This window comes from Brassica napus, chromosome C6, assembly GCF_020379485.1.
Source record: "Brassica napus cultivar Da-Ae chromosome C6, Da-Ae, whole genome shotgun sequence".
Classification (NCBI taxonomy): Eukaryota; Viridiplantae; Streptophyta; class Magnoliopsida; order Brassicales; family Brassicaceae; genus Brassica; species Brassica napus.
This window is the reverse complement of record NC_063449.1, coordinates 19,614,286-19,686,374: the sequence shown is the minus strand read 5'-3', so window position 1 is coordinate 19,686,374 and position 72,089 is coordinate 19,614,286. Positions and strand designations below refer to the sequence as shown.

The 72,089-nt window shown below is 34.0% G+C and overlaps 3 protein-coding genes and 3 long non-coding RNA genes across 15 annotated transcripts in view; 3 read left to right on the top strand and 3 right to left on the bottom strand.

The window, feature by feature from the left end:
• LOC106381252 overlaps window positions 1-1,088 on the top strand; it is a 5,488-nt gene extending 4,400 nt beyond the window's left edge. For all 4 annotated transcript variants that reach the window (XR_007325457.1, XR_001276505.3, XR_007325459.1 and 1 more), the window contains one exon: window positions 1-1,088. This exon is cut by the window's left edge. This is a non-coding gene — a long non-coding RNA (uncharacterized LOC106381252).
• A 1,749-nt stretch (window positions 1,089-2,837) lies between these two features.
• Window positions 2,838-3,859, bottom strand: LOC106378078. Its single transcript, XM_013818266.1, has 2 exons — window positions 3,629-3,859; window positions 2,838-3,554 (listed from the first exon to the last, which is right to left on the bottom strand). The coding sequence occupies exons 1-2, from the start codon at window positions 3,857-3,859 to the stop codon at window positions 2,838-2,840; spliced, it is 948 nt and encodes a 315-aa protein (XP_013673720.1).
• A 1,097-nt stretch (window positions 3,860-4,956) lies between these two features.
• Window positions 4,957-5,894, bottom strand: LOC106379422. The gene is made up of 2 exons (XR_001276031.3): window positions 5,294-5,894; window positions 4,957-5,158 (listed from the first exon to the last, which is right to left on the bottom strand). It is a non-coding gene; the product is annotated as an uncharacterized LOC106379422 (long non-coding RNA).
• Window positions 5,895-18,588: 12,694 nt separating this feature from the next.
• LOC106381253 (ammonium transporter 1 member 1) lies at window positions 18,589-20,381 on the top strand. Its single transcript, XM_013821144.3, has one exon. It carries the CDS (start codon window positions 18,704-18,706, stop codon window positions 20,213-20,215), a length of 1,512 nt encoding a protein of 503 aa, XP_013676598.1. The 5' UTR covers window positions 18,589-18,703; the 3' UTR covers window positions 20,216-20,381.
• A 19,648-nt stretch (window positions 20,382-40,029) lies between these two features.
• Window positions 40,030-44,479, bottom strand: LOC106381254. Of its 7 annotated transcripts, none has more exons than XR_007324970.1 (8): window positions 44,145-44,478; window positions 44,027-44,071; window positions 43,831-43,937; window positions 43,506-43,742; window positions 43,274-43,434; window positions 42,233-43,190; window positions 42,048-42,128; window positions 41,016-41,294 (listed from the first exon to the last, which is right to left on the bottom strand). It is a non-coding gene; the product is annotated as an uncharacterized LOC106381254 (long non-coding RNA). The 7 variants fall into 7 exon arrangements; XR_007324971.1 differs by having other exon boundaries at window positions 43,844-43,937; XR_002655844.2 differs by lacking the exon at window positions 41,016-41,294 and adding an exon at window positions 40,030-40,362 and having other exon boundaries at window positions 43,506-43,937; window positions 44,145-44,479.
• Window positions 44,480-48,751: 4,272 nt separating this feature from the next.
• On the top strand, window positions 48,752-50,721 carry LOC106381256. The gene is made up of 2 exons (XM_013821145.3): window positions 48,752-49,561; window positions 50,396-50,721. The coding sequence occupies exons 1-2, from the start codon at window positions 48,872-48,874 to the stop codon at window positions 50,525-50,527; spliced, it is 822 nt and encodes a 273-aa protein (XP_013676599.2). The 5' UTR covers window positions 48,752-48,871; the 3' UTR covers window positions 50,528-50,721.
• Window positions 50,722-72,089: the final 21,368 nt, after the last annotated feature.

Here is a 72,089-nt window from a genome sequence, read left to right as displayed (position 1 = left end):
GTTAAACCTTGAGCATTATAAGTTAAATCAAACGAAATCGATCAAAAGATGATGAGATTTTTTTTTTTTGAATGAATGTAAAATATTATTCAATCAAACTGTACTACATCAAGTGCTACTGCTTTATTTTTTGTACAAAAAATCAAAAAAATGGAGACTTGATTCAAACTACCAGTCTCATCTAGACCCAATCCAAACCATCAAACTCTCTTCAAAATGTTTGTGCCCTGTTCCTTTGACTGAAAGGAGCTTGAGCCTGACTGTCTTGTCGATAAACTGGACCAAATGAGCTGCATCATGTGGCTGTTTGCCATGCCTATGCAAGTTTCTCTCTCTCCATATCGCATGAAGAGTTGCTTGGAGAGTGTAGCGGATGAGGAATGTCATTGTTGGATTAAGCCAAGGTTTGGAAATAATTTCAACTAGCTCATTCCAATCTGCAGTGTATCCCTCCTGCATCATTCCTCCTACTAGCTTCTTCCACACCTGTTCTGAGTAGTGGCACTTGAAAAAGAGGTGAGAGCATGATTCCTGAGTGTCGTTACAGAGGACACATGTGGTGTTGAGTCCCGTTATCCAAAGTTGCATTTGATCCAGAGTTTGGAGTCTACCACGCAATGCAAGCCAAAGAAAGAAGGAGTATTTTGGAGTTGATTGGGGAAACCAAACTCCTTTTGCTCCAGGTACAGGTTTGGGAGTTGCCTCGGATCTGTTCCCAGGTTCTCTTTGAGGAGAATTTGGTTACAAATTTGTCATCGGCTTGTCTCCACAAAGATAATGAGATTAAGTTTTCAAATACCATTGTATTTGCTTTTTTACGAGGGTATTTAATATAGTGGAGAATGAGGTTTTAATTTAGAGGAATTATTTGTCAAAGATATTATATAGTTGCATTTGGAAAATGTTAGTAATTGCTATTATTAACAACTATTGTTTTTTTTTGGTATTTATGTTACATTTGAGGGTTTTTATTTTGCTTTATGTTACGGTGCCATTATAATGGGTTATTATCGTTACTGAATGTATTGTTACATAACTAATTACTACGTTGATTAGTTGACTAAAGATTCATAATTATTTTTTTCCTTTTTTGTTTCTTTTGTTTGATGTTTTTGGTTATATATGTTTTTATATTCTGTAATTAATAGTACTCATATGTTCATTAATAAGGCAAAAAGGTATCAAATGTATTATTTTAAATGGACAAACTGAGCATAACGTTTATTCAGATTTAAACACATAATAAATATTCATTTTAATTGATAAATATTAATTCCTTCGTTTGTAGTTTATTAAAAAATACATGAGTTTTTTCATTCTCGGTTCTAACTTAGAAGGCCTTCAAATTCCATTTGCTAAGTAATACCCTGTCTAATTTTAAAATGTTGTTACGTCTACTGCAAGCTTCTGCTCCGTTCAATATGTCATATATTTTTTTTTATGGAGTGTTACTAAGTAGGGGTTATTGGTTGTTGTATTTTAATGGATTTGAAAATCCGAACTAAATCTAGTGTTATTGGTTCTATGATTTTCAAATCTGTATTAAAATCATGTGTTATTGGTTTAATGATTCATAAATTCTGTATCAAATCAAGTGTTATTCAATCGTACAGATTTACTAATATATTTGATTTTATAATGGATTTGAATGAATTTGTTTGGATTTTTTAGTTAAAAATACAAAGATTCAAATCTGAGGGAAAACCTCCGGATTTGCATATTTTACTTGGATTTATAAATACTATATGGATTTCTAAATCAATCAAAATATATAAACCAATAACACCTCCTAAAGTTAGTAAATTGTTTTTCTTGTACTTAAACTATCAAATAATGAAGATGATTGATTAAAATATGAAGAAGGACACATCTAGAACAGGAAAACAGAGTCTTTATTTGTAATATTTGACACGGTCTTCGTACCAGTGTGTATTATTTGGGATTATTAACTTGAATGGTTGTTGCTGACAAAACAAAAAAGAAAACTTGAGTGGTCGCATATGATCAGGGCCGTCTCAAATTAATTTTAGACCTTGTTCAAAAAAAAATATTAATCGTACATTTTATCAAGTAATTTTAAAATTTAATAACTTTGTCTGATTTTTTTAATTATAAGTTCTAAATTTAGCATTATATCTAAAATTTTAAAGTTTCTTACAATAATTTATCTATATATTTTTAAAAAAAAATTAAACTTTTTTTTATATATTTTGGGTCCTATTCGACCGCTCCGCTTGCGCGTGCTGTTAGACGGCCCTGCATATGATGAGCTAGATATTGATTTTTTTTCCTGTTTAAAGTGGTTTATATTTATTTTTAGACTCAGTTAAGTTACCGTTATTAAACAGTAAATGTGGCTTCTATTTTTTGTTGGTTATTGTCGAAGAATATACATGACTGTAATTTATTAGGAAACTCGAAATATAAAACAGAGAGGATGAAGATACATATTCTACTCAAATTATATTCTACTCAAATGAAAAAACAAACTTGGTCATTTCCTCGTTACACTAATTAACATGCGTCACATCGATTGTCAGTGATATGTTAGTAACATGTTATAGTTGCTCTTGTGGTGTTATAGTTTGCCAAGTAACAATTAAGTCTGGTAACTCTAATTCTGTTAATTGATTTTTAATGCGTTTCAAGAAATTGTCCTCCCGACCTTTGTTGAAGCTCTATCCGATATAATCCAACATTAGTTTACTGATCTCTAGTTGTATGAAAATTTTGAAGATAAATTTAGTTTTTAAAATATATAACTATTTTTTGGCAAAATACAGTATATTTTTTTTTTTGAACACTGAATATTATAGATAATAACCCAACCAAACAAACTAGTTGGTGGGGGCAGAGTATAGAGATGATTTCGCAAGGGCATCAGCCGCCGAATTCAAGATTCTGGAAATGAAAACAAAGGAGATACATTCAAAGGAGAGAGATAGATGCTCGATGTCCCGAGTGATTCCGTGGAGATCCGTCGGGTGTTGTTTCGAGGAGATAATAGCAACAAGTGCTTGACAATCTGATTTAATACAGATTCTGGTATAGCCCGCATCGAGGGCGTTGAGGAGAGCTGTTCTGACTGCGAGAGCTTCAGCCATCAGAGGCGATGAAGTGTGGTTGAAGATACTCGTTCCCTGCTTCAGCCACGCATCACGGTGGTCCTTGAGGATCCATCCACAACCTGCTCTGTTTGATCCGGCCTGCCAAGCTGCATCAGTAAAACAAACTACAAATGTGGATGTCAGGGTTGGTGGAAGCACTCGGTTGTGATGTGACGAGGGAGTTGAGTGTGGAGGTGATTGCGCGATGCTCCATTCTCTTGCCATTCTGATAGCTTTTGAGATGATTTCCACAGGTGTGAAGTATCTATTCTCAAACACATAGGAGTTTCTTGCTGTCCAGATTCCCCAAGTGATCCAAGGAAAGAGGTTGGTTTCTACTCCTAATGGTGGGAGGTTGGTGGCCGCTGTTGAGCCGAGGAAAGCTTCAGTATAGGAGTCGTAAAGCCTTGGGTCAAAGGGAGAAGTCCAGATGTGTGAGGACCATATCTGTCGTGTGAAGGCACAGTGAAGAAACACATGATTTGTGGTCTCTGGTTCTCCACAATGACGCCTCGCCTTGCCAAGTTTTCTCCAAGTGCTAGCGCTCCTTGTGTTATCTTCCAGAGAAATAGGTGTAGCTTTGGCGGTATTTTGCTAGCCCAAATGGCTTTGTAAAGGTTCTGATCTTGTAGGGGTCTTGCCTCATCTCTGTTAGCGGTCAGTTCCTTTGATGCAGCAACATAATACCCGGATTTCGCAGTATAAACTCCTGACCTTGATGCTAGCCAAACAAACGAGTCCGGAGCTCCCATGATGCTCGGTTTTATATTAAGAATGTCAGTCAGGTATTGGGGCAGAACTTCCTTGATTCTTTGGATGTTCCAGACTGCACTTCCTCGACACAAGAAATCTGCCACAACTAGGTCTTGATGTTCTTCTTTTGCAGGTCCTATGGGTCTGATCGGATGAAGGGAACTCAGCCAAGGGTCCTTCCAAATTCTGGTACTTTCCCCATTTCCAATGGCTTTGCTCAGGTTAGTTACCAGGAGGTCTCTGCCGGCTAGGATCCTTCGCCACCCGTGAGATGCAGCCTTCGGAGGGTCCACCACTAGAAAGGACTCCTTGCTGCAGTATTTGCCTCTAAGAACTCTGGAAAGTAAACAGTCTGGTTTCGAGATGATCCGCCAAGCCTGTTTTGCAAGTAAGGCCGTGTTAAAGGCTTGAATATCTCTGATGCCAAGACCTCCCAACGCTTTAGGTGCAAAATACAGTTATATCTTCTTTTTTGGCGCTATGAGCATGTGGATCAATGGTGTAATTAATGTGGCGCTATGAGAACATTTGTTCCCGACTGTAAAAGGTCGTATAAATTATTTCACTGCGCATGTTTATTACCATTTATAAAATATTACATTTAATTTGATTGTGTAATGATGATTTTCCATACAGTGTGACCAAGTTCATTATTATGTGGTGCGATATATTATTTAAGTGGACATTTTTAACTAAAATTGGGTTGACTAACATTGTTTGGGCCTAAAAACGTTAGTGGTGCTATTAAGCCGTCTACTTTTTATTGTTGTGTCGTGTTCATATGCTTGCTGTAAGAGTGTCGTTGGAGTAACTTTCCAGTTGGACGACTTAATTACCTTCAAATTTTCTTACTAAAATAAAGAAATTCAATTATACATGTATGTTCCAATGTATATTTCTACAATGAAGTTTCTAGATTTTTAAAGAAAAATACTACTTTTTATCTATATATTTCGGGATGTAACATAATTTTGATAAGCTTGTTAGTATAAGTTAATTTGAACATATATTTGAGATATAATTATTTTAATAAATTTTATTATTTGTTTTTAGTTCTTTTATGATCATTTAGATGTTTTTAGTATATATGAGTTTCTTTCACCAATCTGCTTTGCTACCAATGTACCTTATAGAAGAGAAGTAAACATAAGAAAAAAGCATTGCTCTAACTTGAAACCTAATGAGTAAGAATAAAAACAATTTCTTTAAATGACCTCTCAGATCCAATCACTTCTCCTTTGTCTACCGCCACAGTAGCTTCTCCACAATCCAATCCCTGCAACTTCTTTCCTATACAACTACAACAAAGCACAATTAAAATTTTCAGTAACTCAATTGAGTAGATGCTCAAAGATATGGTTCCAAATCAACAATCTGAAACCTCACAAGCTAAAGTTTCAATCTATTAAAGCACATAAAAATCAAAACTTTACCATATATTCACAATTTTCTTAGCAGGGACAAAGAAAGTTTATATTTTTACTCTAAGCAGTAACTCTACGTTTGCCAAGCTTGGATCTTTCAAGCTCCATCTGCATATCCATGAACATGTTCATCCGTTGCAAGTCAAGCTCCTTTGCAGCTTACATCCTCTGCTTCTCTAACTCAATCATCATCAACTGCTTCGCACCTTCGATCCTCTCGTACACCTCTCCTAACTTCAAAATCGCTCTTGCCAGCTCCCTACATGAATATCCTTCACCTCCACTCGGATCCACATCCTCCACTCTTCGATGCGACAGGGATGACATGAGAAGTCGTGGGTTGCTATGGCTAGGAGTCGAGATCGCTTAGACGAATAAGGTAAGAGAAGAACTTGATATATTAATCAGATTGAGAAGATGATTTTGAGAGGAGGATATCTAGCCTTTTTATAGTCGCAGGTACACCGGCATAAATCGGATCGTTTCAGATAGCATGGAAAACTCAAGAGTCACCGCCGTCGATCGAAGGGGAGAGATGATCTCAATCTCCTCTTTCATTAGAATTAGGGTTATGCAATATCTCATCTTCTCGGGCCGCAAAACCCTATAATTTCGAGAGCCCAAAACGTAAACACATCAAATCAAAGCCCATCAACAACCCATCAAACAGGTTTTAGTGAAACGTTGAATTTTTGTCGTTCGTGACACGTGTGGCACTCACAAAAGCTGACTTTGTGACATGGATCCTATGCGGCATCACCAAAATAGAAAAAACATATTTTTATATATATAGATTGTCATTTATATTAAATATGATATATGTAATAATATAGTAATAGCAATCCCTTGTTATATATGTATATGGATGATGTTAATACATCATGTATGTACTTGTTAAAGTTTAGTTTATAAATTAACATTAGTTATACTTATTAAAAATATATAAATTTAATAATTCCGATTGAGTATGTGAAATTAAATACAATTTAGAATTTAATATAAGATGCAACAAAGATATTAAATATAGAATAGTACGTGAAAATATAAATATTACATATCAGATAGAATGAACATGAGTTCATTCGATATGACATGTTAGCCCACATACATACTGTTAAGCAATTGGAATAAATGTATGTATACTGCAAATAAAAGACCAATATCAAACTCATATAGAAAAGATCAGATCAAATATATTATGATAATATATATATATATATATGAGATAAGTTTTGATGTTTTAATTAAAACATGTAAATGAAATTGTATTCACTCTCTTACGCTTACTTTCATCCTTATCCTCAATTTCACCCATCCTCACTCTCACTCTCACTCTCACTCTCGCCTTCAATTTCACTCACACTCTCACCTTCACCCGACCCTCATCATCATCCTCACTCTCATCCTCACCATCACTCTCACTCTTACTTTCAAAGTTCTCTCTCACGTAGTATTGATCACATAATCTCAAAATTTCTTTTCACGTTGTCAATCTCAAATAAAATATATTACCATGATATATATATATATATATATATATGATAAATTCTGATGTCTTAACTAAAACATGTAAATAGAATTGTATTCACTCTCTTGCACTCCCTTTCATCCTTACACTATACTTCACCCTCACTATGACTCTCGCTTTTGCTATCTTATTCTCGCTCTCACTCTCACACTCACTTTCATTTTGGAGAAAAAGACAGAAGAAACTCGTAGCTGTTCATGGAACCAGCCAGAGTCAACATTCAGAGTCAAACGTCGATCGACAAACATCTCTTATCGTCGATTGACAGTGAAGCGCGAGAGCGGTCCGCTTGTTCATGATCGACTTGAAGTCCAAGATTCCACATATTTACATAATTACCCATGACCGACTTTGACCTAATATTTATGTGCTCTGCCATTATATTGAGCAAAACATGTTTTTTTTTTATTTTCATACCACAAAATTTAGGGTTTTTACTAGTTTGGAGAGAGGATCCAAGACTCCTTCAGAGCTTTGTATTAGAACTCCAGTTTTTCTAATTTATTCTATTTTATGTTCTGCTTTGCTATGTCTGAGTAATTCACCTGTTAGATTTAGGGTTTAATTAGGTGATGCTTGTGTTTTAGAGTAGCTAACTAGAACCCTGATATTAGGATTGTGGACAACTACGACGGTAGATTCTGCACCAGAATAGATTCCCTTGAGCTAGGATTGCTAGAGACAAGCGACATCTGATTTAGTTAATACTAGTGAACCTATCGATCAACTTGCTAACGCTTGCTTAAGGAAGCATCGCTCGACGCTAAGTCAATAGCATCGAACGACGCTCGATCCGTATTAACAAGCAATAACTGAGATATTGGACTTAGTCAATAGAATTGATTCACAGCGGAAGCTGGATACCTTTTGCATTAGACTTCGAGTTCTAGGATTTCCGCTGGATACCTTTTGCATTAGACTTCGAGTTCTAGGATTTTCAACCTAAGTATTATATATCACTATAATCCATATTACCTGAAACCCTAGATCTAGCTATTTCTCTTAATTGTTTACAACCTCAACAAAATCAACTGAACAATTGCTTGTTCACTCTACTTTCATTTATTTAATGTTTTTAAACCTATTTTCCTAGCTTAATTATTACTGCTCTAGATTTATTGTGTGCCCTCGCCCCTTGTGGATTTGATCCCTAAGTACTACAACTGAACCTCTTATTTGAGAGAATAAAAGTCACTACTTAGGATAATTTGAGTGATATCACTCTGTATCGATTATTCTGAGATAATGCATGCTTGAGAGTTTGGATCTCTTCCTTGACAGTGGGAAACGTTGGGTAAACAATCTTGGTGTGTTTTATGTTTATGCTCTTATTCAACTCGTAATACTCGAACCGTATTGTATAACACTAGATAGGGATCGTAATCGAATCATGGATCAAGCTTAATCAATAGTCAAACAGAAACAAAGCACAAACCCCCCTAATTTCATTATAGTTTTTGGTACAGTCTTTTTTCTGTGACTTCTAACATTTAACCATTATAATTCTCATTCTGATCACTTTAGTCTTTAATAGTTCTTAAAGGCATATCAATATAATCCTATGAACTCATCACAAACGGGCCACACTAAACAATAATGGTGGACTTTTTCTACCTCCATGTCATATTCTACGGTGATCAATTAGTATGATATTGTCCACTATAGATCTAATTGGTAAAGTACGCATGGATTTAGTTTTGAGCTTATTTCCAAAAGGCTTCGTACTATTCAGAGTTGGACACTATTTATATACTAAATATTATTTGTCTAAACTTTGAATGTAAAACTTGGATCAACATTACAATTTTCCTCTCAACCCGTGGATTTTTCAACCTTCTAACAAAACCAGACAGCTATCTTATACCACCGTGTTTTACCAACGGAACACGCTGCTTAGCTCCACCTTTTCTGTTGAGAAGAATTTCTACACAAGACTACCAAAGTTACCTTGAGACTACCTTCTACATCAAAACCTCCAAAATTCTTATAGAAGCGGAGTATTATTTTCTATAGACTTTGATATCACTTTTTATGCTTTTTCTAACCTCACGTTCAACTATATGGTAATCACTAAACATGATCTTATCTACTTTGGGTCCAATTGGCAAATCTCGCATAAATTTGGTTTTGAGGTTTTCCAAAAAAAATTCATACTAATTAGAATCATATGTTTCTATATAGTAGATATTATTTGTCAAAACTTTTAATGTGGGACGTAGATTGAAATTTCAAAAACAGACCCACCAATCGGTTAACTAGCACCACGCGGTAACTAAATCACTTGGTCAAAACGCTAGAATATGGTGAGCCGATATAGCTGAAAATTTCAAGGAACCGAATATGGCCTTCACAATGTAGGCCAACATAGTTTATAGTTCTAAAACGGTCTAGCTCGAGTTGAGAGTAAAGTCAAATAACCTGATTGTACGATTCCATATTCATTATGGTTTTATAAAAAAAAGGTATGAACTCATATTTATATTTTATACTTTATTAAAATATATATACACAATATATATATATATATATATATACAGTTGCCGTACGTCAACTAGTAGTGTCATTTTCAAGTTGACTTCTATTGCCGGTTTCTCGCTCGGCTACCATATTGGCTATAGTTGACCTTGGCAAAACCCTGTATAATTTGCTTCTGGTATTGGTTTCATTTGTACCAAATTGTGGCTTTTCCGTCTTTAATAAATGAACTATGGCTTGGTTTAAAAAAACAAATAAAATATGGCTTTATAATCAGTTAGTAAACTATACAATTTGATCGAATCATCATCAATTAAAAGAATACTCAATCTTTATTATGTGGTAATCCATGATGTCACGCAAATTATGAAATAATTTTCCGTGGTCTAGTGTCTCATCATGACAGTAAGGACAATAATTTTTACGTCAAAAATAAAGTACAATATTTTTAAAGTCAAATGATCAGTTTATTATTTTAAAGTTGAATAAATTGAAATAAATCCAGGCTATAAATTTTTGTTCGCCAGTTTCTTTAAACATAAACTTAGAGTTTTTTGTTCAAGAAAAGATGAAGAAAAAAATTAGAGCTTTAAATTAAGGTGGTAAATATTTTTCATAATAATATACTTTTAATAAACTCATAGTTTAAATATATGGATTAACTATCAAAGCATGCCCACAGTATAACAATTTGTTCACTTATACATTAAATATATCATCATGCGAAAGTAATATTTAAACTTTGAAAACTATGGAAGGAATCAACCCCCGACGAATCTCACCATTGCATTCAGAACTCGAGGCTTTATCTTGGACAATAGAGTGTATGCTCCAGGCAACGACATGTCAATTTTTTGGGACCGATTGCAAGGACTTAATCTCCATGATCAAAGACCTCGGAACATGGGTAAACTTTTCTACTGAGTTGGAAGAGTTTATAAAGTTAAAAATAAGATTCACGGAGTTCTCGATAGTTTTTCTACCTCGTCCAGAAAATGTATCGTCTGATTCATTAGCTAAGATATTGTATCTTTCTATAGAAAATTGTATTACATTGGTTGTTCTGTTCCAGTCTGGTTTCCAAGACCACCTTAAACTTGAGTAATAGAATAACCGTTTCAAAAAAAAACTTTGAAAAATATCAAATAAACATATTTGGTTTAAATTTTACAGAAACTAATTTTTATGATGTGGATGCCAAGAATTCAACAAACATTTTAAAAGCTAAAGCAAAACATTATTTTTTTATAAATTTTAATTATCTTTAAAAAAGTAACTAAAACTTAATTTAGAAAATAATATTTTATCAATAAATAAATTTTCCATAAAAAAATTAATAGTATGATTACACAACTGAACTAAATTATACACAACACATCAAAGATTAATCGAGAGTTACACGAGAGAAAAAGCTAGAATTAAAATACTATAACGAGGATATAACTCTTGTATATAGGATTGATAAGAAGAAATTTTATAACATAAAAAGTTAAAATCAAAAATATCATTTTATAAATTCTATTTATTCAGTCAACTAATTAATTAAATGCAACAAATTTAATAAATATGAGTAAGCACTAAGATCAAATCTTTACAGAGGATATTACTCTTACTTACATATCTATATAAAATAAAATTTGAATTCATTACATATTATTTTTAATTAAAAATAATTGGTTTATCATTTACAGTTAATTTATTTTTATTTTTTATTTTTTAACGCTGATTTATTATGATATTACAGTTATGAAAAATATTACATAGACGATCCGACAACCAACAATACTACCTACCTTATAAGGATCTACCCCTAACTGCATCACTTGAGCCGTCCTACGAAGATCACGTCTGACCGAGTTTACTTGCACCATGTTGAAGATCCCTTGTAAGCTTTTCCTCCGTAGCATGCATAATTGTTTAATAAATTGTTTTCTTCGGGAATTGAAACATGGACCTGCTGGTGTAAAAGTATTAATGAACCCTTAGTTAAACCGTTGGACTAAGGGGGCTTCCACATAATTTATCATTAACAGTTAATTTATTGAAATAATCAAAATTTATAACACGTCAATATTTTTCTTTTAAATTTCTATTTATTTTTGCTTGTTATAAAATTATATATTTATACATAAGATTATATAAGCTAATTACAGTTGTGTTTATTGTTTATGTTTATAAAATATGAAAACACTAAGAAATGTTATATAAAGTTGTATACTTATACAGAAATAAATTATTTTTAATATTTTAAAATATTTAAATGTTAATTTCATTCCATAATAATTTTATATAATTTATTGATAAGTGCTCAAATTACCCTAGATCTACTGTTACTCTCTCAAGTAAGAGGTTCAACTATAGTAGTTAGGGATCGAATCCACAGAGACTCTAAGATTACACAATAGATTTATCGTTTTGGAAGTAAAGCTAAACATAAATGATATTAAGCAATAAATAAATGAAGTTTGTTTGTAAATTATCAAGATGAGGACAATAGCTAGCTTCAGGTAAATTCTCATCTATGACATGCATGCAAACTCATAAGGTTATTTGGGATTATTAATATTAATGTTCTCAAACTCAAACTTAAATTATAATCTATCAAATTTCGTATGTGGAGATTATCTAATGCCTAGACCTATGATTTCAACTTCCGTTTGTTAATCTTAAAAAAGTGTCGATCGATATACTTTATAAGTATCGACCGATGCACCTTTCAAAATGCCGATCAATACTCATGTCAGAGTGTCAATCGATGTTTCTTATAGCAAGCATTAGTAAATGGGTTTGATGTGTTCTCTAATTGCCTAGACCAACTTCCGTGTGCGCCTAGTTAATTAGATCATACTAGTTTTAATTCATGCAACAGACCAAGCTTCTACTTTGGCCAATCAATCCTAAGATCTAAGTTCAGGGTGATCAATCCTAGACTTAGCAGTAAGAACAACTAGATGAACAACTAATTAAATCATTCTAACAACAGTTCATATTAGCAAACCATATATAAACCTTTGAGGAACCCTAAATTTAACAACGAGACTACTCAGACATATTCATAGGGAATAGTATGAAGGTTTGAATGATACTACAATAGAATAAAATGAAAAATAAATAGAGAAGAGTAAAGAAACAAAAGGGAGTTCGAGATCTTCTCTGAGATGCTGTTCAGATCTCTCTCTCTCTCTCTCTCTCTCTCTCTCTCTCTCTCTCCTCTAGGTATCAAAATGTGCCTCCCAGAAAACAAGGCATAAAAAGAAGTATCTCTCTAAAACAATAGAAAACCCTAATAAATAGCCTAATAGGTGGCCAGAGACTTATGACGCAAATCTTAGAACTTCTGGGCAAAACTTGTAATTTCCTTAAATCATAATTAAACTCGCAGGTGGATAAAATGTCGATAAACGAAGCGTCGATCGATGTTTGTTGCAATCATCGACTCCAACTGCATATTTTCATAAGAGCTTTCCTCAAAACTCCAAAATGATCCAAAAGCTCCAATTGTGTCCAATGATTACCTAAACCTGTAAAGACTCTAAAACAGACTCCAAATGCATATAAAAAACTCTAAAAATATATATAATAATCATGGGTAAAAATAGGTAAAATCCATGACATATCAACTCTCCCAGACTTATTCTTTTGCTTGTCCTCAAGTAAAACCTAGGACAATCATATGAAAGATGTTTGAAAACAGCAGAGACTCAAAAAATTTCAAATCACTACTCTCACTTTCTGAAAATATGAATAGGTGGAAGTGAGTCAATACCAACCTTCGAATTGTTTCAATGTACTACACTCTAGCTTAGTCACCATACCATACAACTCACACCTCCACTGATAGCGCCTGACATACCCCTCTATTGACCTCATTTCTGCATAAATAAAGATTTGTAGGCTACATCTTGAGCGTATCAATCAAAGGACGCATGAAATCAACTCCAGCAAGTATTCGGATCTATAGGTAACCCTTTCTTGTTCTTTCCCTCTCTCTTCTCTCTTCTCTGAATCCAATTTTTTACCTTTTTACTGGGAAAAGTGTAGGCAAATAGTGGGGTCATCGGAAATGTACCTACTACTCGCTTCCAACGATGTGTGATCATCCCTTTGAATTTGAATATTGGGGTCATAGGTAATTTACCTACCCCTCTGCATCTCAGGGAATCATTTCAATCTTTTGTAATATATATGCCAAAGAGAGGTGAAAGGGGAACCAGGGGCACTAAGTCTAATACCTTCCAGACTCGCAGGAGGATTTCAGATCCAATGTATACCAAGCTGCAAAACAAGCGAGTAAAGTAGATTAAGGTTGGAAGTCAACTTTGTTTTCTGCAGATATTCTCAGTCAGTGTGGATGTAAGTAACACGTGATACACTACGGTGTTTTCATCTGATACATCCTATAGTCAATAAATCTAAATGGTGCTAGAGAGTGGTTAAAGTAGCAATCAAATTGTAATAAATCATTATCCCTTTTTTGACTCAATAAAACTTTAATCAAAACTTTTTAAAGGAAACTCAAAACAAAACAAAATATTAGTAACCAGCTCCCCAGACTTAAGCAGTCTAAGATTGGTTAAGAAATAAATTATAAGTACTAAATAATTGCTAGACAATGAGATAAAATTTCGTACCTTTCTGTCTCGAGCGTCGATTGCCACCGTGAACCTGGTGTTAGTCGACAATGCTGAGACAGAATTTTTTTGCGCCTAAGGTAACGTGTCATGTGGCCTAACTCATCGGATTTGAGTCATCAGGGTTAACTCTATTAGACAATCCAAACACACGTCAAAACCAGGAAAATATATAGTCTCAAGTCTAGTGATATCACTCAAATTATCCCAAGGAGTGACTTTACTCTCTCAAATAAAAGGTTCAGTCGTAATACTTAGGGATCGAATCAACAAGGAGCTAAGGTACACAATAGATCCTAACAAGTTTATGATTAAGCTAGGCAAGCAATTAAACAGGAAAATTCAGAGGTGAACAAGGCAGTTGTTCAGTTGATTGATTGATTTGGGGTTGTAAACAATTATGAGAAATAGCTAGATTTAGGGTTTTACATAATTGGGATTATGAGAAATAACTAGATTCAGTTCATTTGTTTTTTTTTTGAAAAGGGATCCTTGAGCAAAGTTCATTGTCGTATTGTGTGGTTGGTTCCCTTGATTGTTGTGTGTTTGATGTTCTTCCTGGTTTTGGGTGTTATGGCTCAAAGTCTGAAGATTGGAATTTAGAGCTAATTCCGATTAACAAGGAGAGAATTGTAACACCCCAAAATCTAAACTTAAAAATTATATGGGTTTATGGCCCGTTAGGATTAAACCTAGGGTTTCCTTCCCTTCTCTTATAAATAGGAAGCCTCCCTCTCTCATTTCTCCCATTCAGAAACTAGAGCGAAGCCCTACAGAGATCTAGAGAGACCATGAAACCGTAGTCGTCAAGGTTCTCTCTTCCCTCTTCTCTTTGTGCTGATATCTCTCTCTCCTTCTCTCTCATAGTCGCCTCTATTTCTCTCTCCTCATCGTGTGCCACTCCAAGTCCAAGCCGACAGTCATAGTCTTTGAGATCCCCTCCATCCGAGCGTGTGCTTTCTTGTTCCTTGTTTGTGTTCTCTTGTTCATATTCTTCAAATATGTTCAGATCTACATCCATGTGAGGTGATTCAAATCCAGATTATTTTCATGATTTTGTATACTGGTTAATGCTGGAATTAGGATTTTGTTAGCCTTGTTTGTTGTTAGGTTGGTGATCATAATGGATGAGGAGTGAGAGAGGCATATTATGCCTAGCAAAAGTAAGCGGGTGGGATCTGAAAGAATTCAAGACCTAAAATCAAAATCCAAGGTAATTTCTTCAAGATATTTCATTCATTATCAGGCTATTTCAATATATCGTTCAATTCTATCTTATGTAAGCCTTGCGTTCACTTATAAAAAAAAGAGGTAATCTTACTAGTTTATAAGATTTAAGCCATGTTCTAAAAATTGGCAGCCTAGCCGCCTAGGCGGCCGCCTGGGCGCTACGCGTCACTCTTCCTCCCCGATTTATGCCAAATCGGTTTAAAAAATTGGATATCTGATTTTCTCCGCCTAATCTATTTTTTAAATAATATTTTTATTTATTTATTTGATATAAAATTTTATAAATATCATTTATATTCATAATTTTGATGAAAATTACACTATATTAAATTTATATATTCTATTTGTGTGTTTTATACAATCTTAAACATGAAAATATATTAATGTTATACACAATTAAAAATTAACATGTTTTATAACATAGTAAACAATCTAAAAATTATGCCCCGCATAATTTCTGATTAATCCCCAATTTTTTCTTTAGGCGCTAGGCCCAACCCGACCGCCCGACTAGCGCCTAGCGCGTTCCCGAGCATGGGATTTAAGCAATCTCAGATTAACTGCTATATCGAGTCTATGTTGTTAGATGCATGAATCATGTTGCATAAGAACGCTCATACTGTTAAATGGACTTAATGGACTGAGTTGTGTTGATGTGAATTGGGTGATTGATATGAATGACTGATTGATTGAATGATTGATCACTATGACTTTTTGTGATGACTGATGAATGTTATGTATGAGTTAGGTTGCTAGAAGAATTGAACGAGTAGGTTAATAGAAAATTTGGTATATGAACTGGATTAGATGAATATTAAGTATGTGTGTACTGATTGCAAGTTGAGTTGTGTGGCACCAAGAATGGGTGGCGTCTGAATAAGAATGGAATAAGTTGATTGCAAGTTCAGTTGTGTGTTTAACGAATGGAATGAAATGAACTTAAATAAATGATGTATGTGGCACCGAGAACGGATGGTGTTTATAAAGGAAATGCTGACCGCAGCGGAAACGAGACAGGTTAGCGGCGCATGATAAGATTGAGTTATGCCGAATCTAGGCATAAGTAACTACATGTACTGCAAGGTGGAGTGTGTCGTGAAAGACAATGGATCACAGGGTGGGTAGTCATATAGGAGCTGCAGGATTGCCCGGGAAGGGCTCCCTGCAGAAACGCCGCAATGAGCCTTGTGTGTGAGCGCTAGATCATATAGGTCTAGGTTGATTGGTGTGTTAATCTTATGTGTGGTGATGATTGAATCCATTACATTGCTTGATCTGTTCTTATCACTGATTGTTTGATAGTCAGTTGTTAGTCGATTCTCTTCTTACATTAAATATAGAGGTTCATGCGGGAAGACTGGTTTAGAACCGGTTCACTAAGTAACTCATTTACTCATGTGTTTTCTCTTTCCATTTTCCTGTGCGTAAGACTGTAAATAGAAATGACGGATATGGTTGGATGGTGTGTTTGTTTAGAATTAAACACGTCAGGACATTTTGAAACAATTGTTAGGATACAATGAAAATGTTGGGTTGTCTACACATGTGTCTCCAACTCTGCATTCGGAAACTCTGGATATGTGTTGAGAGAGACGGTTGTTACAGTAATATTTTTTGGCACGCTCAGCTAACTCTCCTCGACATAATGTATATTACACATGTTTTTATTGTTTCTTGAACATATTATTTTATAAGTGTATTTTGGATTCAAAAGATATAGTATTTAATTAAGAAAACTATATTAAGTGTAGATGCTTTTATGGCTTTCGTGAATGACCCATCATCAATTGTTGTTTTCCCCCATGTCTCTTGTGAACTAAAAAACTCAAAAGAATCAAAGGAATATACCAGCGAGTCCCAGTATGCACAATCATCTCCTTTTTCACGGTTAAAGGTAAAAAAGTCGAAACCAAAAAAGATGCAGATTCCTTTGGTCAACATTTGCTGACGAAATTATTAAATGTTTGAATCAATCAAATTTATTTCTTTTTCGACATTGTATCGTAGTCTCATTTCAATTTTATTTTTATAACTTTATGTTATAATATATTTATAACTTTATGTTATAATATATATATGAACTGTTAATATCAGCTTCTAAATATTTGCATAGTCAAAGGTGAAATGATATATAAACAACAAAAATTCCAAATCTAAGACAGATTCTAGATGTTATAATACAGAAAACCAATCAGTATTTAAAGAATTAGTAGAATAATCTTATTATATAATATATGCTATGCTATAGATTCGTGATCTCAACTAGGCCTGGACATTTCGGGTATTGGTTCGGTTCGCCTCGGATATTTCGGGTTTCGGATAGTTCGGATAGGGGCTAGAGGATCCATTTAGTACTTGACCTATTTTCGGTTCGGTTCAGTTCGGATAGTTTCGGGTTCGGTTCGGTCCGGATAGTAAACGTAGGAACCAGAAAATATCCGGAAAAAGTTCGGTTCTCATTTGGATCCGGTTCGGGTTCGGATAGTTCGGGTAGTTCGGATAATTTGAATAAAATATGGGTTATTTAGGGTAAAATATCAAATAATTATGATGATTTAGATTACTTTGGATATTTCGGATAAAACTATCCGGATAGTTTCGAATACTTTCGGGTAGTTTGGATACTTTATAATAATTTAGTTATCCTCAACTATTTTCAGATATTTTTAATAGAATTTTAAATTAAAAATATATATTTAGTGATGTTATATGTATATATAATTAATATTTTTATATATTCGGGTACCCGTTCGGTTCTCGGTTCGGTTCTGGTTCGGTTAGTTCGGATATAAAAATATAGGAACCGTCGGGTATTTGAGGGTATTAGTCAGGTTCCGGTTTTGGGTATTTCGGTTCGGTTCCGGTTCGGTTCCGGTTCGGTTCCGGTTCGGTTCTTCGATTCCAGTTATTTTGTCCAGGCCTAATCTCAACAATAATTGTACAATATTATATTTCTGTATTATATAATATATAAATAACTATTAGGTGAGTGAATAAATAGTTAACTGCTGACAAATAAAATAGGAAACTTCTTATATTGGTACTAGAAACAAGCTTTTCGCTTTGAAAATTCAAACACTCGATTAATTCTTCTTTTACTGGAAATGGAACTGTATTGATGAAAAAGAAATTTCTCAGAAGCCTTCAGAAAATAATCTGGTAAAATGAGACTTTTTATGTTCATAAGAAATGTGAATCTATTTTGACCCTAAAATTTTATTTCAAAACAAAAGTAAAATGATAAATCTCAACAATAACGATTTTCAGGTACGGAGAGATTATCGTGTGATATATTTGGATGTGATAAAATATTTTTTCTGAACACACAAATCTTATCTACACCGATTTAGTAGATGAAAATTATTGACACCTTTAAAAAATCACATGTACTAGCAAACAAAATTTAAAGACTTTGCAACTTGCATAAAATTTCTTGAGGCTGTAGTTATACAAGTCAACCCTAAAGCTTCCTCAGCTTTATTATAAACAGAGCACAAAACACTTTCGTCCTCTTCCTATCTTTGTTTCCCACTTCTCTCACCAATCTCTTCCAACATGTCGGGATCTTTATCTTGCTCTGCTGCCGACCTCGCAGTCTTGTTAGGCCCTAATGCCACGGCTGCAGCTGACTACATCTGCGGCCAACTTAGCACCGTTAACAACAAATTTACCGACGTTGCTTTCGCCGTAGACAACACATACCTTCTCTTCTCCGCGTACCTCGTCTTCTCTATGCAACTCGGCTTCGCTATGCTCTGCGCTGGCTCTGTAAGAGCCAAAAACACGATGAACATCATGCTTACCAACGTCCTTGACGCTGCAGCTGGAGGTCTCTTCTATTATCTATTCGGTTACGCCTTTGCCTTTGGATCTCCCTCAAACGGCTTCATCGGAAAACACAACTTTGGTCTCAAAGACTTTCCTTCAGCCTCCGCCGACTACTCTAACTTTCTATACCAATGGGCTTTTGCTATCGCTGCTGCCGGAATCACCAGCGGCTCCATCGCTGAACGGACTCAGTTTGTTGCATACCTGATCTATTCATCCTTCTTAACAGGATTTGTTTATCCAGTTGTTTCTCACTGGTTCTGGTCTGTTGATGGGTGGGCTAGTCCTTTTAGGACCGACGGAGATTTACTTTTCAGCACAGGAGCAATCGATTTCGCTGGCTCGGGTGTTGTTCACATGGTTGGAGGCATCGCTGGTCTATGGGGTGCGTTGATCGAAGGTCCACGACTTGGTCGGTTTGATAACGGTGGACGAGCTATAGCCCTACGTGGCCACTCGGCGTCACTAGTTGTCCTTGGAACATTCCTCCTTTGGTTTGGATGGTATGGATTCAACCCTGGTTCCTTCAACAAGATCCTCGTCACTTATGAATCAGGCACGATCAACGGGCAGTGGAGCGCTGTCGGACGGACGGCTGTCACAACCACTTTAGCTGGCTGCACTGCGGCGCTCACAACCCTCTTCGGGAAACGTCTTCTCTCGGGACACTGGAACGTTACTGACGTATGCAACGGCCTCCTTGGAGGGTTTGCAGCTATAACCGGTGGCTGCTCGGTCGTAGAGCCATGGGCGGCGATCATCTGCGGGTTCATAGCGGCCCTGGTACTCCTTGGGTGCAACAAGCTCGCGGAGAAACTCAAATACGATGACCCGCTCGAGGCAGCCCAGTTACACGGTGGGTGCGGAGCCTGGGGGCTAATATTTACTGCACTTTTTGCTAGAGAAAAATACTTGAACCAGATCTACGGCGAGAAGCCCGGAAGGCCCCACGGTTTGTTCATGGGCGGTGGAGGAAAACTGCTTGGAGCTCAGCTTATTCAAATACTTGTTATCACAGCTTGGGTAAGTGCGACCATGGGAACGCTTTTCTTCATCCTCAAGAAAATGAAACTGTTGCGTATATCTGCGGAGGATGAGATGGCCGGTATGGATATGACCAGGCATGGTGGCTTTGCTTACATGTACTATGATGATGATGAGTCTCACAAAGCCATTCAGCTAAGGAAAGTCGAGCATAGATCTCCTTCACCTTCGGGTGTTACTACCACTTCTGTTTGATTTCGATTTTTATTTTGTAAGAGTATTTATCATGCTCTGGGATACTCTAATATATGTTTGATATTTTTGCATTGCAATAATGTTTTACATTGTACAGTTTTTCTGGGTTGTGGTGTTATTGTCGATGTGTTTATTTATGTTCTGTTAATTATGTTTTCCTTCTTAAGTTGCATTCCATTTACTAGAAGCATTCCATGTGTAAGCTTCAGTTACTCTATTTCTCCTCTTTTCCATTTAAAATAACTAATGCAAATAAACTAATTAAATATATCAATAAAATTCAATGGCTTACATCACTTATTGGACTTTATGCTGGCAACTTGCCGCAGAACTTGAGGTGGTGTTTTCAAAGTATAACCGATCACGTCTCTCCCAAATCACCTGTGTTTTCTAACTCAACATTGTTTATTGTATTAAAGATTAGTATGATTAATTACGTCAATATAATTATTTAACGCAACAACTTTTGAGATTCGTACATTGTTTCCGCGGCCGCACATCAAGATTCAGAATATTCTATCCCACTAATAAATTAACAATCATGATTCGCACAAAGGGTATCACTAATAACTCGGCGCTTGTACTGGTTTTGTCTTTGTATAATCAAATGGTTACTACATACGTATATATAAAAACTAAGGTCGGTCCGCCCTACGAACGGGATATACATTAAGATTATTATTTTTTATATAATTTGTGATTTGTATTTTAGGTTTACATTTACAAGAGATGTATATGAGATATAATATTTTTTTAATTTAAAATTAACCAAAAAAACTAATTTTTACTATTAGCATAATCTCTCTCTCTCTCCACGCTACGGGCATGTTAGTAACCAAAAATACATAAATATATTAGTTAAAGAATATTTCAAAAGGTTTAGCTTACTTAAAATTTAAGGTGATGTTAACTTTTATTGTGTATGTTTTGTTATTCTTTTTATAGATCAAGATCATCTTAATATTAAAATGTTCATGATTACATAATAGTTTTACATATTTTCTTTGTTTATTCTACTGTAATTATGATAATTTTGATAATAAGTAAAATAATTTTTAATACAAAAATCAATATGCATGAACCAAGTAAATTTTCGTAACGGCGCTAGGTTAAAGAAGTCTATTCGGCTTGACATTGATCGGAATCGTTCGTCACTGGTGAAACCGTTGGATTTCTATTGACAGTTGACTGAACGCGAATTGTTGCTCGACGGCCACTTTCCCTAAGTTTCGTATACATTTTTTCTAGAGAAATTGTATTTGGACTGTAGTAAACACATAAAAATCATTAAACTCAAGAATTAATGAAACAATGACTTTTGATCGACCGTGACATGTGTCGTCACCACAGACTCCGAATTAGTGACATGGAATCTGATGTGGATGGCTTAGAAGTGAAAAAACCCCTTCTTTATATATATAGATATAGGGGTAACTTTGGTCTTTTCAAAAGGACGGAAGAATACGAGATCAATTTTTGTGTGTCCAACCTAGGCCTGCGCGTTCAGTCACCCCGTCGGACACAAGCATAATTTGTTTTTATATTCACTTTTTCCTGCTAATATATATATTGTGTTGTACTTTTGTAAATATTACAACTAGATTTTCATCCGCATAACCGTGCGAATATATATTTTCATGTTTATATATAGATATTTGTTGCACCATTAATATATATTTTTAATGTTACTCACATATTTAAATGTTTGTATAATTATTTCAAATACAATAATTTTTTAGTTTTTATGTTGTAAATTCAACTCATCACATATATATGTTGCTCTTATTATATATTTGTCCTATTGAATTTGCATTTGATTATTAAACCAATTTTTTATGCATTAAACAATATATTTGAAAATTATTTTGTATATAATTTATTATGATTGTAACCTTTAATTTAAAGCCAAGATTTTCTTTAGCAGTTTTTTTTATGTTTATTCATTTTATATAACAAATTACTATATATATATATATATAAAAGTGTAGATAAGTTAAAGTTTTATACATACATTATATAATTTACTAATGTTAACCCGTTCTACCAACATATTATATTTTTAGTATAAATATTTTATATTTATTAAAATAAAATATATTAACTTATCAATTTTAATTTCTAACTATATTTATGATAATTTAAATTAAAAGTAACTAATCTTCAAAAGTAAATTTAAAAATATTCTAAGAAGATTTTTTAAAGATTTTGTTAGAACATTTAAAATATATTCATTTGTATTTCAAATAAAAAAATGAGCCCCTAAAATATAAAGATATTAAAAGATATAATAATGAACTTATGAAAATTTTGATATTTTGAATGGTCCAAACTAAAAAATTACACATAAAAGAAGTGACTTATGTTTTAATAGTATAGATATACGATTCAATTTTGTAAACGTAATATAGTATGTTACAACCTTTTCCTAATATGCTTTATACTAAACATTTGTTTCATGATTGTCTACTGTTTAAACCGTCTTGAACCCTAAAAATAAATATATTAAAGAAGTCAATTTTTTCTTATTATTATATTTCTGCTTGAACGATCAATTTGTATCGATATTAAAAATTCTTTATATATTATTCCAGAAACATTACAATTTTTTTCTAATATGCTTTACACTAAACATGTGTTCCACGAATTCATATGATCTTACATATTGTCTACTGTTTAAACAGCCTTGAATACTGCAAATAAATATATTAAAGAAGTCAAAGTTTTTTCTATTATTATATTTGTGTTTGAAACGATCTATTTGTATTGATATTAAAAATTCCTCGTATAATTACAATATTTGAGGTATACATGTGTCATCACCACAATAGTTTTTTAAAATTTTAAAAACGACTATAAATTATTAAAACTGTTAAAAATCTCACATTAAAATTTTGTGTTCCATGGTTTAAAAAAGACTATAAATTACTAAAACATTTCAAAACATATTTACTAAGCTTTATATAATTATTTAAATTTTTTAAAATATAAATCACAGGACGCAAGCATAATTTTTTTTATATTCTATTTTTTTCTTATAATATATACATATATATATATATATATATTTGTATTGTACTTTTGTAAATATTACAATATACGATTCAATTTTATAAACAAAATGTAATATGTTACGCCCTCCGGGAAAATGACATATTCCCCTATGAACTAATTGTTCCCGGCTTTTTCACACACGAACTTTTAATCCATGCAAAAAACCACATGAACAACACGAAAATAACTTATTCCCCTATGAACTAGTTTTTTCTGGCTTTTTCACACACGAACTTTTAAATCATGCCAAAAAGAACATGAACAACTATATTTTTAGAACTACATACACAAACTATCTATTTTAACTAATTCCCCTAAAACTGTAACGGTGTAATTTAAACGTAAACTTGGTTTAAGACATGTGGAAAGCCGGTTTAATTAGGGTTGATAAAAAAAATACTATGTCGTTTTATTCTTTTTTTTTTGTCAATTGCTCTTTTTTTAGAAATCGTTTTACTCTTCATCATCAGTTGGGAATACTGCACCGATTTTATAGTTCCTTGTGGCAATATATGGAGATTGTAAGCTAGTAGTTGCTGCTTTTCTTTCTTTATACAACATGTAAAACGTTTTATTCCTCTGCAGAATAATAAATTTTATCTCCAATTGATGACGAAGAGTAAAACTATTTCTGAAAAAGAAGAACAGTTGACAAAAAAAAAAGAGAAGAAGGATAAAACTACATAGTATTTATTAATCCAAATTAAACCGGCTCTCCACCTGTCACAAACCTAGTTAACATTTAAATAACATCATTTACGGTTTTAGGGGAATTAGTTTAAAAATCGATAGTTTGTGTATGTTATTTAAAAAATAGAGTTGTTCAAGTGCTTTTTGGCATGGTTTAAAAGTCCGTGTGTGAAAAACCAGGAAAAACCAGTTCATAGGGGAATAAACCACTTTTCCGTTGTTCATGTGGTTTTTGTCTTTATAGAGGAATATATCATTTTCCCTACAACCTCCTCCTAATATGCTTTGCACTAAATATTTGTTTTACGAATTCATATGATCTTCCATATTGTTTACTAATTAAATGGCAATGAACACTACAAATAGTTATATTAAAGAAATCAATTTTTACTATTATTATATTTCTGTTTGAAATTATCTATTTTGTATCGATATAAAAAATTCCTTGTATAGTATTTGAGAAGTATTACAATATTTGAGGTTGTCATGTGTTATTGCCACAATAAGTCTTAGAATCTTTAGAGAAACATATTAGTTCATCTAAATATATAATAATTTTTATTAAACTAACCTTAAATTAATTATTAATGTTCTTTATTCTTTCCTTAAATAAAAATTATGAAATCTTCTAATGTGGCTAAAGTATATATGAAAATTAATGCTTCTGTATAATAAATATTTGATAAAAATTTGTGTATCATTTATCATTTTTGTTTAATGTAATAAATAATTACATTAAGGGCCCCTTACATTAACCATATAAGAAAATTTTTGATTTTCCATATATGCTATATTTTGAATTTTTAAAAATGACTATTAATTACTAAAACTGTTAAAAGTCTCACATTAAAATTTTTGTGATCCATAGTTTAAATTTTTTGTTATGATAAAATACAAATTATTACAAAATCATAAAACTAGAAAGTCTCACTTAATAAATATTAAGATTAAAAGATATATGTAATATCCCGTCTTACAAGTTGGTAATTTGTTTCTCATTAATAAATGTCTTTGTCTATAAAAAAAAAAATATATATATATATATATATATATTCGGGATTGATCACGGGCCAAAAATATGCCGGAAGGGTCGAAATCGCGTAAATCGACCGAGAAGCTCGAGGTTTCTCAACGCAAGGGATCAGAACGTGGTGTCAATCACTTAACAAGGTATCTGTCTATGAAGCATGACGTGTCTCCGCAGGAAGGAGTGTTTCAAGCAGCTTGACAAATAGAAGCACAAGGTGTCGCAGTATCTGCGAACAGCGCATGCGAGCTGACATCCAGTGGTCTGTGTGTCACGACGCATAATCCCATACATGCTGAGAGCCATGTGGACGTGGTGGTGTATCTTGGCATGTAAATGAGGCCTGCAACAAGGCAAGTGGACGCCCGTGTGTTGCAACACATGCGACCGGAAGCATGCGGGACGACACACATGCGATTGGGTGGCTCATTCTTATTGGCCGGCATCTTCTATATATACCCAGCTACCCTGGTTCATTTTCACTCACTCAGACACACCAACGACACTCCAAAACGTGGCTTAGAGAGAGAGAGAGAGAGGGAAAGAAGTGAGGTGCTTTAGAAGTATAGACATTTCCGACGACCGATAAACTGCCGGGAAGTTCCGAAAGACTGTCCTGAAGAGAAAGAAGGTTCTTTCCGAGTTCTGATCATTCCAGACCAGTCCATTCAAGACATTGACGTTGGGTTTTGGGATTAATATCATGTTACCAAGACGAAGATTTGGAGGAGATAAAAAGAGTTTGGTCAACATCCGGAATCAAAGAGTCAAGCCACATCGCTTAATCACTGTGAGTCACGGTTAATTGTTTGTTAACAATTTTTTAATGCAGGTTCCTGACATCGGAGACGGCTTCCGAGATAGGAAAGCTGGACCGGTCTAGGTGTTAGTTTGTGGATCTGAGGCTTGAGACGATGTCTGGGCTAAGTGGATAGCAAGATTAGTCTAAGCACCCTGGTTATTGTGATTGTGTGATTATTATATGTTGTTATGGTGTGTACCTCGTGTTGGTACTGTTGTGTAAGAACCTCATGACGGTTCTAGTAGTATTGTGCAGGTCATTGCTTTCTCAAATGGTCCTGTCGTGGTCTGGAAAGTGGTGGGCTCAGTTTAACTTGGCTTGATCACCAAGGCCGAGTGTCACACGTGGATGTGACAGCCCCCGGGGAGACTGATAGAGGACCGGGGGTACGGCGATTCCGATTGAGGACCGTGACCGGGCGATTCCCGAGCGCCTACGCCTTTGTGGTGTAATAGTGAAGAGATTGCCGGTGTCCCTTATGTGGAGGAAGAATGATTCTGTTGGGCCTAGGAGTATATATATATGGTTGATTGATATGACACTCATAAAGAGTGTTTTGATTTATTATGGTTTAATGGTTTATTGCTTAAATCGGTCATGCTTTATTATCTTAAATATTGATTCTTGAACTACCCGTCTTGCTTGTGTTTGGGGTTTGGTTTAGAATGACGGGTAGTTGTATATGCTAGATAGGGAACCCTGGCTCACTGAGTGAAACTAGTTCACTCACTCTTCACATCCTTTTGCAGGTGACCAGTAGAAAGGACCATAGCGCTCGCGGAACTGTAGGAGCTGGTGTATATTGGACATCTTTTGCTAAAGACTCGTCTTCAAGATATATGAATGTGTGTTTTACTTTCTGCTGCGTCCATGGACCCTATCTATAATATTTTGGGCTTGTGAACTTCATGTTTTATATATATGAAATAAAGTATGTTTTATATTCGTGACGTGTTGAATCTGATCTCAGGTTAGTCCAACCTAACACAACTCTATGATTCGGTACGGGTTGCAAAGCCTCAGGCCAAAGATTAGAGGAAACAAGTTTTGAATGGATATTCCTGGTTACAGAATTATGTTTTGCGACTTGGAAAGTCTATTCTCAACCCGTTGTGACACTTCTAGACTTGGGAGAAGAAGGTTGTTCGGGCATGTTCTTGTTTGATTGTTGCCCGAATGGTTGACCGATGTCTAAAAATGGTTTGGGGTGTTACAATATATATAAATTAATATCGTTTAAATTAATATATAAACCATATAAAATGCAGAAATATTTTAATTTTGAAATTTGCTTTGAAGAAAAAAAAAATTTTGAGAAAAATTTGATAAAAATATTGACATTTTAATATTTAAGTTTTAAAATTTTGCACTGAATTAGTTAAAAATTAGAAATTTCAAAGCTATTAAATATCCTACAATGAAAATTTTGTTATCAGTGATTTAATGTTTTTGTTATAAAGATACAAATGATCAGAAACACATGAGTATAAAGCATCATTTAATGGAACATTTGCTAAAACCAACCCAAATATTCAAGTCAAATGTAAAAGTGTACCCCACTTTCAGTCAAATGCAAAACCAACCTAAAGGAGTAGGGAAAGTACTATTTAACCTTTATGACCAAACAAAAAACAAAAATGTATTTTACGTTTCTATCCTTTGGAAGTCTATACATAATAAAAGAAGTCTACATATATATAGACTTCCTACGAAGTCTACTTTATAGACTTGTTTTGTAGTCTACACTCTAATTTGATCTAATAATTTAATTTTGAAAATGTATAAAAATAATTATTGTGATATATTTAACTAATCATCAATATAATGGATAATATGAAGTAAATAAATTAAAATTTCATATAATCGAACAATTTTGAAGAATATATACTAATTTGGTTATCATGTGTTAGACTATGTTCATAGTTTAGAAACAAAAGGTTCTAACATGTTATGTCTTTTAGTAGTTGATTTCATAGGGTTAGATTTTAGATTTTGTTTTATTAACTTAAATCTGCATATTAATGTTTAGTAGTTTATATTTTGTATAAATGAGACTTTTTGATTATCAAGCAAAACATTTAGGGTTTGAGATTTGTGATTTAGGGTTTCGTAGACCTACAATAAAGTCTATTTATCTGAAGACGTCTTTTTCAGTCTATATTTTTAAATTTGTATTACAAAAAATCATTATATTTAAACTAATTTAAGTTCCTTACGAATAAAAAAGTGAAATCATATACTATAACTATTAAAAAATAAAGAAATAAATTTAATAAATCATATATTAAAATTATTAAAATAATAAAGAATAAACAACAATAATTAAATTATTATAGTAGACTTACAAAAAGGTCTACTATGTTATAGTAAGATCTACTCCAAAATTTTAATTTTAGTAGACTTCAAACGAAGTCTACAGTATCGTAAATTTTAACCTAGTAACATTTTTGTCTCCCTATATAAACAAAATTTATACAATCTCTCTCTAAGGTGACTGCACAAGTTTTTAAAACTCTCTCCCTTCTCTCTAAAACTTTCTCTCTTCACTCTAAAATTCTCTCAATTGTTTCTAAATCTCTCTCATTATCTTCTTTCTCTCTAAAATTTTCTCAAGTCTTTCTCACAATATTATCTTGTCATTTTAGATATTATGATTCATGGTTTTCATCTTCTCCTTTAAAAAATGTAAGTTTTAGATCTATAGATTTTAAATGTGTATTTTTTATGTTTATTTCTCACAATATTATCTTTTTTTGGTAGGTATTATCACTCATGGATTTTATCATCTCCTCTAAAAATGTAAGTTTTAGATTAATAGATTTTAAATATGTATTTACATGTTTATATTCAAATAAATTTATAGAACAAGTTCTCTACATTAATTTGCTACTAGTTTACCTTATAAATTCTATTATGTAAAGTATTTTCAGATTTAAAATTATTTTCACATTTCAAAATATATAAATTTTTTCAGATCTGAAAATTATCAGACAGTGTAGACTTCTAAAGAAGTTTATTAAAGCTTGCAGACTTCATATGAAGTTTACTAAACCACAAAGTTTAAGCATACAAAAATATGACTTTAATTTTTTTCTATGTTCTTTAATAATTTTATCTTATTTTGCATGTATTTTCTTCCATAGTTGTTCTCTTCTCCTCCTAGAAATGTAAGGTTTACATCTATAGATTTAAAATAGAGAAAAAAACAAAAATAGCACTAAATCAAGTTTTTGTTCCCAAACTAGCACTCAAGGTCAAAAGTCACAAAAATAGCACTTAATGTTTTATCAAAAGTCACAAACTTAGGGTTTAGAGTTAAATGGTGGGGTTTAGGATTTAGGGTTTAGGATTTTGGGTTTAGGGTTTAGGGTTTAGGGTTTAGGGTTTAGAGTTTAGGGTTTAGGGCTTAGGGTTTAGGGTTTAGGGTTTAGAGTTTAGGGTTTAGGGTTTAGAGTTTAGGGTTTAGGGTTTAGAGTTGAGAAATGAGGTTTTGGGGATAAGATTTCAAATTTTGAAAAATAAAAAAATTAAAATTTTCAAAAGATAAAATGCTATTTTGGTCATTTTAGTTTTTGAGTGCTATTTTTGTGATATAAACTTAGAAATGTGCCCCTTTAAAATATGTGTTCTAGTATTTATATTCAAATAAAGTTACATATTAAAATTCATATTAATATGTCTTTAATTTATAACTATTTTGTCTATTAAATCATATTTTTAAAAGTTTTTTAGATTTAAGCTTATTTCATATTTTTAATGTATTTATTTTTCAGATCTATTTTTTTTTATAGAGTAGACTTCATTTGAAATCTACTTAAAACTTACGGTTGGTAGACTTCAAATGAAGTCTACTAGCCTTGACTTTTAAGCATATTTCATTAGAAGTTTACTCAAATATGATTTTATTTTTTATCTTATTTTTCATAATTTTATTTTATTTTGCAGGTATTCTCTTCCAATGTTTTCAAATCATCTTCCCAAAAATGTAACCTTTCCATATATTCATTATAAGATATTTTGTGTCTATAATGAACTAAATTTATAGATTCATACATTATGTTTTTGCTTTGTTATAAGGATGACAAAAAACCATTTTTGAAATATTTTTCAGAACAAAGTATTTTCAAATTTTCTAAATGCACACTTTTAGATATGAAAATTTTTCATTAGTGTAGACTTTAACTAAAGTCTACTAAACAATAACTTTACGTAGACTTAATAAAAAGTCTACTAAAATATGATTTCATTTTTTATCTCATGTTTTTCTCATAACTCTATCTTATTTTGCAGATACTTTTTCCAAGACTTTATTTGAAGCATCAAGATTATGAAAACTCAAACATACTCAAGAATACTTTTTAATATATTGCTCTGTAATAACTTTCATAATAAAATATTAATTTTTAAATAATTTTTTAATGCATAATCTATAAACATTGTATTCATTTTTAGTTGTTTTCACTTGTATGATATTATTAATTTTTTGTTAGATATCAATTTTTTCACAAGATCTAACTAACCAACCAAACAAGTAAAACCACCATAAGCTAAAATAATAACTAACACACATGTGAAAAGAAGAAAATCTATACAAAATTTTCCCAAAAATTTTCAAGAATAACAATAATCAAAACAATTTGCAATAAGTATCAAGTGTATAATTATAACACATTAAATTGTGAAATTCATCCAAGACCATTAAAATTTTACTAACATACACTGTAAAATAATTAAATCATGAAAAAATATGATGAATAATACACAAATACACTTTTAATAGAATTTACGACTTAGACTTCAACTGCAGTCTACATTTGTAGATTTACAAAAACGTCTACACTTATTATCTAACATATAGTCAATCAAAATTTTTTTAGTGTATTTGGCGCATGCTTGATACACAAAGGCGTACAAAGTGTGTCTTAGATAACTCGATCAAGTTCCGTACTTGTCGATTATTCGTGACAGGCATAAGAGGAGTATTTTCCTATTCGGAGTCATTTGTTTTAAATGATGTTTGGTAAGGAATAGGTTAGCACCATCTTCTCAATTTTGTTGTCCAGATCATAATCTTCTTGTGTCATTTCAAGAAGTTTACCATGTGTACAGCCATCATGCACAAGGAACATTCTTCAACCTTTCTGATTCTTCATCCTTTTCGAATATTTTGTCACCCAAAATGTCTTTGGCCCATGATTCACACTTGCTCTAAGTTTCCAACCACATCCTTGAACACGACACTTAGCCACATACAGAGTTTTCCTTGTCTTATATGCTGAGAATGTAAATTTATATTCCACAGTCACCGACTTCAGCTTTGAAACAAGCTCAGCCTTACTAGCAAAACTATAAACGAAGACTTACAAATACGTCTACAATTATTAGCTAACAACATTGTCAAATGAAATGAATTATACCTTCATAATTATAAAAAAAGATTCTTTTCAAAATCACTCAAACCCATTAGGATTAACTAACACACACTGTAAAACAAAAAAACTAGAAAAATTTAATGAATAATACACAAATTCACATTTGTATAGATTTTTCTACGCAGACTTAATATTCAGTCTCTGAAGATGTAGATGTTCTTTTCAGTTTACAGACGTAGACTGTCAAATAGGTCTACTCTGTGGGTTGGTTTTTGCAATTGACCATTTTACGGGTTGCTTTCTATAGTTGAATAAAAGTTGTGATTTTGTACATGTAGACTTTCATTTCAGACTACAATTTAAAAAGGTTACTTTTTGGAATTGACCAGAATTCATCCAAGATTTGACTTTCAGAACTAGACTTCATATGCAGTCTACATGTTTGAATTTTTTAGAAAGAGGTTAGTTTTGCAATTGACCAAGTTTGACTTCAAATCAGTAGATTGAAATGAACGTCTACGGGTGTGTAGACTTCTTGTGGAGTCTACTCTCAAATCCGACGGGTTGGTTTTGCAATCGACCAAAATAAAAAGTAGACTTTATATGCAATCTACATTTTTTTTAAGATAAGAAGACTGCATATGAAGTCTACAATTTAATAAATTTTTGATTGCTTTTTAAACTTTTTGGTCAAACACAAAACTAACCTATTCCACGAAGTCAAAGTTTTGGTCAAATGCAAAACTGACCTTTTATAGACTTCGTTGGCAGTCTACATTTTGTAGACTTCCGTTGAAGTCTATTTTGAAAAGTCAAAAGTTCGGTCAAATGAAAAACTAACCTCTTTTAGGTAGACGTTTTAGTAAGTCTACCGAAAGTTTTATTTTTGTTGTCAAAGGTAAAGACGGAGACTACTGGGGAAGTCTGCGTTAGAAAAAAAATTTGTCTGGTCAATTGCAAAACTAACCCGTGCGTTGACAAATAGACTGCATCGTAAGTCTCCACGGATGCGTAGACATACAAAACAGTCTGCCATCGCGACACAGATCTGAAAAAGAACGAAAACCATGTAAATACTTACCTTTTTCATGTGTAAAGCTCGTTTCCAACCTTTTCAACCGTCCAAACTCCAAATATGAGCAAAAAGAAGCATCTTTAACGATTCACTAATGAAAAAACTCGAAAATATGAAGTTTGTGATTATGAAAATGATAGTTATGAGAGTTTTTTAGATGGAAATGTAGAGGAGATGAGAAGAAATGAAGTTTTTTGGGTTAGAATGAGAAAAAAAGTGGTTGAAAATTGAATTCTAGAGTTTTAGAGCTCAAAAATGGTGGTTCATGGTGGTTGGAAAAATTGATGATGATGGCATTTTTGTAAATAAGAAGAAATGGTTAGGATGTATTTGATTTTTTGTTAATTTCGAAATTAATAAAAAAATAAATAAAAATGACAATTTTGTGAATAATTCAAAAACATAAGGATAGTATGGAAATTTTATTGATGAATAGTATGGACAAAAAAAAAAGGTTAGTTTTGTGTTTGACTTGAAAATATGGGTTGGTTTTGAAAAACACCATCATTTAATAGATATCACTATTCAAAATATACTATATATCTATATTAATATCATTTAAAATTTAATTATCTTCATATAAAATAGAAAAAATGATTGTTTGGATTAATAAAATTTATTTATGTGATGGCACCAGTTTAACTATATACGTAATAGTTACTGTCTTTTTAAATTTTTTAATATATATTTTTTGGCATCAATATATATTTATTACTTAATAATATGTAAAAAAACATATAATACGTAAAACTAATATATATATATATATAATGTTCATCACTACCAAGCCGCGAATCTTAACATTCTCTTGATTATAGTAGAATAATTTACACGTTCACGCGCTATTTTCCTAATTCTTTTCTACTATGGTTATCTTCTAAATTCAACCTTTTCCTTTTTAGTTTGTACTAAGAACCGAAAAACCTATTTTCTATGAAAGTAATATCGTTTGAATGACAAAGTGATAGTGTTTGTACAGACTTATATATTTTCCAATTATACCTTTCATATTTTTAAAATTACAGATTTTTCATTTTTTTCTTCTTATTTTTGGTTGTAAAAACGAAATGTATAGAGCACAATTATCTTGGCTTGATTTTGGATGATTTAGAAATAAGATATTAAATTTTCTCAAACATAACAACCACAAAAAATCTACAATCTTAATTCTACAACAATAAAAAAACATAAAATCACAATTCCTTCTTTTCATGGTTATAACGTTTGATTTGTGTCCCAAAACAGTAAATGAAAAAACTTACAGTTTGAACATTCAGAATAATCAAAGAAGAGATGGCAGCATGACAATGGCTTATTCATGTGGTTTGCTCTAAGTAAGGGCACAACTGGTTTTACCGATACTATATGCAAATGATGTGTTTGCAGTTATAACAAAAATATTTGCTATAACTTTTTGACATTGAAAAATAAAAAATATATATATATATATAAACCCAAAAATAAATTTTCAAAATAATATTACAGTTTTAGAAATAAATTTTTATATTAATCAAAATAATATGATTTTTAATATTTTATAGTTATATAGAGTGTTAATATTTTCATTTATTATTAAATGCTAATTTATAGACAGCCAGTCATAATTGTTTTGCAAATGTACTAATTTCTAACTAATATACTACTTATACAATCGTTTACTGACACTTAAAACTATAACTATCTGCATTTGTAAATTTTTACAACCGCAACCAGGGGCGGATGTACAGCCAAGGTGGGTGGGGCATCTGCCCCGTACTATGTTAGAAAGTTTACAACTAGTTGATGTTTTACTAATTTTTTTTTTTGTAAAAGGAAATGGTTAAATCCGGGTCTATTAAAGACACAGACCTAACTTCCGGGTGGGAGGTGCAACCCACGGATGGATCCTCTCCCGGGTATTCAAATGGGCCGTAAGCATGGGCCCATATCCGTGTGGCCACATGTGGAACTAATAATTTCGCACTAGAGGAGAGTCGATCCCTGGCCTGGACCAACAGGGCAGCTCCTCCTCTAGTGGAAACCACTAGGCCACCACGATGTGGTTATGTTTTACTAATTTATTTGTTGAGTTTCCTATAGATCGTGCCCCATGCAACGTAGAAATCAATTGTTATTGTTTTACTGATTTATTTGTTGAGTTACTGATATATATATATATCTATACTTACTAATAATTCTTATGGTAATGTCCTTGATGTTCTCTGCACCTTCCTTTTTCGTTTTAACTATTCGCTTTATTTTTATTTTCAATGTTTATTTTTTTTCAAATTATATCATTTCCCTTTTTTACTTTTCTATGTAACGTTGAGTATTTAGTTTTTCTTTTTGACCGATTATAATTTATATGTTATGTGTCTGTCTTTTATTAAAACTAATTTTATTCAATTACTTTTTATTTTTTTGTAGAACATAAGGCCGCAAACAAATTTAAAATTAGAATTAACAAATAATGAGCTAAAAATCAAAATAATAATTTAAAATATTTCAATTCTTGAATGACAACAATATTTGAACAATATTAGCAGTAGACTAACAAAAAAGTTCAAAAAAAAAAAAATCAAATAATACCTAAGTTATGGTTCCTAAATCTATACTTTTTGTGCTTGGGCTCAAAACATGCATTGTTCCATAATAGAATTCTAAAACATATATTTTTCTTTCAAAAAAAATTCTAAAACATATTACAACTATTAGTTTAAAAAAAATTTCATCAGACAAACGAATAGTGGACATGTAAATGATGAGGCTTCATGGGTGATGACAAATGAATAGGGAGCTTCATTGGTGATGAGAGCTGAGGAGAAGCTTGTTGGGCGATGAGAGCTGAGGAAAATCTTGACGAGAGATTTCAAGGTTGATGCCAAGCTTGACAGACGATGTGAAGTAAATAAGAGGAGAGAAGTGGACCCCACGGGCGAAGAAGAGTGCTTGGTGGGCGATGAGAAGCTTGATGCCTTGCTTGAAGCGTTTCTCATGAGTGATGAAGCCTTTCTATTGTTCCTATCTCTTCTCCGTTGATCGCCTAGTTTCAGAACAACTACACAAGTTTTTTCCGCAATAATTTTCCGAAAGTTGTTTTACGGAATATTATCTCGTCGATTTTCTTACGAGATTTTTTTCCGGGGAAACCTTCCAAAAATTTTTATGGTAGATTATTTCATAAAACTCGTCATTTCTCGCAAAAAATATTTCAAAAGAACGTTTTCCGAAAATATCATGTTTGGATGGAAATTCTTTTATTCCTTGTCCGTGATGAAATATGCAAAGTTTGTTCTTGCATCCTTACGCAATTAGGCTTGGCTTATGCGGTGTAGTTTCTTTGACATTTCCAGCTCATATTTTATTAAGCCACAATTTCTCGGAGGATATTAGCTGTTTATTTTGCCATGACCGATTTTTACGCTAACAAAGTCAACTATAAAATAATCTGTCTTTTTTTTTGCAATTTTCATTTACCCTTTCTACCTCTGAAGTTTAAGTTGTTCACGAAAATGTCATTACCTTTTTTTTCTTCTAAAATGATTGTTTTACTCTATCATCCTCATTTTTCTCTTTTACTTACAACATTGCTTCGAACATCAATATACCAACCACCATGAACAACCAATTTCAAGCTCTAAATACACATAAAATTGACGTCTAAATCTTCATATCCTCATTTCTTACACACACAAACCATTTCTCTTTCACTTTCTCTATCATTTAATTCAATAATCCTAACTTTTTTTAAATGTATAATCTTATTATAGTTACTCAAGTTTATGTTTCTTGGTCAAGAAAGAGTGAGTAACTTTCATTAAGAAATTATTTGTGCTTGGATAATCTTAACATGAATCTTACTGGATCTAATAATTATATTTGATTTTTTCCAGATCTGTTTCGCGAATAAGACTTCGCTAGATTTTTCTAATTTTTTTTTTACTTCTGGATAGAAATCTTCTGGATATGAAGATTTTTCAGATCTGAGTCGTACTTCGTTAACAGACTTCTCTAAAAGATTTCTCTAGAAGTCGAGAAGGTTCTCGAGAAATCTTTTTGGAAGTCTTCAGAGATGAATAGTAAAATTTGGGTTTAGAAAGCTTCTTGGGAATTTTTCTAGTGCATTTTATGTTAGAAGTCTTCTTAACCGAAAATATTTAACCTAATTGGAATATTTATCTTCTTCCATAAAGAAAATTTATATATTCTCTCTCTTTATCTCAAATGGGTACAACATAAATGCAATCTTTCTCATTTTAAAACTCTACAATCTCTCTCTAATATCTTTGAACTTGAAAACATCAAACTTTTTATAAATTTTTCATTTTTTTCTCATGTCTTTCTCACTAATTTATCTTATTTTTGGAGATTATTCATTTCATGGTTCTCATGTCTCACTCCTTCAAATGTATCGACAAATTTTGGATATGTATTTTTGTGTGTTTATATGTTAGATATGAAAATCTGTAGATTCAACCTAACATGATTGTTTTATTTATTATTTAAGCATAGACCTCGGGAAAATCTATAGATTGAAAAATCTATAAATCATGGTTCTCATGTCTCACTCTTTTGAAGTCATTTTAACGTTTTTGGATATATATATTTTTTAGATATGAGTTGGACTTTATAGCAGACCTCCCCCGCTTAATGGATAACCATTTGTTATCATTGGGGTCAGCAGACTTCTTGGCAGACTTCACGAGCAGGCTTCTCAAATATACTTCTCGGAAGGTTTCTCGGAACACGTCACGTGAATTAAGCGGGATATTAAAATTTAAGAGGGAAACTTAAATTTTAAGTAAACTTTGACCTTGAATTAGAAGACTTCTCTAGAGGTCTTCTGATTCGCAGTCAAATTCACTAAAAAATTCAGTTATCTCTTATGGTTAGGAGACACATGTTTTATTTTTTATATAATACAAATAATACATCCATTTTGTCTCTAGTCTATTAAAAAAAACTTTTTAAAATGCTCAATTCATTCAGTAAAGTTCTTGTAATCATAAATTATTGTCTTCATTGTAAATATTTTATTAAATTATGGTTGTGCAAAGTAAAAAGGAGGCTTATAAAAATCTAACATTTGACCCAAGCTCAACATAACAAACATAACAATAAGTTCAAAACACAATAATATAAGTTCCAAAATATGACAGACATAACAATTAGTTCATAAAACTAGATATATATAGATATAAGAATTTGAAGTTACTTAAATCTCATGAAAATTAAAAATTATATCTTATGATCTAAGAAGACATTAAACCGCATGACTTGATATTTTTGAAGTAACTTAATACTTTTGAAATTTAAAAACATATCGGGAAGTTAATTAACCCTTTTGAAAATATAAGTTTTACGAAAACTAACGTAGAAAACTTTTCCAGACTTCTTAAGAAGTCTTCTCTCATTAGTTAGAAAGTCATTGTAGATTTGAAAGACTTCTCTAGAAGTCCTTTAAGAAAAATTCAAATATTTGAAAGACTTTGGTCAATTGTAAAACTAAACAAATATTTGAAAAAGTCTTCTATAGAAGTCTTCTATGTCAATGTTTATTAAAATTTCATTTTCTCTAAAATTTAAATGTTTTTAATTGTTTTCTTGTTAATTCATGTGCATTAGTCAATATTATATTAGGGCTCTTGAATGAAATTTATAATTTAGTTGGTGATAATTATGAGGTTACAAATATTCATGTTTCTTAATGTTTTACCTAATGAGAGAAGACTTCTTAAAACGTCTGCTGGGAGAAGACTTTTGGAGAATTCTTCTTCGTTAGTTTTTGTGAAACTTATATTTTCAAGGGTGTCAAATAAATTCAAGATATATATTTTTTTTTTAACTTTCAAAAGTGTTAACTTCGAAAATATCAAGTCATGTGGTTTATTGTATCTTTTTAGATCATAAATATTCTTTTCAACTTTCATGAAATTTAAGTAACTTCAAAGTCTTATATCTATCAAGATCTAGTGATATGTTGTTTATGTTTTAGAACTTAAATTTTTGTGTTATGAACTTATTGTTATGTCTGTTATGTTGAACTTGTGTCAACTGTTATATTATTATAAGCCTCCCCTTTAAAATGCACAATCATAATCCTAACAAAAGATTTACAATGAAGACAATAGTTTTTTATTACAAGAATTTGAATGAATGAATTAAACGTTAAAATAATTTAATAGATTTGAGACAAAGTGAAAAATATTATTTACAATATTATATAAACTATCAAAACAAGAGTATCCTAACCATAAGAGAACTAAATTTTTCAGTGAAATTTGACTGTGAATTAGAAGAATTCCCTAGAATGAAGAAAAATTGATATATCAAACCATTTGTTTTATGCATAGAATGATAATTAATATTACTTAATCCACTCAAACGTATTTTTCCACCTTTCAAAATGGTAAAGCAAACAAAAATAGGGAAAATTTGGTGTATATTCATAAGGTGGCAAAGAATGAAAAATAGCCATTCTACAGTGTCCACACATAGATATGACAAGTTGCGACCAAGGCCGGTGTTCGTTTGCATGTCGCAGGTCGTTCGTTTACATGTCGCGCGACCTGCGACATGCGACATGCGACTTGCGACATGCGACTTGCGACTGATCGCAGGTCGCATGTTGTTGTTCGTTTCGCTGTCGCGTAACATGCGACCTGCGATTGGTCGCAAGTCGCAAGTCGCAGGTTGTTGTTCGTTTTGATGTCGCGCGACTGATCGCGCGACCAGTCGCGGGTTCCCAATTAAGTCGCCCGAAAAAACAGCGACTAAAAATTAAGAAAATTTTGATCGTGCGACTGGTCGCAGGTCGCAGATCGCAGGTCGCGTGACACGTAAACGAACATAGTTTTAGTCGCAGGTCGCAGGTTTAGTCGCAGGTCGCAAGTCGCAAGTCGCGCGACACGTAAACGAACGTAATCTTAGTCGCAGGTCGCAGGTCGCGCGACACGTAAACGAACATGGCCCAAATATGCATGTATTAGCCCCGCGAGCGCATGTACGTGTAGAGGCCAAGTGCAGATAAAAGCTATGTGTTTAATTCATTTCTACCAAACGTACTCTATAGACATAGACTATCATTTCTGTATCTAGAAGCTAAGTTCCCGACCATACAGTTGACAAAAAAAAAGTTCCCGACCATACTGTTTGTGTGGCTCATATTAATCTAAGCTTATAAATATATACTATATGTAATATAGTATGGGAAGACAAAGAACAAAAGTACAATGACATGAGTATGGTTCATGCAATGCAGGATGGCCGCACAATCAAACAAACATATGGAGACTAAGTTCGAGCTGTAAAAACTTGAATATGTGTTGGGAGAAAGGTAACCGGATCCAATATGGAACCCCACATAAATCAGGTGCAAATAAGGTTAACAATAGTAAGTGAATCGAATGTTTACAAGTAGTGTAAAAAGATAATTGTATTACCGTACACGGCTAACATAACACATGATAAAAATTGTGAATTTATGGAATTCAAACAATCAGACTGTAATATGGTCATATAGTTAATCAACCAATGTGCATCTTTTCGCAGAGGTTGTGCGCAAAATGACAAAATAATAGGCATGAGTAATTAGGAAGAAAGTGTTGGTATCCCTGAAGAAGGTAACATATATGTATGCATGATCTTGTATGGAAAACGGCTGGCATGTGACTATAATATATTCAATATATATGGTAACATCAGATTTGAGTGTTTTTGTCCTAACAAGCTGACCGATACTATACTACATTAGTAATGTAATAGTCTCAGTATTTAAGTTAAGTCGTACTAATATATAAAGCCATCAAGCTTTGGTTATAGCGAAGGATAAATAAATATGATGCCTTAAACTGAAAATAAGATACAATCCGAAATAATACAAGAGATGTGCATGCCACAAAAGTCCAAAGTGGGAGCTTAGGGAAAAGGATAGGGAATGCGATAAGTTCCAAGTCTCAACGGAAGAAAGTTAAAGAGAGGAGAAAGCAGCAATGGGTTATTACAAGAGTCGGTCTGGGTTAAATGTGGAGAAGGCTTCAATTGCATATGTACTAGCTGCAGTTTCAAGTGCCTCTTCCTTCAGCACAAACTGATTCATGCACTCTGTGGCATTGAGTTACATGAAAATAAGCATTGCAACACACGATAAACCTGCTAAATTGAATCATTGTACGTTAAACATTCAAACCAATTTGATGACTATTTCAACAATTATATATGGCATATAATATGGTCATATATATCATGACATGTCCAATTCAATATATATTTCTATACTATGCATATATATGACATGTTCAATTCAATATATATTATATACTATGCATATATATCATATAGCATTGTAAGCAACTAACTGTATTAATGTACATGGCTAACAGAACATGAGATAAAAATTGTAAATTTATGAGGTCCAAATAATCAGACTGTACTGTTATGGGAAAACATTTTTTTTTCGTTTTATGCCAACCCGAAGTCAATGACTATACTATATGGCATATAATATGGTCATATAGATAACCAACCAAGGTGCATCATTTCGTAGAGCTTGTGCACAAAATGCCAAAATAAGAGGCATGAGTAATTCGAAAGAAAGTGTTGGTATCCCCGAGGAAGGGAACATATATGTACGCATGACTTTGTATGGAAAACGGCTGGCATGTGACTATAATATATTTAATATATATGGTAACATCAGATTTGAGTGTTTTTATCCAAACAAACTGGCCGATAATATACTACATTAGTAATGTAATAGTCTCAGTATTTAAGTTAAGTCGTACTAACATATAAAACCATCAAGCTTTGGTAATAGCGAAGGATAAATAAATATGGTGCGTTAAACTGAAAATAAGATACAATCCGAAATAATAAAAGAGTTGCGCAGGGCATAGAAGTCCAAAATGGGAGCTTAGGGAAAAGGATAAGTTCCAAGTCTCAACGGAAGAAAGTTAAACAAAGGGGAAAGCAGCAATGGGTTATTACAAGAGTCGGTCTGGGTTAAATATGGAGAAGGCTTCAATTGCATATATCCTAGCTGTAGTTTCAAGTGCCTCTTCTGTCAGCGCACACTGATTCATGCACTGTGTGGCATTGAGTTATATGAAAATAAGCATTGCAAAACACGATAAACCTTTGAAACTGAATCATTGTACATTAAAAATTCAAACATATATGATGACTATTTCAACTATTCTATATGGCATATAATATGGTCATATATCTCATGACATGTTCGATTCAATATATATTTCTATACTATGCATATATATGAAATTTTCAATTCAATATATATTTATATACTATGCACATACATCATATAGTATAGTAAACAATGCTAACACACACCTAGCTTGTAGACTATAATCCAACCAGTTTTCAGACGTTATACTGAAGTCACCCACACAAATCAACACATAAGCACAAGAATGCACATCTAAATGTACAAAGTGCGAATACAAAAGAAACATGTAAATAGTGGAAGCACACCATGGTGATTATACTATGTATTTTTTCTCATCTAGTATGACATCTCTTTACATCAGTATGCATGGTAGAACCATTTTCATACATTATACGGAAGCCACACACACAAAGCAACACATGCAGGTAAGTCTAAATGTTTATAGTGCACATGCAAATAATACATGTGAACTAGTTCAAGCACACCCGTCTGACTATAATGTTTAGTGTTCTCATACAGTATAGCCATCTATTTACAACATTATTCAGCGTCTCCCTCACAACCAACCCCAGAAACGTATTTAGAACAACAAACGAAGCAATAAAAAGACAAGTACATGAACAGTTCCGATTTTCAGTAATAAACTATATACCTCATGTCTGAAGGTACACGCTTAACTTTTCGCGGAAAGTACATGCCTCGTTGTTTCGCCATTATCCCCTTCCAACCATATCTGAAAATAAACGGCGGTTTCGATTCAGATAAAACATAGATAGATCGGGCTGCTTAGACAGTGATGTTAAGTACACTACAACTAAAAATCGAAACCGGACTAACCTTGATTGCCGCTGTTTTCTTTTCGATCGCCCGCACTGCCGTTCGCTCTTCGATCGCCCGTGCCACCGTCACTTTCAAACTGCTGCCGTAACCCTAACTTTGTATATCACACAATAAACAGACGGCTACCGCCGGGAGGGTGAGAGTTACACCTTTTATATTCTCCATATCAGACTCGCAATTTCTCTCTCAAAATCTAACTTCTTTTTCGCATGTGGGGAGAGAGTTCAAAATTAAAAACGACTTCTCAGTTTACAGGGGAATGAGAAGACACAACTTTTACTGTTTGTACACGTGCATGTAGGGGTATTTTGTCAATTGTTGTTATATAAAATATAATATCATAGCCAATTTATGTTATAGTTAGATCCTTAGTTTCTTTTTTTTTTCATATGGTCATGTCACCTAATTCCTAATAAAAATATAATTGATACTTAATAGTGTACCTTGTGTAAATGTTTTTATTTACTATTTAAATGTTTAGAGCTTTACAGTGTTATATTATATAACTTATATATCAGAATGAAATGCTATTTCATAATTAGTCCAAGACACGTATAAGAGCAATCATGGTTAACCCAGTTAAATCCTAAGCTTTTTTAATCATGTGCTGTAAGAGCATCATTAACCTAGAGATCCATTTAGGGTCTCTTAATTTTTTTTTAATAGTAATTGTGAGCTAAGAGACTCCGCTAAGAGACGACAACATTTATATGTCCAATGCAAGTTTCTTAATTAAGGTTTCTTAAAAAAAAATTAAACATTCTCAACACTTATCTGTCCATAATGATGAAACAAGCAGCTTCAGACCTATTTACTCAAACCTAACAACTTGATTGATACAAACTATAAACTTAGTATGACATCAGGAAAAATGGGTTAACCTGACACCAACATACCGTTCCTGATTAGCCTTAATTTGAGGCTGCAAAGACTTCACAGCCATTGCAGATTCGACCTGTAAAGAAACAAACCACAATTTCAACAATAAAACCAACAGTAATTGAATCTTGCCGTTAGTAAAACAAAAGTGAAAATAACCTGCTTTTTGGTCAGTGGGAAGGTAGCAGCCTTAACAAGAACGGTGAGTAGAACGATAACGAAACCATCATGTGCTATTTTAAAACAATCAGAAAAGTGATAGGGTGGTTTCTATGTGTTTCGGTCCATCAGCTGTGGCTGCCTCATTCTGTGGATTTATCCTGCATTTTTACAATGTTAACAAAGAGAATTACGCACTAAAATGGTTTAGAATCTTATATATATTATATACCTTAATGCAGCTTGATAGTGCGATAAAGAATCTTGTAGCATATTCGTTGCAGCAAACACTTGAGCTAGCTTGGCATGGAGAGATTCATCAGCCCAGTCTTTTAGATATCGTTCAAGTAGTGATACAGCATCTCCATTCCTCCCTTCCATTAGATGTAGGTCAGCTAGAGCTATGGCTGCTCCAAGGTATACAACGCTTCTTTGGTTTTGCCAAATGCCAAATAAGAATGTACTAAGCCTGAAATGACCTCAATATTTCAAGCTTGTTAAAGATTAATACCACCAAAACAATACAACAATGGAAGTGAATATCAGTTTTTTGTCACCTGTTAACCAGACCTTGATATGAACGAAGATCATACCTCAAATTCTGGGCAGCCCTGAAGGCAATCGCTGCAGCTTCTGGTCGTTTTGCTAGTCAAAGGAAGTTTTCCTGTAACATAGAATAAGATAGTGGATATACACACACAAAACGTTTTTACAAAATAATTAAAAAAAAAAATCTTCTTTAAACAAATGTACCTTCACTATGTAGGCGGGTATGTGCCTCTCATCTACTCTGATACTCTGATTGCATAGTGAAACTCATCAGATATCACACAAAGATTTTAGCACACAATTTAAGTTGCAGCAAGCTAACCTTCTCAGCATAAGACAGTGCCGTCCTTCAACCAGGAAGTCGATCTGATCTCCGATTACGACAACACTCGGAGAACGGGAATTGAAGAAACCTAAGGCTATGGACTCGTATCAACGGGAATTGAGAGGCATCGCCGGTTGTTTGAAGATGCCGATGAGACTGTGGATTGGAGAGAAAGGAGAGGAGATCGAAGGATTGGCGAGAGAGGAGAGGAGATTGAAGGATAAGAGACGTCTCTTCTGAGACTTGATTAAGAAACGTCTCTTCTGAAAATAGCTAATTTTCTTTTTTTTTTAATCATAATTACATTAAAAACGCCGCTAAGAGACTGCGTTAAAGATGCTCTAAGACTCTTCATCGAAAAGTCTTATTAATATTATATTGATTTGGGTCTTTCAGGCTGGTTTTATTTCACGTGATCAAACAGTTGAACATTTTTAGTTTTTTTTACAACATACGGCTATTTTATAAAAAGATCTTACAGTTTTAACTAAAGAATCTGAAATTCTATTTTGCGTACTAGGGATACGAGAGATACTGAAGTCCGAAAAACAAATTTGCAACGTCTTTATCGCCTCCAATTCAGTTGCAAAACTTGGTCATGCTTGAAACTCTTTTATCATTGCGATCAGATCCTTGCAATCCGTCCCAAAACAAAGATATGGCGAATGGTGAAGCATACTTTTAATTTCCCATCGCAGTGCTTCCACTTAAGAGTGTAAAGCAGTCTCTCACCTTCTTAAATTTTGCGTCCCCATAAGTTAAATCTTGCTGAAGCCATCCATCCAAACCTAACCGCAACCACTAATTGAGCTGTGAAAGTCCATGAACCATCCACCATGCAGATATTGTCCAAGCTTATGACTTGTGATTCATCTACACTATGCTCCTATGATATGGGGTTTGCCATCTCATTTGCGTTAAACCAGATTTGTCATTCACTTTCCGCATATCTGACTAGCTCCAAAAGATCTTTATCTATCTCTCTAAAATGTTTATTATTAGAGATTTTTAAATATACCAGATTATCTAGGGATAATAGTTCATGTCTAGTTCTGGTTCAACAATGTGATTCTTCCTCTAGAAAATGTAGTCTATATTTGTATAAATACTCGATAGCATAAAGATTCTTGGATTAGATGGTGTTACTGATATGGACTATGTTTGCAGAGCTGGAAGACATTTGAATATGACATTCATTTTTGGTTCACCACATCTCATATTATTGAGTATATATTTGTATTTGATATGTTTGGATTTGATATTTTATTTAATTTTGACTTCAAATAAACGGTCTAAGATGACAACCTTGACTGTTATACATGTATGGAGTATAGTTTCCAAGTCTTTGACGTGTGTAAAGCACATATGGACTTTTTCAAACAATAAGTGAAATACGGTTTTGAGATTCAAAAGTCCATCATGTGCAAATCTGTGTAAGACAGAAGAGTATTTTTATTCGTAAGAAATCTGAGAATTTATATAATTTAATTAACTAAATTTTAAGAAGATTAAACCATTTATAAAAGATATATAGTTTTTGAGTTTCTTATGATCTTTTTGTTAATTACTCAATAAAAACGGTCTACTTTCTTTTTCAGTTAATATCGAGAATTCTGTATAATGCCAGTTATATAAACGCTCGGGCAACTTTATATACAAAGAAATCATTGTACAAAAGTTGAGATTACATTTGTTGTAGAAAAAGCGTGTACACACATTATTTGCTCCATTTATGAGTTCAAAAGTTGGGGAACAAAAAATACTACATAGTCAATAATATTGGTGGCTAGTCATTAATAAATATAGGCTATCGTACAGCTAAAAGCAGACCTTTTATCAAAAAAACTAAGAAGCTAAAAGCAAACCTCAGAAGAATTTCCTATGAAATTGAATTTTCTTTGTTGGTTTGACTTTTTCTAATATCAATAATTTAAGTGGTTCTTGCTTAGAAAAGCTGTATCGTTTCAAACTTCTTGCTTAGAAAAGCTGTATCGTTTCAAACTTTCAATATTCCAATCTTTTAATACAGTATGAAATAAATTCCTGTTGACTTCAACTAGAATAATACGGTGTAACAATGGATTCTAAGTAAGTATTTGGTTGAAGAAATTTGGCGATGATAGCCTTTTATTTTCTGTAAACGGGAGTCCTCTAAATGTGACAAAGTCATGAAATTAATAAAAGTGTACGGAGAAACATCAGGTCAGTATATAAATTTTGAGTTATTCTTCGCTTCACTCCCTAGGCTGAACCTCTAGATTCAAACCAATAGGATTTCATTATTTCAAATTTGATATCTTTTAAAAAAAGAAATAAAATATTGTCAAGATATATTATGTTTTAAAAAAAAAAAAAAAAAAAATAGTAGTTACTGAAAAAAAATTAAAAAAAATATTTTTAACGTCGTTAACAAAACACTAAACCCTAAATCTTAATCCCTAAATCCTTATCTCTAAACCCTAAATCCTAAAACCTTAGGTAAACCCTAAACCTTTGGATAGATCCTAAACTCTAAATAAAAAACACTAAACACTAAAACTCTAAACCCTGAACCCTAAACCCTAAACTCTAAATCTTAAATCTTAAACCCTGAACCTTTGAGTTTTTTACTGTTTAGTGATTTTAAATTAGAATTTAAGATTTATCCAAGGGTTTAGGGTTTACCCAAAGGTTTATGGTTTAGGGTTTAGGGTTTAGGGATTAGGATTTAGGGTTTAGTGTTTTGCTGACGACATTAATTTTTTTGTTTTTGTAATTACTACTATTTTTTTATTTATTTCTTTTTACCTTTTAATATTTAAAACATAATGTAATTTGACAATATTTTATTTCATTTTTTTAAAGATATCGAATATAAAATAACACAATCTTATTGGTTGGTGAACCCTACTGGGTGAATCCAAGAATAAGTCATAAATTTTGACTTATTCTTGGATTCACCCTAGAGGGTGAACCTCTAGTTTCACCAACCAATAGGATTATATTGTTTCATATTCGATATATTTTATGAAAGGAAGCAAAATTTGTCAAATTATATTATGCTTTTAAAATAAAAAGATAAAAATAAATAAATAAAAAATAGTAGTAATTACAAAAAAAAATAGTATTTAACCAGCAAAACACTAAACCCTAAATCCTAATCCTTAAACCCTAAATCCTAAACCCTAAACCCTTGGGTAAACCCTAAACCCTTGGATAAATCCTAAACTCTAAATCAAAAACACTAAACACTCAAGGGTTTAGGGTTTTAGTGTTTTTGATTTAGAGTTTATGATTTATCCAAGGGTTTAGGGTTTACGCAAGAGTTTAGGGTTTAGGATTTAGGGTTTAGGGATTAGGATTTAGGGTTTATGGATTAGGATTTAGGGTTTAGGGTTTAGTGTTTTGCTGACCACATTAAAAATATTTTTTTTTATTTTTTCTGTAACAACTATTTTTAAAAAAAATATATAATATAACTTGACAATATTTTGTTTCTTTTTCTAAAAGATATCGAATTTGAAATAATGAAATTATTTTGGTGTGTCCAGATCTAGGGGGAAGGGACGAAATCAAAGCCACGCGCCTCCATCTCGAAGTTCACCACCGACAAATCCAGGTTAAAAACGATTGTTGGCTCGGAACATCATAACCCTAAACGCCGACATTTCCTGGTGGACCCTCTTCACAAGACTCGCCAACGTTCCAGAGATCCGCCTTCCTCCGACCTAGCACAGCTCTGCCGCGGATAGCTCTGCACCAGGAGCCTCCACTGAACGCCATAAATGGCCACACATCCTGCCGGGAAGAAACGAGATCCACTGAGAGGACAAAAGGAAAACTAGATAAAGGGATGCAGAAGAGACCTCCGTCTCCGAGAAAGGGCACCAGAAGTCGGAGGCTCCATCAAGCTAGGGTTTTGCTTCTTCTTTTTGAGCTAGGGCTTCGAAGAGAACTTTGAGTAAAAGACCAATTTTTTTTTTTGTTTTTCGTTTTATTTAGTTTTATAAATTATTTATTTATTGTTTTTTTTCATCAATTATTGGTTATAAATTAGAAGGACTTAGTTGGGATAATATAAAAAAAAAGATTAATGGGGCAATTTGATATGAGTTTTATGGCAAAGAGACAATAGAACTATTTTTTTGTTCTATTTTAGCAAAATCCCCAAGATTTAATAGTGTTCGGAGATATGAAAACAAGAGAGAATTCTCTCTAGAAGAATAGAAAGACGGTCACTTTCATGAAAAACTTTAAAATTCAACTAAATTGAACTAAAACTAAAAATTTTAAAACTTTGTAAAACTTCTAATCCAATAAGCTCCTGATGACAAGTAACATAGTCACTGGATGATTAATTTGATAGGTGATCTACTAAACAAAAAAGTTGGTTTGGTAAAATTGATTTAAAATCTACTAGATCTATTGTCTCTTATTGAGGTCTAAGATCCGCATCCATCTACGTGTCCATTTCCTCTCCTATCCAGTTTATTCAACTTCAGCCCATCTCATAAGCAAAGCAAGGAAAAGCAGGTATTATTACCCTACATCTCACCCCACAGTAGTAATATACACTCTCAATCCAGTACACGCAGCAAACTTCTTTTCCCCATTTAATCCTTTTATCGAATTACAGGACGCCATGTCATCATCACCCAAGACCGAATGTGTTTCTCAGATCGGTGATCTCTCACACACACCTTTTAGTTTATTTCTCGTCCAAAGAAACAAACCCTAACTCTGTCATGGGAGGAGAGCTTCAAGAAGACTGGGAAGTGGTGATCGAGAGCTCTGGAACTACTCAGGAGGAGGAGGAGGAGAATCCGAAGAGCTTGGAGGAGATTGAAGATGGCACGCAAGGTATGGTTACCTTCGATTACTTCTCTATCGAGAACTCAAACTGTGTGGGTCGCGTTGATGCGATTGATGAAGATGGGTCTGTCCGATCGGGTAGTCCAGGCTGGATCGAACCGAGCTCCGACGCTCCTTATGGCCCTAGGCTTTTTAGCGAGTTGTGGTCCGATTCTAGCAGCGATCGGCTCGATGATCAGAAATTAGTCGGTGACGATGATGTGAAGGGTTTGGAGAAATCAGAGGAATACAGCAAAAGTATAGCGAAAGTGAAGCACTTGGAGAAAATTCGGTTAGACTCCGATGAAGGATTTGATACGGAGAGAGAGGAGGAATCTCCAGTTTCAGTACAAGGAAAGTCTGTTTCTATTGATTCACCTGGTGGTGGAGGAGAAGAAAGGGTATTTGTGTGGTGGAAGATTCCGATTGACGTTTTGAAGTATTGTGTTTTCAGAGTTAATCCTATTTGGTCCTTCTCCATGGCAGCAGCAGTGGTGGGTTTTGTTATGTTAGGGCGCAGATTGTATCATATGAAGAAGAGGAAGAGCTCTACCTTGCAGCTTAAGGTCCTCCTTGATGATAAGGTAACTCTTTCCGTTTATTTTGATTGTCTACTTCTTGAGGCCGGTTCATATGTTTTTTTCTGTTCCTGTTTGTTTACTTAAATTTAATTGTTGATTCGACGGGGAAATCAGATTACCAGCTACAACTGTTTGTTTTGTTTAGTTACTCCAAGTTTGCTCTTTGTTAAAACCAGCTAGTGGCCATTGTCATAGTATTCACCAACAGCTATTTTTTCCCTGACTCTACTACAAAATGTTGATGAAGAAAGTGTTTTTGTAACCCTTGGTTAACTCTTAATAAATTCTATTGGAATGGATAATCAAATGTGTAGTTGGCGAGAGAGTAATGAGATAATCTTTCTAAAGCCACCTGATTGATCCATTTCTCTGTGCTTCTTTTCTGTGGTTACTGGTTCTTTTGAAAGTTCCTTGGACTAGTTCTTACTTTGTTGTCGTTCAGAGATTATCTTCTTTTGATTCATCTTTTTTCTTGTTTTTTTTTTGTCGGAGATGGAAGTTATCCTATTGTTTCGGATTTTACATATTATATACGTGATAAAAGGTGTGTTAAACCAGCAATGGTAGGCTTAACCGGTATTGAGGTATTACAAACCATCAATAAGAACCTAAATTTGAGTCCTGCTGCTTACGGTTGCAAATAATATGGCGGATTATATGTGTCATATGTCTTTTGCTGCTGACTTTCATGTTCTTTCTTGAGCTTACTACTCATCTTTTCACTTATCAAATAAAGAACAGAAGTCATGAGTATTTCAGAACACAATTTGGAATATTTTATCCACACCATCTGATTCTTCTTCTTTTGTTTTTCTTTTCAATGAATTTGTTTCTCAGAAGGTGGCGAATCATGCTGCTCGGTTGAATGAAGCAGCAATCTCATTTGTGAAACGTGTGCCCATAATCAGGCCAGCACTCCCATCATCGGTGGTGGGTATGAACCAGTGGTCTATGATGAGTTTAAGGTGAAATATAATGCATATATATGCAAGATAAATGATTGATATGGTTGGCATGTGTCATATGATTGTGTTATATGACAAGTCTCAAAATGGTACAAAACATACAAAATATGCTTCTAAGTTTGTACCGTGTGTGTGTATATAAATATTGCTACCTGTTTGATGTACAAATTGGATGGAATGGTTTGATGGTTACGAAAATGTGATGAACGGTAAGATATAACTACAAAAAATCTTCTAAAAGGCATTGTGTATGTGAAAATATATCACGCTTATTACAAAAATATCATTTATAGTTTCTCTTGAGTCCGAATTTTATTCGCTATCAAAAAACGAGACTTCGTCTCTACATATTTTTTGGGTGCTCATGTTAAAATTGTCTTTAAATATTTAACAAGCACAGCAGAATTACGTGAACCTGTGAGGAAACTACTTTGACGATAGTAAGATATAGTATAAGTAGAAACTAAATGAAATGAGCATTTTTTTCAAGTTGAAAACCTCTTCGCTGTAAAAAGGAAAAAATTAATAGAACAGAAACTCTAGATACAAAAAGCTATATCCAACACAAAAACAACAACAAGCGCAACACCAAAGCTTTAAAATAGGCAGTCACAAGACGACTTCAGTTCACTCAGATTCCGGTAACCAGAGATTAATTCCCATCGTACAAGTCCAGGATGAACAAGTCAACAACACCTTTGCTAAATTTGCCAAATTTCAGCTCAATCAGACAAGATCCAACCATCGGATTTACCAAACACTCTAATCAACACTGTTGAAAAACTGGGACGACCAGCTTCACTAAAACCCAGAAAACAGAATATCCAAACATTAGAAATCCAAATCCCTTAGTTGAACTTTTAACCCACTGACTGAAGAAGCTTCCCAAAAAACATCAGCCTGATCATGATCTGTTTGACTCTCCAAACCTGCCTTGAAAAACCCATATGAAATTTGCCTTCTTCTTTCATTTTCTTTTTTTTGTCTAGATTCTTCTTAAGCACTCTTCTTTCTTGTGTCAAATCTTTTCTACTAACCACACAAATTAGGTTAAGAGATTTTATATAATGTCTCACTAGCCCCCTAAGGTCCAATACTAATCTGATTGAGTAATACCAATGGCCCAACTCCAAGTTTGGTTATCACCAACCAAACCCAAAGGGTTTCCTCCATCTAAAAGGAACCAAACAAACTCTCCCTCCGACTAGGTGGAGGAAACATTCACAATATTCCAATGTTCTCTTCCCGGAGTGGAGAGAAACATGCTAACAACTCCAATGGCGTAGGCTAAATCTGGTCTTGTACAGACAATGGCATACATCAAACTATCTACTGCAGAAGAATATGGAACCTTCGCTATATCTTCCTTCTCCGCATATGTCTTCGGGCTCTGTTGACTGCTTAGTCTTAAGTATGGAGCAAGAGGAGTACTCAACACTTTAGATTTGTTCATGTGAAACCGTTTAAGTACATTTTCAATGTACGTTGAGAGAAGTGAATCAGCTTCTTACCTCTGTCTCGAACAATTCTCATACCGAGAATTTGTTTCACTGGACCCATATCTTTCATTGCAAAGGACTCACTTAGCTGACCTTTCAGCTCCTTAATTTTGTCCTTGTTCTTGTCCGCAATCAACATATCATTGACATATATCAACAAGATGATAAAATCATCCTCACCAACACCTTCAAAAGTACACAATGGTCTGAATCAGTCTCTCTATAACCATGCTCCCCCATAACAAACTTGAACTTCATATACACTGCCTCGGTGCTTGCTTCAATCCATAAAGAATTTTTTTCAAGCGGTAAACCAAATTTTCTTAGCCATTTTTCACGTAGCCTTCTGGTTGTTATGTAGATCTCTTCCTACGAATCACCATGAAGGAAAGAAACCTTCACATCCATTTGCTCAACCTCTAGATCAAGGCTCGCTGCCAATTCAAGCACAACCCGAATGGATGACATCTTCACAACAGAAGAAAAGATTTCATCATAATCAATCCCTTTCTTTTGGTTGTATCCTTTCACAACCAATCTAGCTTGAATTGACGCGGAAAATTGGTATCCTCATGCTTAATTCTTGGTTAATTTAAGCAATTCCATCAACTTGAATGTGTGATTCTCCTCAAAAGAATCCATTTCCTCATCCATGGCACCAAACCACACATCCTTGTGTTCATCCTCCAAAGCTTCATCATAGCTTCCAGGCTCTCTCCTATCAGTAAGTAATACATACTCACTATGATCATACCTGTCCACGGTTTAAGACCTCTATTGGATCTTCTAACAACTGTAGGTTGGTTATCAGCAGCTGATGTCTCACCATGATCTTCACCATGATCACCACTACCATCTTCATGTGCGGGAGCATCTGCACTGGTTGTATCATCATGAACCTCAACCTCGACCTCACTGTGAACCGATGTAGAAGGAGTAGCCTCTGAATCGATCATCTCTCAAAACCTGAGTTGGATTTCCGGACTTGTCAATGTCCTTTATCATTTGATCTCCCATGAAAACAACATCTATGCTCCTTATGAGCTTCTTCTCAACATGATTCATAAAATATTTACTCGAACTCATCCTGACCATAACCGATGAACACGTACTGCTGTGATTTCATCTCAAGCTTCGATCTCTCATCTTTGGGAATATGAACAAATTCCTTACCCCAAAGATCTTCAAATAGCCGTAAGAAACATCTTTACTGGTCCAAACCCTCTTTGTATTTGTTTTCTCCTTGGGAAAGCGTTGAAGAGATGTCTTGTTAGATCTTCTTTTGTGGGGTCTTCTTCTGATATGATAAAGGTTGAAGAAAGAACATATGAATACGGCTTAAACTTATACAACTTGATCATGTATATGTTAATTTATTCAATTATAAAGTGTAACAAATAAGTTGACCAACTATTTTTTTTTATTTTCATGACGTCTCGGATCTCGATTAGTGTCTAAGGCGTAAAAATTAAGAAACAACAAAATGTTTCAGCCTTACCTGGTCTCTCTTTTGGTTGGTGATTCTGCGTCAATGTTTGCTTCGGTCCTCTTGTATATCGTTCCATCAAAAGATAATGGTTTACAATTTTTTTGTAACATGCCGAGAGTGACATATGAAAAAGCTTAAGAGGATTAATTTGATTATCTATATCATCAAAGTTGATTTACCTTTTCCGTCATACATACTCTTAGAACTTCAGAGTTAAGCGTCGTAAAATAACTAGCTTTTGCATATGGTTAAACATTCGGTTTAGTTTATTTTTCTAATTTTTTTTTAATTTTAGTTTCAATCGTTGGAAAATTACGTAGCCAAAAACATAATTCAAAGACATTTTTTATGAATAAAATAATAACTTAAATCAAAAAAATAAAATGTATTACATTTATTGTCACTTAATTTTTCACTCCATATAATTAATTTACTAAATAAAAAAAACTCTTTCTATTTCACTTTATTTAGCCATACACATTAAAAGAGTTTTTTTTTAGTTTATAAAATCAGTTAGGCATGAACATTGGTTATCCATTTAGGTACGGGTTATTCTTTTTGGGTTACGTTTTTTTTTGAAGTTGGGCCCGTTTAAATATTATAAATTTATGTGTGAGTTTTGAATTAGGTCTTTCTGGGTCTGGATGAGTTTGGTTCTGATGTATAAAAATCTAAAAATATAAATAACAAATGTATCTGAAACGGGTTCGGATATCTGTACCAAAAATAACCTTATTACTCGATTCAGTACAAGTCTTTCGAAAACAATTAGTTATATTACGACACTTCTAAAATATATAACATTAATTATCAAAAACAAATATCAATGTATAAAAATGTAAGAACTAATATCCGTACGGGTGCGCGGATTATTTTATAGTATATTATATGTTTTGAATTGTATTCTACTCTTAACCTATAAAACCTCCCTCTTAGATAGAACACGTATGTTAGTTTTGATTTAGCATTTATGCATGATTAAAGATTCTAAACGAGTTATAATTACTATTCCAACTGTATGTCGATTTTCAACCAAGTTTAAAACGCATATTTTTTTTTGTAACCGGCATGTATTGTTTTTCAGTCAATCTATTTCAAAAATTTAAGGAAACAATTGTACCTGAATATTGGGGAATTTCATGTTTACCACTTTCATGATAATATTTTTTTATTTTTACCACCACTAAAGTGACATTTTTAAAAATACGTTTTTCATTAAGTGGTTAAAAATTTTTATACCCATGTTCTCTCTATATATAATAAATAACAAAACTTAGGTTCACCCTAGGGGGTGAATCTTTAAATTCACATCTTCTTTTAGGACCAATTAAAGTGCCAAGTCACTACAAGAAAACAGCGGTATTCTGACGGACATTCCGACTGAAAATGAAATCCTCGGAATATCCCGAGGAATTTCCGAGGAAATTTCGAGGAAACACAAAATTGGGTTTCCTCGGAATTTCCTCGGAATATACCGACGGAATTCCGAGGAAATATTAATCCGTCGATATATTCCGAGGAAATTCCGAGGAAAAATGGGTTCCTCGGAAAAAACCGATGAGTTCCGAAGAAATATTATAGCCGTTGGAGAACCGTTGGGGGATTTTACAAAATTCTGAGGAAATTCCGACGAACTAGCCTTTTCCGTCGGAATTCCGTCGGAATTTCCTCGGTCTGTCGTCAGGATTTAAACTATAAATACAAGCACTCCTCTTCCTCTTCATTCACTCCATATCTTCATCCTCCCTCTTACTCTATTTACACACGAATTTGATTCATAAAAAATATGTCTTCTTCAAATTATTTTCGTTCTTGGATCGATCGACCTCATTTGGATCCGAACACGAGATTGCTTTCGGAAGAATACCAACGAGGTATAACCGAATTCATGAGGTTAGTTCACCGACAACCGGAAGAAAAAACAGGTATGTTAAGATGTCCTTGCTCTAATTGTAAAAATAAAAAGGTTATTAAAGAGTGGGATGTTTGGACTCATCTATATTTGAGTGGGTTTACACGAAGTTACAAAATTTGGTATCATCATGGGGAAACTGATTATGAACATGGTAGTACTAGCGAACCTCAGCCAGCGGTTAGATTAGAAGAACCAATTAGAACGGATGTAGATTATGGTGTAGGTACTGAGCAAATGGTAAATGATCATTTTAGAGAGGAAGATTTACCCAATGCAGAAGCTAGGAGATTTTATGATATGTTGGATGCTGGAAAGCAACCATTGTACGAAGGTTGCAGAGATGGTCATTCAGCTTTATCATCTGCTACAAGATTGATGGGCATTAAAACATATTATAATTTGGCTGAAGACTGTGTGGATGCGATTGCTGATTTTGTAAAAGGTATTCTACCCGAGGATAATGTAGCTCCTGGTTCATACTACGAGGTTCAGAAACTCGTAGCTGGTCTTGGTTTATCGTATCAGGTAATAGATGTATGCAGCGACAACTGCATGATTTATTGGAGGGCGGATGAACAGCGGGTTACATGCAATATTGTGGAAAGCCTCGTTATAAAGATACGAGTGGAAGAGTTCCAGTGCCATATAAAAGGATGTGGTATTTACCTTTGACGGAAAGGTTGCAGAGGTTGTATCTGTCTGAACGCACAGCGCAACCAATGAGATGGCATGCGGAGCACTCAACAGATGGTGAGATCAGACATCCTTCAGATGCAAAAGCGTGGAAGCATTTCCAATCAAAGTATCCCGACTTTGCGTATGAGAGAAGAAATGTCTATCTTGGATTATGTACTGATGGTTTCAGTCCGTTTGGCAAGAGTGGAAGACAGTATTCTCTATGGCCCGTCATTCTTACACCATACAACCTACCCCCAAACTTGTGCTTGCGACGAGAGTTTTTGTTTCTCTCGATTCTCGTTCCCGGACCAGAGCATCCTAAGAGATCACTTGATGTGTTTCTTCAGCCACTAATATATGAGTTGCAATAACTATGGGCTCAAGGTGCTGAAACATACGATGTTTCGTGTAAAAAAAACTTTCAAATGCGGGCAGTACTAATGTGGACAATAAGTGATTTTCCAGTATATGGTATGTTGTCTGGATGGACAACGCATGGAAAGCTATCATGTCCATATTGTCAAGATAACACTGATGCTTTCCAACTAAAACACGGAAGGAAAACGTGTTGGTTTGACTGTCACAGGAGATTCCTACCACCTGATCATCCATATCGTAGGAGTAGGAATTTGTTTATGAAGAACAAGAGGGTGTTTGACAGTCCACCTCCGGAAATTTGTGGGAAAGATTTGAAGATACAACTAAGAGATTTTGGTGCAGAAAGGACGCCAGACGTCGGTGGACATGAGCGTTTTCCGGTAGATGCTGTTGGAGAACTACATAACTGGCACAAAAAAAGTATTTTCTGGGATCTGCCATACTGGGAGGATCATCTGCTAAGGCATAATTTAGATGTCATGCATATTGAGAAGAACTTTTTTGACAATCTCATGAACACGATCCTTAATGTTCAAGGTAAAACAAAGGATAATTTGAAGTCAAGACTGGATTTAGTCGATATATGTGCTCGTTCAGAACTTCATGTTGATGAGAATGGTAGGGCTCCTTTTCCCATATACCGACTTGATGCAGCGGGAAAAGATGCGTTCTTTGATTGGATTTCAAACGATGTGGAATTTCCAGACGGTTACGCATCAAATTTGCGTAACTGTATCGACAGAAAGGAAGGAAAGTTTACTGGCTTGAAAAGCCACGATTGCCATGTAATGATGCAGCGCCTCCTTCCGTTCGCCTTCAAGGAACTATTACCACGAAATGTTCATGAAGCAATTGCAGGGATAAGTGGTTTTTTCCGCGATTTATGCACGAGATCAGTGACTCTTGAAGGTATTGAAAATTTGAAGACTAACATAGCCGTGATTCAGTGCAACCTTGAGAAGATATTTCCTCCCTCATTTTTTGATGTTATGGAGCATCTTGTTATTCACCTGGCAAGAGAATTGGAACTTGGTGGTCCTGTGCAGTATAGATGGATGTATCTGTATGAGCGGTATATGTTCCATTTGAAGAAGATGGTGAAAAATTTAAGTAGGGTGGAAGGTTCTATAGTCGCACAGATGATCAATGAAGAAACTTCAAACTTTGCCGAGTACTACTTTCCAGCAGAAGTTCAGACCAAAAACAGAAGACCTGCTCGGCATGATGATAGAGGCGAACGGGCAACATATCATGTTACGGTTCCAGACATTTTCACAGACGTTGGACGACTTAGCGGAAAACCAAAGGACCGTCGACTTACTGAGCAGGAGCGCAGTCATTTGCAAACATATTTGCTCACCAACTGCGAAGACGTTCTACAATATGAGAGGTAAATAAATGAGCTTACAAATTTTTATTTTAACAAGTTGAAATTTAAATCTTAATTAATTACATTATTGTCATCATATACATGATTTTCATGGCAGAAAAGCGGTTCGAGTATAGATACGCCACAGAGGACGAACTAGAAGAAATGAAGCAGAGAGAATTTACTGGATGGATGTTTACTTATGTGAGTGTTTTAAACAAATTAATATATTTTATCACATATTTATACTAATTCACATTTATTGATATAACATATATATATGTGATATTAATAGGTGTCTGCTGGTTTGGCCAGAGGTGAAACATTTGACGATTGGATACGTGAGATGGTCGTTGGACCGAACTTTGTTGTGAAGTCATATCCGAGATTTTGTACTCGAGGATATGCATTCACAACTCAGAAGAGGAGACGTTCGAGTACGACTTATGATGCTGGCGTTTGTTCTGCATCAGGAGATGATGTATACTACGGACACATACATGAGATTTTGGAAATCAAGTATTTGGGCATGGTTGGATTGCGCTGTACTGTTTTCTATTGTGATTGGCACGACAACACTCCAGATCGAGGTGTGAGAACAGATGCATTTGGTGTTACATCAGTAAATTCGAGGCGAAAGCTGCAATATTATGATCCTTTCATTCTTGCTTTTCAGGCCGATCAGGTAATTAAATGGTAATTATTCAGAATGATTCATCATCATGTGTATTAATTTATAATTTTTCTAAATGTTACAGGTTTGTTATATCAAGTACCCCCGGGTAAGGAACAGAGATGACCCATGAGTTACTATTACAAGACTCAACCCGAGAGGCCGAGTTCAGGAAAGTTCTGAGCTGGAAGACTCACTACAACCAAGCACATCCGGCAACTTAAGTGTAGCAGAAGATTTAGCTGGAGTTGGCCTTGTTGTCGATTTAACCGACTTTGGAGAGGAAGCCGTCGTTCACGTAGAGGATGAACCAGTGATTGGAGAGTTTCACCAAGATCCAGATTCAGATTCATCTAGTGATGATGACTCGGAAACAGACTACCATTGATTTTTTTTTTTTTTTTTTAAGAAATACCGAGAAAATTCCGAGGAACACTTGATATAACATCTTTCCTCAGATATTAGTTATTTGGTTTATCTAGCAAGGCAAAGCTGAATACGAATTAAAAACTACTCAAAACACAACCAAATAAAACGAAGAAACCATGTAAAAGAAATACGAACTCATAATTAAGAAATAAAAAAACTAAGTTCAAAATTAACAGAAAATAAGACCATAAAACGTTATAATAGAAAAGAAAATAAAATAGCGCGGTCGGAAATCAAATGGCAATACTGGCCGGTGATAGCTCCTACTCCTCGTCTCCTGCTCCAGATGTTCCTGCATCGTTGGGTCTCTTGGACCTCTTTCTTACCCTGTGTGTACCACTCGAACCCGAACCAGAGCTGGATGGAGAGTTGTCCCGATGAACTACATCATCCTTTTGGCAACGACACGGCCTGATACGTGAAATGGCAGCCCAGATCTTGTGTAGCATGTCGTTGTTTGTCTTTATGCTCTGATCTCTCCAATGTTGTTGCTGGCGCGAAGTGGCGTTCGGTGGAAGCTCTTGCAGCTTGTACTGGCTGGAGTCTGATGGGAGTAGCTGATGGGGTTGTGAATCATCTGGAAATGCTTGTGCAGCCTCATCTTCTCCTTCTTCATCAACCACGCCCTTGCCTTTGGTCTGATATTTTGGCGTGAAGAAGGATGGCTTGTCTACTAGTGCGGTAGCAGGGGGTAGGAACTCAACTGCAGCCTCTGAAAGTAGAGAAGTGAGACCGATCTGAGGTAGGTGGCAGTAGAGTGTTTTCTTCGCTCGGTCCTGGAATACGTAGACGTAAGGACCATCCCGATGGATCCTCGAGTGGGGACCAGCTATGAACTCCTTACTTACTAGAGAAAAGACATCCAGGTAGTTCCAAGCAATGTTGTTCGATCTGTCCAGTGCTACCTCCTGGTTCTTGCAGTCTACACCCACATGTCTAAGGATCCGAGTAATCACTGCACCAAATCCACATGCATTGCTCTTTTTTTTGGTTACTTTCCCCTTGTATCCTGCTAAGTTTGCGGCCAGCACCGCTCCCATGTTGAAGGCAGTAGCAGGTGGGAATGTAGAGTTTCCAAATGTCGGTAGCAAATGCCTCACACCTTGGTACAGGAGGCACAACTCCCATTGCGTGACTGATGCGGCTGTGGTTGTCCCGTATAGCAATGAGCCAATGAGGCGTGTGGCATATCTCAGTACTGGGCTCCGGATAAGTGACTCCTTTGCCTGAGAAGATCTATAAACCCCTGTGCCAATCGTTTCCCAGAAGTTCAACAGCTCTGAAGTCCAATAAAGACCAGATGTCCTCTCCCCTGCACTCAATCCAAATAGTCCGCAGGGGTTTGTGAAAGATACCTCATAGTATACTTTCTGCACTATGAACTGGCGTACCAACTCTGGATAAGTGGGTTCGTTGAGGTTGCATAGTTGGCCTAGACCCATGTTCTGGAACAGCCCTTCAATGTCTGCTTTGATTCCCAATATTGTCATCGTCTCAGGACATGCTAGTTGTGTAGCCGGAACGGCTACCTTCTTCATGTTGTTGTAGTGGGTGGTATCAGACTTATCCCACTTCTTTGGCCTTTGCTTCTCTCGCTGAGACGAACCCTCTTCTTGTGTGTTATTCTTTGCTGATGTTTTCGTGCGCTTCATTCTCTACAAAATAGAATCATTGCTCTCAACATGGTTATAATCAATTAAGAACTCAAAGCAACATGAAAATGAAAGGCGGAATCGAGTTGTGATTAAAAAAAACCAAATTGAAAAAAATTCTCAATCCCTAAATCATCTCAAATCCTATTCCAAACTCGTTGATCACAGACAATTGTGTTCTATTCCATGTTTAAACATCTGTTTCATGCATATTTGATCAAGGAATCAACACGGAAATAAGAAATTCACAAAACCCAAAAAATTGCTCAAGAACACGATTTCAGAATGTGGAGATTCGTGGAGTATACCTGTCTTAGGGTGAAAACTAGTGTAGGAATCAGGTAGAGCTCGAAAAATCAAGGGGAATAGAGCCCAAAATTGTTCAAATCGGATGATTATAGAGAGAGAAAGGGGGGGGGGGGGGCGAATTATAGGGGAAATCGGAGGGGATGAGAGTTCTGAGGTTTAAATCCAAAAAAGGTCGGGTTTTGCCTTATAATTCTGTTTCCCGCACACGCATCGATCGATGCGTTTTTGAACAAATACGGATCGATTGATCACATTCTTACGCTTTGGTCCATCTTAGTGATCGATCGATCCGTTTTTGGACATATATCCATCGATCGATCCGTTTATAAAAAAACTTACAAGATTTTCCGAGGACATTCCTAGGAACATTTGAGATTCTCGATCGATCGGTGGGATAATCTCATCGATCGATCACATTCTTAATCTTTGGTCCATCTTAGTGATCGATCGATCCGTTTTTGGACATATATCCATCGATCGATCCGTTTATAAAAAAAACTTACAAGATTTTCCGAGGACATTCCGAGGAACATTTAAGATTCTCGATCGATCGACGGGATAATCTCATCGATCGATCACATTCTTACGCTTTGGTCCATCTTAGTGATCGATCGATGCGTTTTTGGACATATATCCATCGATCGATCCGTTTATAAAAAAACTTACAAGATTTTCCGAGGACATTCCGAGGAACACTTGAGATTCTCGATCGATCGATGGGATAATCTCATCGATCGATCACATTCTTACGGTCCGGTCCATCTTAGTGATCGATCGATGCGTTTTTGGATATATATACATCGATCGATCCGTTTATAAAAAAAAAATTGACGTATTGAAACCCCTAACACTAGTTCCTCGGAATTTCCTCGAAATATTCCGAGGAAATTCCGAGGAAGAAGAGGGTTTCCTCGGAGTTCCCTCGGAATAATCCGAGGAAATTCCGAGGAAATAGGGTTTTTAAACCGAAAACAACGTTTTGGGGTTTGAATAACACCTATATAACCTTATTAAGTGTCTTACGTTCATTATGAAGTCAAATATTTGTTCCTTACCGTATAATTAACACTTTTCTGATTGTATGAACGAAATCCCACAACATAAGAGAAACACTTATACCTTTTAAAGAACGGTAAAGGGAATACTTTCAATTAGTTTTGAAATTTGTTATTTCATGGTTTATGCTCATCTATACAAAGAATCCTCAATGGTATGCATTACAATTGTATAAGAAATGAAATACGGCAAAAAAAATTGATGTTTTGAAACCCCAAACACTAGTTCCTCGGTATTTCCTCGGAATATTTTCATTTTACTGGGCAAATATTTCGCGAAAATTGAAATTAGAATTCCGATGGATAATGTCCGTCGGACCCTAGGTTTTATAACCACGAGCCCCTTCTTCTTCCCCATTTCTCTCTTCTTCCTCTGTGCGACTCCTCTCTTCTCTCCGGCGATTTCCCCCTAAAATCCGACGATATCTCCGGCGATCTCCCCCTTCTCTTACACAAATCATGTAAGGACCCTATTTCACTCTCTTAGGTTCTATTTGTTAGGTTTTTGTGTAGTTTTGATAGATTTTTGTTAGGGTGATTGGTGATTACGCGTTTAAGCACACACCAATTAACCTAATGTGCCAACAATACCACAATCGAATGGTATGTCATTGTAGCATTTTAGGATCGAATCCACAGAGAACTAGAGACTTATAACACCAAGAATACACAAACCTTCCTAATCTAAGCAAACAAGAAGATAGATGATTTGTAACAAACTAATATCCTAGAAATATAAACAAGGTGATCTCAAATCCAATCAAGAAATAAGTGCAAGAATTCAATCAAATACTAAGGAGAATCCATGGGTATTGGGAATTGACTTCAAGTAACTAAGATCCAATCTAGGTGACAAGCTTTCAATCAGAGTAATCTCTTAAGTCTAAACACAATTTTAGACAAGTCCTATGTCTAGGTAAATGTCCATTTGCTTAGAAATCATTAAACATCAAATGTCTTTGGCTTAATTGAATCAAGCAATCTTTAAGTTCAAGTTTAATAACTATCTAGCAATTTTAACATCAAGTGTCCTTGGCTAATCTCACTAGAGCTTAGTTGAGATGATTCAAACACTTCATCTAATCATGTCTGATGAGAAGTGTTTAGAAATCAGGTTTAGAGTGATCAAGACTAAACAAGCATTAAAAATACTCAACAAGCAAGTTCATACAAGGATCTAATACAATAACACCATAGATCTTCACTAAGTTACTCTAATCTCCCTAACCCATGAATCCAAGGAGTGTCTACTCTCTAAACTCCATGAGAAAGCTCAAACCCATGATGGATTCAAGCCTCATCATGTTTATGAGAAAGAGAAACAAGATATAATATGAAGAACTTCCTTAGATTATGATATAAAGATTCAAGCTTTTTTACAAAGGGAGGCAAGTTCTTGAGAGAAAAATCAGATTCTCTCTCAGATTTGGTCTGAAAAGTAGTTATAGAAGACTAAAAACGAGTTGGGTTAACCCAACAAGCCTGGGTTGACCCATAAAAACAGATATTTTTCTCCGTAGTGACCATAAAAGGTCGCTACCAGAGGTCACTACGATCTGTAGCGACTTGTCATGCCCGCTACGTGTGGCCGCTAGGATACTTAGACGATTTTATTTCGCATTCTTGAACTCGTAGCGACCTCATGAAGCCGCTACGCCTGGCCGCTGTAGAAGGCGCTTGAAGTCCTGAACTCGTAGCGACCTCATGACGCCGCTACGCCTGGCCGCTAGGATACTTAGACGATTTTATTTTGCATTCTTGAACTCGTAGCGACCTCATGAAGCCGCTACGCCTGGCCGCTGTAGAAGGCGCTTGAAGTCCTGAACTCGTAGCGACCTCATGAAGCCGCTACGCCTGGCCGCTAGGATACTTAGACGACTCATCTTCATTCTTTGGACTCAAAATCCCTCCAATGATCCTCTAACTCATCCATGGTGCTCTCCAACACCTGATATGTACAAATGCAATGATATGCAACCTAAATGTGCCTAAATGATGCTCTAAATGACCAAACCATGCAAGAATAAGAAGTTAAAAACATGTAAATTCACAAGATATCAATTGGTTAGGATTGTGATTTGGCTGTATAATAGGTTTAGAATTATGATTTGGTTGAATAATTTGTTTTGTTGAATTGATTTAGAATTTTTTTAGAATTTTTTTATTTTTTTTTGTATTTATAAAATCGATTTTTGTATATAAAATCGATTTTTGTATTTTACAAATCGATTTTTCTATATAAATTCATTTTTTTTGGATTTTACAAAAAAAAAATTTTATATAAATTTGATTTTTTGGATTTTACAAAACATTTTAAATATCTATAAAACTTTTTTTGTGATTAAAAACTATTATTTGGGATTTAAAAATATTTTTAATATATATATATATTATTAAAACTATTTTTGTAATTATTAAACTATTTTTATTTATTAAAACTATTTTTTGTTTATTAGAACTATTTTTATATATTTATTAAATATTTTTAATATATATAAATATTTTTTTGTGATTAAATTATTTGGGATTTAAAAAAAAAAAATTAATTTATATATTTCTCTATTTGTTAAATATATTTTTAAAATTTACAGGTCTCATGATGATCAGACCCGGCCTCGACAGCGTCGTGGTCGTGGTGGTACGGGAACCCAGTCTCGGGATTCCAGCCATTTTCAGGATTCCCCTTCGCCCCACAGCTCCAACCATACATCTCCCTCTGCTGCACCCGCTCCTGCTCCTCTCGCTCCCGCTGCTGCATCCGCTCCTGTTCCTCCGGGTCCTCCGGGAGTGATGCGTGTTGCGGAGTTGGTTCAACAGCCCGGTCGTGACCATCTTCCGTATCTCACTCCGTATCCACATGGACGGGGTCAAACATGGTAATTAAACATTTTTTTTTCTTTAAATTTGGATTCATTATTAATCGTTTATTCTTTTTATTAGGTTCAACCGATCCGGGAACGGGATCAGCGCATGGATCAACCGTATGATGTACTCTGCCCTCGACAGTGGACATCCGACTTTCACTCACTTCCCTACCGACAAGCAGGTTCTATGGTTTCGTCAGTTTGCGGTAAGTATTCTAATTTTTTACTTATATTTTTAATCTTTAATATAAATTTTCTACTAATTGTGTTTTTTTTTCAGCAAGAGTTCAACTGGAATTCCGATGAGACGCTCTTTATCTATCACCACTTCGTCCATAAAGTTATGGACAACTATGGGAAGTAGATCCACGAGTGGAAGAAGAAGTGGGAAATCAACAAGGTTCGATTTAATTTATTAAACAATTTTTTCATTTATTAAACTATTTTTTAATTTATTAAACTATTTTTTTTTTATTAAAAGGTCCCAAAGTCGATGAACGACACGGTCTGGAAAGAGTTGTGTGCGCATTGGGATAAGAAAGAGACGAAAGAAACTTCTTCCACCAACTCCACCAACCGCAGGAGCGACCGTAAAGGGAAGGGCATCTACAAGCATAACTTGGGTGCTCAATCTATTGCCACTCTGGGAGATCGCATGATAAGTTCAACCGCTTTTCTTCAATTATTTGAGTTTCAGAATTTTAATTTATTGTGCATTTCTTCTAATTTCTAATGTTTCTTTCATTTATGTTTTTTTTCAAGGCGGAAGAAAATGATGGCGAGCCGATTGATGATCTCGCCCTAATGAGGAGGGCGTATACCAACAAGAAGACCGGCCAGATTGATGACGGTCTTGTGAGGGACGTGGTCGACCTGGTCCAAACTCAGGTGGTAGACGAAGTGTCTCAGCTTCAAACCGAGGATGACGCTTCGACGGCTTCGACCAACTTGTCCCGGTTTCGAATCAACGAAATCGTTGAATCCGTAAGTTCTTTTATTTTAAAAGTTCAATTCATTTATTTCTTGGTTTAAATTCGTAAATTTGGCTATTTTCTATTCAGTCGGTTCCAAAGAAGAAGGGACGTTTGGTCGGTTTGGGTCGTCGCACCCGGTCAGTTCCTCCTTCTTCTGCACCACCGCCCTTTGTTGATCCAGAAGTACTTACGGCTCAGTTGAAGGACAAAGATGATCGTATATCTTTGTTGGAGACCCAAATGGCGGCTCAACAGGCGGGCTATGAGGCACAGAGGAGGCTGAACCAGCAAATGATGGAGATGATGCAGAGGATGTACCCGAACGAGGTGTTCCCGGACGTGCCAGACCCGTAGTTTTTTTTTTCCAAAAACTCGGAATGTTTTATTTTTATTTGTGAAACATTGAATATTAATTAATATGGTTTCAATTTTAATTTCATATTCTCGAATTTAAATTTCAGAAATTTTATTTTTTTAAAAAATTAATATTTTTTACATTCCGAGGAAATTAATTATATTTTTTACTCGATCGATCGATGCGTTTTTGGACATAAATCCATTGATCGATCTGTTTACAAAAAAACGTTCGGAATATACCGAGGAAACTGTTCCTCGGAATATACCGAGGAACTGTTCCCTCGGTATATACCGAGGGACATTTCCCTCGGAATATTCCGAGGAATATGTCCGTCGGTATATTCCTATCGATCGATGTATTTATGTCCAAAAACGCATCGATCGATGAACGTCCGAGGAAATATCCCGACGAAGTTCTCCCTCGGTATATTCCGAGGACATTTCTGACAAACTAGTGATCCTCGGAATTTCCTCGGAAGTTTGTTTCCTCGGAATTCCGTCGGGAAATTCCGAGGGATTTCCGAGGAAAGAAGAAATTCCGAGGAATTATTTCCGACGACTTGTTTCGTTGGTATGTCGTCGGAATAACGATATTCCGACGAAATTCCGACGCTTTTTTCCCTCAAAATCCTTGCTGTTCTCTTGTAGTGAGTAGATAATTAATTAAAAAATATTAAATTTATTTAAAAATAAATAGAAGAAGAAAAATGTTAATTTTAACAACGCTGACGCCACCAACTAAACTGTAAACCTGTAATCTTAAATTCTCAACTCTAAACCGTAAATCTTAAACCTAAACCCTATACCTTAAACCCAAATCCTAGACCTTAAACCCAAACCGTACTCTATAAACTCAAATCTTAGACCCTAAACCCAAACCGTAAATTTTAAATCCAAACCCTATACGCTAAACCAAATCCTAGACCCTAAACCCAAACCGTATACCCTAAACACAAATCTTATACTTAAAACCCAAACCGTAAACCCTAAACCCAAACCCGAAACCTAGACACTATAAGGTTTGAGTTTAGGGTTTAGGATTTATGTTTAGGGTATATGGTTTGGGTTTAGGGTTTATGGTTTGGGTTTAGGGTATACAATTTGTGTTTAGGGTCTAGGATTTAGGTTTAGGGTATATGGTTTGGGTTTAGGGTTTATGGTTTGGGTTTAGGGTATACAGTTTGGGTTTAAGGTATATAATTTGGGTTTAGGGTCTAGGATTTGGGTTTAGGGTTTAGGATTTAGGGTTTGAGTTTAGGATTTAAAGTTTAGGGTTTAGAATTTAAAATTTAGGGTTTACGATTTAGCTAGTGGTGTCATGGTCGTTAAAATTGACGTTATTCTTTTTTTAATTATTTTCAAATAAGTTTAATATTTTTTAATTAATTATCTACGTGGCACTTTGATGGTCTTGGAAATAGAGGTGAATATAAAGGTTTATCCTAGGGGCTGAACCTAAGTTTTGTTATATAATAAATCATTAATTAAATAAATAAAATTTTGATAAAAGTTATTTATGTTTTCGAATTATATTTTTTCAAATTCATTTTTTTTTGTAAACTTTTTTTTGAATCTTTCTTTTTGAATTTTTTTTAATTTCTTTTTGAAAATCGAAAATTATGTTTGAAACTAGTTTTAAAATAAATTAATATTTTTTAAATATTTTTTTATATATTTATTAGAATCCTAAACTCTATTCTACATTTCAACTCTAAAACCTAAGTTTAAATTAATTAATTTTATGTGTATATAAGTGTCTTTTACCTTTTATTAAAAGTGAGAGTAAAAATGGTCAGTGTAAACATAAAAAATAGTATTACGAATGTGGTATTTGTTAGAATTTTTCCTGAATATTTTACAAAAAGAAAAAACAATGGTAACTGAAAATATTCATAATTATCTTCATAGATTCCTATGAATTTATTCTTTATGTTGAAATTCAACGTTTCTATAATCTCCTGCTTTCTTTTTTATCTTTTTCTTCCTTTATCTCATCGTCATCAAATTCAATAGGCATATCTATGTAATATACGGTGTTTGACGGAGATTACTTGGAACAGAAAGATGATGAAAGAGGAATTCGCTAATAAATCAAAGAAGATGACTGAAGACTATGAATAGAAAGAAAGAAGGAAACAAGACGGAAGTGAGAAGACTAAGGAAATCGTATGAGAGTTTTCAAAGGAGAGGGAAAGGGGAATTACGGTTATAAAGTTATATAATCGGATTTTCAATTTTTATGTTTTATGATTTTTTATATTAATTCCTATACATGATCTAGGTTTATTAATAATAAGTTATATCTATATTATTAAAGCTGAAATATCTTTTGGAATTGTTTGAAAACATGGATAACAATATAAACGAGAATAGTATGGAAACATTGATAGCAATACAAAACAGAAAAAGAAGTATAATGTATTTTTAGTAATTTTATTAATATAATTACATTAATTGTCTTTCCATCTTTCACTTAGTTTAACAATTTCATTAATTCTAGTACCTTAATAATACATCAAATCATTAATTATATCACCGTAATAATAATAGTGCAGATTTTTATTTATTAATTTTTAACATTAACTTTGTGTCAATTATAAAATTAAAAAGGTAAAATAATTGAGTTTTGCATATGGTTAAACGTTCGATTTAGTTTGTTTTACAAATTTTTTATTTATTTTAGTTTCAATAGGTGGAAAATTACATAACCAAAAACATAATTTAAAGACATGTTTTTATGAATAAAATAATATCTTCAATCAAAATAATAAAAATATATTTCATTTACTTAATTTTTCACTCAGTATAATTATTTTACTAAATATTTTTTTTCTATTTCACTTAATTTAACAAAACATATAGAAATAATCATTTTTATTAGTTTATAAAATCAGTTACGCATGAATATTGGCTATACATTTATGCACGGATTGAGTATAGGAACCTAATAAATGTATCTGAAATGAGTTTGGATATTTGTAACGAAAATAATCATATTACCCGAGTTCTAGGTATTTTGAATACAATTAGTTATATTACGACACATCTAAAATATCTAAAAATAATTATGAAAAACAAATATCAATGTATAAAAATATAATAGCCAATACTCGCGCATGTGCGTGGATTAATCTCTAGTTAATAATTAAAATATGTAATATTTCAATTAGATTAGATGGTTGATATTGAATTATGAAAATCAAAAGTATATATATATATATATATATATATATATTTGGACAAATTATAGAGTCAAAGTTATATTTGGACAAACTATAGAGTCGAAATTTTACATACATAGTCCGCTTTGATTACCCTAGATTGACCAAAATCCATTGTCCCTAAGGGATGATACGTTTTGGTCAACATTTTAAGCAGAATAAGTAAGTTTAAACCTATCCATTTTATTTTGTTTATGAATTCATATCACCAATCAACTATATAAAGACATTAGATATCAACAAAATCCAAGAAAACTATAGTTTGTAAACAAAAGAAATGGAGAAGATGAAATCTTTAGTTGTTTTTAGCACCATCACGATCATTTTGTTGTTGGCCATTGCAAGTTAATCAAGCATTTCCACAATTAATATTTTTAATTTTTCCAGTTATTATTTTAATTCTGTTGAAGCTTAATTTTTAACTTCTTGCAATAGTTTAAATATACATACTTAATTTTGGATTTAAAAATTAAATGATTATTTAAAATATTTTGCAGAACAAGTAAACGCAGTCGTCGTTGATGATGCTGACTGTTATGGATTTTGCTCACCCAAATGCAAATACACTTGCAAATCGAAAGGTTACACAGGTTGGGTTTTGTCCAGCTTTTAGAAGCAAGTCGGCATGTTTCTGTACACTAAAAAAGAAAATCTTTGGACAATCTGTTCAAGGGAACAACTAGACCTTTTATTTAATAACCATTGATATGTATTATTACTAATTAGAAATCTAAAATAAAATTGAAAGGTTTAAAGTTACAAATCTAAGATTTGTCTTTTCAGTATGCTGTTTTTGTGAGTGATTTTCAATTGTATTATGATTAATTCAAACGGTTTGTGAGGTAGTAAGATTTTGATTAAATTTCCCTCAAAGGCTAGTAATCTACACCCTTCTTATTGGATCAGAAAACATATACCTAAATATTGAAAAAAAATCAAATAACATACATTTTGTTTAATTTTTTGGCACAATCATACAATAGTCACCACATCAATTATTTATTTTTTTTGTCAACACCACATCAATTATTTCATAATTTAATTTTACTGATGTAGATGTCATGTATACATATTCTTTTATTAAAAATAAAAAATAAAATTATTTTAAAAGAAAATAATAATTTTTTATGTAAGAAAATTTTATTTCTTTTAAATTAGTTTTAACAATGGATGGAGGACTTCTCACCAAGGGGTTTACCTCAATTTTAGACACAAGATAGATAATTGAGTTAGCGTTCTAATGCCACCAGTTTTAAGTCGATTAAACAGTTATATCGAACGTTATGCTCGTTTTACTGAAGAATTGTCCGTCTGACCCGTGAGAAAAAGTTGGCGAACTTGTAGCATGGTGTCAACCGACACCACCTTGGTGTCGAGCGATACTCCTCCTTGTCTGCTCTCGACAAGTGTTTATAAACTTCCAATAAATGCAAAGTGGTCTAAAAAATTCTTATTTACAAAAGAATTCATAACGTGTTTTAACTCCTATATTATGCTTTCTAAGCCATTGTTGTCGGCTATGCTTTCTTTGAAGTTTTACTTTGAGATCGAGAGAAAAAGAAGAACTTATTCGAGAGTCTTTTTGGAACTCATGTGGATTTATCTATAATATCTACAGTCTATGATTATATATTCCATGATATTTTTTTAGTAGATCACTTGTTAGATTTAGGGATTTCATGAGTTTAATGTCAAACTCATGATGATTGATTGCTAGGGTTGTTCATTGATTCAGTCACCATAATTTTTCTTTATGTTTTTATTAGAATAGCTAACTAGAAACCTGATCTTAGGATGGTTGTGAGACACGAGAGTGTAATCGACTGCCTGAACCAAATCCTGATGAGCTAAGTTGTCAGTTGCAATGAGAGTTGATCTAGGATTTATAGAACACATCGAGTTGGATTTTATTCTTTGTATGAAGTACTTGGATCCGCCACGAGAGTTGGCTTTCGAAGATTTAGACATCTGGTAGTTTATTGCAACGAGAGTTGAATAACATACTATTGAATTCGAGTTCTAGGATTGCTCATTATAAAAACCATTCGCATCTATTGATTTATATTTTGAATCTATTGTTTGATAAATCCTTAAACCTAACGTTTTACCTATCTATGTACTTTTCCCCAACTTTATTGTTTTCTACCTTCTTGCTTAGCTTAGCTTGAAACTACGATGATAATTTTATTTGAAAGAGTTAGTTGAAGTTAATATGAGCAACCTAAAATGTTGACCAAAAATATGTTGAATCCTACTATATATTAATTGAGAAGTCACTTTAGTGATTTTTGCTTATGTATCACTCATATGAGAGCCTTTGCGAACTGGAGCAGTGGATACCCCATCGTATATTTGGACGAGTATTATAGCGGCGAGGAAGCTACTACTATTGGGTATCAGGAGCAAGGTGCATTCCGGATATGAAATTAATGTGTGGGAGGACCCTTGGATTCCTTCGATCCTAGCTCGGCCAGCTCGAGCAGAAGTCCCAGTTGTACATCCCAAGATGACCGTCAGCAGTCTTATTGATTTCGAGTTGAAGGAGTGGGATGCACGATTACTGGAACAATATGTGGATCAAGGAGACATTTCGATTATTCAGAGTCTGGCCATAAGCCCCACTCACCGACGGGATACTTTCTGTTGGAGCTAAACCAAAAATGGGCAATATACGGTTAAGTCTGGATATTGGGTTGCTATGAAT

What these genes read in the sequence shown, in the direction of transcription:
- LOC106381253 (XM_013821144.3), top strand. Translation starts at nt 18,704, where the DNA reads ATGTCGGGATCTTTATCTTGCTCTGCTGCCGACCTCGCAGTCTTGTTA.
- LOC106378078 (XM_013818266.1), bottom strand. Translation starts at nt 3,859, where the DNA reads ATGGGAGCTCCGGACTCGTTTGTTTGGCTAGCATCAAGGTCAGGAGTT. An exon ending in TAGCACTTGGAGAAAACTTG is followed by an intron (nt 3,555 to 3,628) that starts GCAAGGCGAGGC and finishes TTCACACGACAG; the next exon opens with ATATGGTCCTCACACATCTG.
- LOC106381256 (XM_013821145.3), top strand. Translation starts at nt 48,872, where the DNA reads ATGGGAGGAGAGCTTCAAGAAGACTGGGAAGTGGTGATCGAGAGCTCT. An exon ending in AGGTCCTCCTTGATGATAAG is followed by an intron (nt 49,562 to 50,395) that starts GTAACTCTTTCC and finishes TTTGTTTCTCAG; the next exon opens with AAGGTGGCGAATCATGCTGC.